The sequence below is a fragment of the Carica papaya genome, chromosome 1 (assembly GCF_054855325.1).
Source record: "Carica papaya isolate Zhongbai chromosome 1, ASM5485532v1, whole genome shotgun sequence".
Classification (NCBI taxonomy): domain Eukaryota; kingdom Viridiplantae; phylum Streptophyta; class Magnoliopsida; order Brassicales; family Caricaceae; genus Carica; species Carica papaya.
This window is the reverse complement of record NC_142309.1, coordinates 8,648,217-8,718,935: the sequence shown is the minus strand read 5'-3', so window position 1 is coordinate 8,718,935 and position 70,719 is coordinate 8,648,217. Positions and strand designations below refer to the sequence as shown.

Genomic DNA, 70,719 nt, shown 5'->3' with positions numbered 1-70,719 from the left:
GTGAAAAATGTGGTGTTTCGAACACCGACCCAGGGTAAGAATATCTCAACCTTCCCTCCCATTACAGTTGATTAAAGTTTAATAAATGATAATATTATATTTATAAATATTAAAAATCTCTAATTAATTAAATATAGGTCATTAGTGGAGCCGGTATAACTGGTCAGTGTATAATTGTCCTAGCTTATTTGTGTTGTCTATTTATTCCTATATTGCCTAAATTGCGTATTGTTACATCATATACTTTAATTTATTGATTTTAATTGCTTTCTCATTTATTAGTTTATCTACCCGTTTTGTCTCTATTTATGAGTTGGTTTGCAATAAATGTCTTGATCATGTCTCCCTTAGTTATTAATCTATTAATTTATATTATTTGTGTATCATTACTCTATTATTCTGTAAATATGAAATGAGTTGGTTGTGTGTGATTGGTGACTGATGGATGATGGAACATGTATGTTAAAAGGCTTACCGGGTATCATGGTAAAGAATGTATAGACCCGGTACATAGGGCAAACCCTACCGTGGACATCATTTATGTTGAACGGGGCTAAAAAATTCTATACCGCAAGGAGTTGGGAAGTATTATTCACCCTCATACCGGACGAGGCATTAAGGTGATGGTACGTTTAGTTTCCATTACCGGACGGGGTATGGGGACGATCGATTAATTAATAAAAGAGATATTGGGTCCACATTAGGGGGAACCCCTATGGACTCCTAGAGGTACTAGTAGGTAGGTAAAAAAGTAAAGTTGACGATTATTGTTTCTTGGACTGTATGATGAATTATTAAATTGATTATTATCTTCATAAGTTGAATTTGAGAACTTAAAATATGAGTATGAAAACTTACGTTCTTTTTCTAATTAAATGAATTTACTTAAAAAGAAAAACTGCTTCCTTGCTTGTTTTATAATTTTTATCAACATTTAGTTTTCCATATCGATTATTAAGTGTTAACATTCTTACTGGGCTAGTGTGACTCATTCCTTTTATTTAACTATTTCAGATCATGAAGACCAACATCCAGATCCTGAATAGTAAGAAAGTTAGTAACTAAAGATTATCTCCCGCATTCCATCAGAGTAGCCCTGCGAAGGTCAACCTTATAAGTTTCTAGTTATATTTCTATTTATATTATTTTTAATCCCATTTAAGGGACATTCTCGTAGCCATATTGCGTAACCAAAATTTCTGTGCAATGAATATAAACCCTAAATTTTCAATTCCTTCCATTTATATTCCATTAATTCAATATTTTCATTTCATTAAATTTTAGGCCTTTACATAAATATTATCTCTAATATCAATTATTTTGTAACATCCTCCCAAAGAACAAAAGAAATTTAAAATAAATCAATAAATTAGAATTAGAATTTAAATGAAAGAATTTTACAATTTTGTGAGTTTTTATTTAATTTCAAGGACATAAATGAAAGCATGTAAGAAAAAACGGGGTAGAAATATAAATAAGGGGAAGTGGAAGGGGGCAAAAAAAATCAGGAAAAATGAACGGCCCATATCAGACTACTTGAGGAGATCAGACAACTGAAATTTAAAAAAAAAAATGAATGACCCAGATCGAGATTGTGAGATTCAACAGTTGCGTAAACGGGTATAAAAGGAAAAGAGATTAAGGTTTTCTTCATTTGGGAGAGAAGCCAAAAAAGAGAAAGGGAGAATGAGAGGGGGGCGATCGGGGAGAGAAGGAAGAGAGGGTGTTGCGCGGGGAAGCCGAGAGAGAGAAACGAAGAGAGAGGCCAGAAAAGAAGAGGGGAAGGGATAAGAAAAGAGAGGAAGGGAAGAAAAAGAGTGTGGCCGAGTGGGAAGAGGAGGAAAGTTGAGAACGGTTGCACAAGGGGGAAGAGACGAGAGAGAATCATGGAGGTGGAAAGCGAAGAGAAGGGAAAAGAAGGAAAATTGCGGTCGAGAAGTACCATTGACAGCAAAATCCAAAACCGAGGCTATTTGGGTTTTTCGAGCATCGCACCCGAGCTAGATGCGTTCTTTTTCCTCTTTTGGTGTGTGTTTTTGTCCAAACAGGTATTCATATGTGTCTGTGTGTGCATGTTTGGGAGCTAGAGAGTCGCACGGTGAACGAGAGAAGGCGATCGGGAGCCAAGCCGAGGTTGAACCACTCGTACTGAAGCTAAAATTGTTTGTTTCTATGTTTTGGGTGATGGTTTGGACGGTGGTGGAATGGGGCCGGTCTCAGGCTGGCCGCGCGGGCTCGGACGAGCCACTCACCTACTCGAGAATTGACGGGCCTTCCTCGAGTGTAGGGAAGCCGACCCATTTAGGAAGTCGAAGGGTCTTCCCCAAACATGGGAACCCGATCCATCATTTTGGGGTTTCAATTCGCCGTTTGGGAAGCTAAAAAGTCTTTCTAAAAAAACAGGAATCTAATTTGCCAAACGGGAAGCCAAAAGATTTTTCAGGTACAAATTCCAAAATTTTGGGTATTCCGTTGGGTGGTCATTAAAATCCGTAATTCGATTAAATTATTTTTTAGTATTTTGAAGTATTTTAATTAACTTATGTTGTGGGTACAGAAAAATTTAGGCATTCAAGTGGATCTGGGAAGACGTGTATGAGCGTAACTATTTTTAAATCTCAATTGGGTTTGAATTTCGAAAGCATTCATTTCATAAAAATTATGAATTTTAAAATTTGAACGGATATTGACCCAATTTTTGATAAAAAAAACATAAATCAAACTATGATTAGTAAACTTAAGCAATTGGAACCCTATGAGGAATCAAAACAAAAAAAGCAGACCCAATGGACTGAGAGTTATTTGGACTGATGAAATACGAAATTGAAAATTAAGAAAAGTCCCAATTAAGTGAAAATTTGAAAAAAAAAATAAAAAAATAAAAATAGAAATAAAAAGAAATAATTGAGGTTGTGAAATGATCATTTAAATAAATTAAGAATTTTGGAATGAGATGGTAGGAGTGAATGGGGTAAGGGTCATGAATACCTTCTTGTTTAGTCTAAATTGAGGAGGCGAGTGTGTTTGTGTGGCTGAAGTTCAGTAGGCATGGTGAACCAGCACATAAATAGAGTCTGAAACCTAATCCAGGCGTGGATAGGTATTTATGAGTGTGGGTCACCTAGCAAACGTACCTATTGTGGCCATTGTAAGATTTTTGTGTGTGTGTTATCATGCGATTGGGGGATTCATTTCAACTTTTCTCGATGACGACATAAACTACATCGCACGGTGAAACTATAGAAATGACCTTTCGAGTGTGTTTGTGATCTTTTATGTGTGTATGATTATGTTTTGAAATGAGGATTGATATTCAAATGTATTTATGACTTTCGAGAGTATGAGAATATACATTTAAGGTTTGTATATAATATTCGAGAGAATTCAAAAAATCGATCAGAAACATGTGAAATAGTGAAAATAAGAAAATAAAATTTGCATTAAAACATTTTTATTACTTTTGTTTCTTACCGTGTGTTTTGCATGAAATTTTATCTGGGTTGAGTGAACGGGAATACTTATTGAGTTGGTGAAGCTCATTAAATTTCGCCCTGATATTTTTTAGAGGAGATGAAGAGGCATCATCGCTGCCAGACGAGTAGAACCTGTAAAAGGGTTCTTGTTTTTGTATATTTTATGCATATTCGACAAGTTTATTTTGTTCTGTTAAACTTTAAATTCTGATCTCATGTTTTGTATATATAATTACTATATATATCACATGAGATGCAAGGTTGTATAATAAATTTTAATATGTGTATATATATATTTTGTCAGCCCATTGCATAAAAATGGCATGAGCAGGAATTGCACCTCATATTGAGTGTCTGGGCGTGACAGGTGGTATCAGAGCCCACATTTTTCGAATTATCCCTTGTGCATGAGGTTTTAGAGTTTAAATATGATTTTTTTTCAACTACTGGGGTATTGAGAAGTAGGAAACGTTATTTTGAAATGTTCTAATTCATTTTTTTCTGAATGAAGGGTTGTAAGATGAGATGTGAACAAAATCCACCAAGGCAACCCCCTGATTACATGTCCTTACAAGAACATATTGACTGGTTGTACCACATCATAGAGGAGCTTGTTAACCAGCCTAGAGAAGGGATATATGGCCCTCCTCCAGTACTGGCTCCATACAATTCAGAAACAGTCGTTATGGATCCAGCCTGTCATATAAAGTTCCTGAGACTCCATCGTCCTATATTAGCTGGTACTAAGAATTTTATTGAAGCTGAAGGATGGTTGAAAGAAATTGAAAAGGCATTCTGAGTTTTAGAGGTGACTTCTGAATAGAAAGTGATCCTGGCTACATTCCTACTTGTGGGTGAAGCTGACTGTTAATGAGAATTCAGACATACTACTTTACCTATTCCCATCACCTGGGAGAGATTTTTGGGGGTGTTCAATACCGAGTACTTTCCAGCACGACTCCGACACTTGAAAGAGTTAGAATTCATGCAGCTCACTCAGGAGAACATGTCAGTGGTTGAATATGTTTGAAGATTCACTGAGTTGACCCATTTTACTCCAGCCATTCTAACTGATGAAGGGCAGAACGCGAGAAAATTTCAGTGGGAGCTACGCCCGGAGATCCAGGATGCTTTTACAGTTCTAGAATTGAAGACTTATGATGAGATTTTAGCAAAAGTATAAATTATAGAAAGTATATTGAGGGGTTCATCCTCCAGAACAGGCAGTTCTAAACCCTCGGTACCTCCGAGAAGGTAGATTCTAGGGTTTAGTTTACAAGATAAGAGGCCCAAAATGGTAAAAAAGATATCTCCTACACCACCATTAACTCTTGGTAAGGCACCGACCTGCCATACTTATGGAAAGAATCATGGTAGTCAGTCGTGCCATCGTGTCACTCGATCCAGTGTCAAGTGTGATAGCCAACAACATCTAATCCGTGACTACCCACTTATGAAGGAACAACCAGAAACTCAAAGACGAGGACTAGTGTACACCCTTACGGCCTCAGATGCTGAAATAAACCCAGACGTGGTTCAAGGTATGTATCATGTCTCAAAGAACCTAGCTAAGGTATTAGTAGATCATGGTTCCATACACTCATTCGTGTCACACACTTTTGCATCACGATTGGGTATTACACCTGTTTATTTGAGGCATATCTTGATGATATCTACACCAAACATGGAGGTATTACTTTCTAATGTTATTTATAAAAATTATATAATAGAGATAATTGATAAGGAATTAAAAATAGATTTGATAATTTTATATATGGAGGATTTTGATGTAATTATAGGAATGGACTAGCTAGTAGCTCATAATGCGACTTTAGATTGCCATAACAAGAAAGTTGTATTTAATATCTCTAATGAAGAAACTTTTACTTCGTAATTGAATAGTGTTATTTACCATATAGTATGGTTATTTAAGTCATATAATTTATTGAGTATAACATGTAAAGGTTGACGTGGTAGGTGATAAAGATAAGAAGATTAATTTTATGGTATGTTGGTAGTCCGTAAAAATCCAGATATATTTCCTGACGAACTTCCAGGATTACCTTCGGACCGTGAAATAGAGTTTTCTATTGATTTACAACCAGAGACCCAATCAATCTCTATTGCTCCTTACAGACCGGTGAGAGCTAAAATGGAAGAATTAAAGAAGCAATTAATAGAACTCTGAGAGAAATAATTCATTCCCCCTAGGGTTTCTCCTTGGGGTGCTCCTGTAACATTTGTCAATAAAAAATATGAAACCAAGCGAATGTGCATTGATTATGGACAACTAAACCAGGTCACCATCAAGAATAAATACCCTTTGCCTAGAATTGATGACCTATTTGACCAATTGCAAGGGGCCCAAATCTTTTCTAAGATCGATTTACGATCTGGTTACCATCAAGTGAAGATTAAATTTGAGGATATTTCAAAGACCGCCTTTAGAACCAAGTATGGCCATTACGAATTCTTAGTCTTACCTTTGGATTGACGAATGCTCTGGTGGTATTTATAGACATGATGAATCGGATGTTTGAGTCTTGGTTATATCAATTTATTTTTGTATTCATTGATGATATCTTGATTTACTCCAAGAGTCGAGAAAAACATGTTGAACACTTAAGACAAGTTCTAAAAACTATTAGAAAAGAAAAGTTATATGCCAAATGGAGTAAGTGTGCATTCTTGCTTGAACAAATCGCTTTTTTGGGTCATGTGGTTTCTAAAGACGGAGTATATATAGATCCAGCAAAAGTTGAACCTGTCATGGGATTGGGACGTCCCACTACAGTAAAGGGTGTCTGAAACTTTTTGGGTATGGCTGGGAACTACCGCCAATTTGTAAAGGGATTCTCTAAGATTGCAACCCATCTTACCCGTCTTACTAAGAAGGATGCTAAGTTTGAATGGATATCAGATTGTGAAAATAGATTCAGAGAACTCAAAGATCGACTTATGATGGCTCCAATACTAACACTAACTAGTGGATCAAGGGGCTAATGCAGTATATAATGATGTGTCAGGTCAGGTTTAGAATGTGTGTTAATATAAAATCATAGAGTCATTGTCTACGGGTCAAGATAATTGAAGAATCATGAACGAAATTACCTAATCCATGATTTAGAATTGGCTGCTATTGTACATGCTCTTAAGATCTGGCGTCATTATCTGTATGGAGAGACGTTTGAGATATATACTTATCACAAAAGTCTTAAATATCTCTTCACGTAGAGGAAACTGAACATGCGCTAGCATAGATGGATGGATCTTCTTAAAGACTACGATTGCTAGATATCCTACCATCCAGAGAAAGGAAATGTGGTGGCTGATACACTGAGTCGCAGTACCTTCGACATAATTATAAACTAATAGCTTCTTAATGCAAGACTCCAGAGATCTTACAAGAATTATAATGAGGTATTCATAAACGGGAAATGTATATAGCCAACTTGAGAATCGAGTTAGTATTAATTCATAAAATTAAAGATGTTCAAGAAATTGACACTACTATATGGACCTTGAAAAAGAAACTGAACATAGTTTAATGTCTGACTTTAGAGTTCACGATGATGGGTTGCTTCAATTTTGAGGAAGATTGTGTGTTCTTTATGACCCTAACTTGAAGAGACTCATATTAGAGAAAGCACACAATTCTAGATTTACCATACACTTAGGCATCACCAAAATGTATCAAAATTTATGACTTCGGTATTGGTGGAATAGGATGAAGAAAGATATCTCCGAATTTGTTAGTAAATATCTCACATGTTAGATGATTAAAGCCGAACACCAAAAGTCAGGGGGATTACTCTGACCTCTACTAATTCTAAAGTGGAAGTGGAAACACATCACAATGGATTTTGTGATAGATTTGCCTAAAACTAAACTAAACTATGAAACTATTTGGGTGATAGTGGACCGATTAACGAAGTCAACCCATTTTCTACCAATAAAAACTACAAATCCTCTAGATAAACTTGTCAGATTATATATTAAGGAAGTTATTAGAGTTCATGGAATCTCGATATCAGTAATTTCATATCGAGATGTTCGTTTCACCTTTAGGTTTTGAACAAGTCTTCAACATGCCTTAGGCACCACTTTATCATTCAGCACAGCATTTCACCCACAAATGGATGGCCAAATGGAAAAAACTATTCATACATTAAAAGATATGTTTAGGGCTTCTGCACTAGAGATGGGAGGAAATTGGGACGACCATCTACCATTGATTGAATTTGCCTATAACAATAGCTATCAGTCTAGTATTAATGCAACTCCATATGAAGAACTTTATGATAGACCTTGCAGATCTCCTTTGTGTTGAGAAGAGATTAGGGACAAAAAATTAATTAGACTCAAATTAATTAAAGAAACTATATCTAAGATTGTCTAAATTAAGAAAAATCTTCAAACTGCCCAAAGTAGACAGAAGAGTTATGCAGATAATCGTAAAAGGAGTTTGGAATTTGAAACAGGGAATCATATGTTCTTGAAAGTGTCACCAATGAATGGTCTTATGAGACTTGGGAAGAAAGGCAAATTGAGCCCTCGCTTCATTGGACCATTAGAAATACTGGAGAAAATTGGATCTACTGTTTAGCGATTGGCATTACCAATAGAGTTAGCTAACGTTCATGATGTATTTCATGTGTCCATGTTACGTAAATACCATCCTAATCCATCACATATAATTCAGTACGAGAAGATTCATATTAAGGAAGATATGTCCTATCTGGAAATGCCCATAGATATATTGGACAAATAGGAGCGGGTATTGAAGAATAAGACTATTCCGATTGTCAAGATACTTTGGCGACATCATTCGCCAGCAAAGCTACCTGGGAGCTGATGACTCGATATGAGCTCGATTTTCTCACATGCTTTAATGATATATCAAATTTAGATAACCAAATTTTTATAAGGAGGGGAGAATTGTAACATCCACCCAAAGAAAACAAAAGAAATGTAAAATAAATCAATAAAATTAGAATTAGGGTTTAAATGAAAGAATTTTACAATTTTGGGGGTTTTATTTAATTTCAATGACTTAAATGAAAGCATGTAAGAAAAAGTGGGGTAAAAACAAAAATAAGGGAAAGTGGAAGGGGGCAAAAGAAATCAGGAAAAATGAACAACACATATTAGGCCTCTTGAGAAGATCAGATAGCTGAGATTTAAAAAGAAAAAGAACAGCCCAAATTGATCTTATGAGATCTAACAGCTTAGGGAACGGGTATAAAAAGGAAAGAGATTAGGGCTTTCTTCATTTAGGAGGGAAGCCAAAATAGAAAGAGGGAGAATAAGAGGGGGCGATCGGGAAGAAATAGAAGAGAGGTTGTTGCGCGAGGAAGCTGAGAGAGAGAAAAGAGAGAGGAAAGAAGATAGAGGTCGGAAAGGAATAGGGGAAGGGAGAAGAAAAGAGAGGAAAGGAAGAAAAAAGTATGGCCAAGTGGGAAGAGTAGGAAAGCTGAGAACGGTCACGCAAGGGGGATGAGAAGAGAGAGAGTCGCGAAGGCAGAAAGCCAAAGAGAAGGGAAGGAAGGGAAATCACGGCTAAGGAGCACTGTGTGATGGTGAAATCCAAAATTGAGGTTGTTCGAGTTTTTTGAGCATCGCATCCGAGCTAGGTGCATTCTTTTTCCTCTTTCAGTGTGTGTTTTTTACTAAACGGGTATTCATGTGTGTGTGTGTGTGTAGGTTTTGGAGCTAGAGAGTCGCAAGGTGATCGGGAGCCAAGCCAAGGCTGAACTGCTCGCACCGAAGGTAAAATCGTTGTTTCTATATTTTAGGTGATGGCTTGGATAGTGGTGGAATGCGGCTGGTGTTGAGCTGGCTGTGTGGGCTCGGCCAGGCCATTCACCTGCTCAGGAACCAAGGGGCCTTCCTCGAGTGTGGGGAAGCCGACCCATTTGGGAAGCTAAAGGGTCTTCCCCGAGCATGGGAACTTGATTCATCATTTTGTGGTTCAGATTCACCATTCGGGAAGCTGAAAAGTCTTCCTTGAAAAATGAGGATCTGATTCACTGATGAAAAGCCAAAAGATTTTTTAAATATGGATCCCAAAAATTTCGGGTATTCCGTTGGGTGGTCATTGGAACCCGTAATTCTATAAATTAATTTTTTGTATTTTAAAGTATTTTAATTAATTTATGTCATTAGTACAAGAAAATTTGGGCATTCAAGCGGATCCAAAAGACGCGTAGGAGTGTAAGTGTAATACCCAGCTGGTGCCCAGCTGATGAAAGGGAGGCAACTATTTTTTTATGATTGAAATATAAAAGTATGACATGTACTATGTTACAGATTAAGTATGAACTTATGATATCTATGATGCTATTGTTTCCATGGGTCGTTTTTATAAATCCCACTGAGATAAGTGGACGGTAAATGGTTTGATTATTGATAATTAAATTTACTTGAAACTTGTGCTCCATTGGTTGTTTTTTGGTTTTCTACCAACTTTTAATTATGTGACAGTGATATAGTGTAATGTCCTTACTGGGGTAGTGTAACTAATTCCTTACTTAACCATTTCATATCAGGAGGACTTGGTTCCCGAGCCCGATCTACAAGAAGACGGCGAGTAGTTACCTAGATGCTTATTAGTTTCTTTTATAGTCTTTCATTTCTAGTATTTTCCTTTAGATGACTTATTTTCGGTATTGTTAGTACGTTTTTAAGTTATTGTGTAAGGGATATTAATCAGAACTTTTTATTTCGCTTCTGCACTTATATTCTTTATATACATTTCTTTTTTAAATTTCCGGGGTCGTTACAGTTGGTATCAGAGCTGCGTTCCTCGGACTCGCCCCTTACACAATGATACTTAAAGAAACACTAAACCAATGAATCATTGTTAAACCCTTCCTTGTGAAATACAGGTGCAAAGAGATGAGAAGAGGAAGACCCCCACTAAACCGAGCAGCTCGGGATGGTTCGCTTCGAGAGGACGTTGACCGAATATTTGAGATGCTAGAGAGGCTCATTGCTGCCCAGCAGGGTCGAGAGGAGAGAAGGGAACTACCCGACCCTCCCCCACTGCCACAAGTTGAGCCACCACTGCAGCAAAAAAATCCCGAGCCACCCCGGTACGAGCCTGCTCCTCCACAGTACCACCCAGTGCCACCACCGCAGTATAATTCGATGCCCCAGCCGTAGTACTGGCTAGCACCGCCACAGTATAATCTGGTGCCCCACCATACCAGCAAGTACCACCACAGGTCCCCCCAATTTATCCTCAACCTGGCCCAGTTCCTCTTCCGCGAGACCCAGCTCCTTCGATAATTGACCTAGGCTACGTAGAAAGGTACAGGAGACTGAACCCATCCAATTTTGCAAGGAAATCCTCCTTTGAAGATGCTTAGCATTGGTTGGTAGAGACGGAAAAGTCCTTCAAGACTTTAGGAGTGACTCCTGAGCAAAGGGTCACTCTTGCTACCTACATGCTGGTGGGAGAAGCAGACCGCTAGTGGGAACTCAAGCAGATCACCATACCTGTTCCAGTCACTTGGGAATAGTTCTTAGCAGCCTTCCATGCAGAGTACCTTTCAGAGCACATCCGACACCTAAAGGAGATGGAGTTTGTCCAGTTGGTCCAAGGGAACATGACGGTGTTAGAATATGTCCGTAAGTTCCTGGAGTTGGGCCGATACTCTCCTGAGACGTTGATGGACGAGGGCAGGAAGGCTAGGAGGTTCCAGTGGGGCCTCCGCCCAGAGATCAAGCAACATCTATTTGTACTAGAGCTCAAGACATACTCAGCCGTTCTAGCCAAGTAACAGTTAGTGGAGAGGAGCCTCCACACCCTCCCTCAGTCAGCAGGGAACCACAGACCCTCAGCTCCACTCTGCAGACCAGCACCTACTACACCCATCCAACAGAACAAGAGGCCCAGACCGGTGATCCAAGCTCCCCCTCAGGCTCCAGTGGCAGGGCGTGGTAAGATCTGTTAGCATTGCGACATGGATCACAGGGACCGACCATGTTACCGCCTCAACAACACTTGTTGCATATGTGGTAGTGTCCAGCACTATGCGAGGGAGTGTCCAAGGAACCAAAATCAAGGAAGACCTCCTATTCAAGGCAGGGCTTACAACCTTACCCAGCAGGATGTCGATGCCGACCCGGACGTAGTACAGGGTATGTACACTATCTGTAACCATTTTACTCATGTTTTGTTTGACATTGGTGCATCACATTAATTTATTTCTCTGTTTTTGCATCCAAATTTAATGTATTACCTGATAAACTTGATTCGATGTTAATTGTATCTACTGTTGGGAGTGCAATATTACTAGGAGAAGTTGTCTACAAGGCTTGTACCGTGGACATAACAAATAGAAAACTAAGTGTAGACCTAATAGAATTAGACACAGGAGATTTTGATGTAATTTTAGGGATTAATTGGCTAGCGGCGTATCACGCCACCATAGATTATTTTAGCATAAAGGTTGTATTCAATCCTCCAAATGGGGAGCCATTTACAAATGAATAAAATCATTTAGTACTTATTACTTGATGGCAATTTTCTTACTTGTCGAGTGTCTTAACCTTGCTATTTTCTCTAACTCGGCAAATCCAAGAAAGAGAATTATATTCAAGAGATCCCGGTAGTCTGAGACTTTCCAAATGTATTTCCGGATGAGCTGCCCAGACTACTAGTAGACAGGGAAGTCGAGTTCACCATAGACCTACAGCCTGGCACCCAACCTATTTCAGTTGCTCCTTACCGCATGAGTTGCGTTGAGATGGAGGAGCTAAGGAAGTAGATCACTGAATTGTAAGACGTAGTTTTATCAGACACAATGTGGCCCCTTGGGGCGCCGGAGTCGCCTTTGCCAGGAAGAGTGATTGAATGTTGAGGCTATATATTGATTACAGAGGATTGAACAGGGTCACAATCAAGAACAAGTATCCCCTTCCCAGAATTGATGACCTCTTTGATCAGTTACACGGTGCGTAGATCTTCTCCAAGATAGACTTGCGATCAGGTTACCATCAGGTAAAAATAAGAACAGAAGACATCCCAAAGACGGCCTTTCGAACTAGGTATGGACACTATGAGTTCCTGGTCATTCCATTTAGGCTAACCAACGTCCCAGCAATCTTCATGGATCTGATGAACAAGGTCTTCAGAGAATTTCTAGATCAATTTGTTATCATGTTCATCAATGACATCCTGATCTACTCAAAAAGCAGAGAAGAACATGCTCACCATCTAGCCCAGGTTTTGCAGATTCTCAGAAGAAAGAAGCTATATGCAAAGTTGAGTAAGTGTGAATTCTAGCTTGAGCAGACTGCCTTCCTAGGACACATCATATCAAAGGATGGAGTATCAGTGAATCCTGAAAAGATTGAAGCGGTGTTCGGCTAAGAGAAATTGACATTAGTTAAAGAAATCCGTAGCTTTTTGGGAATGGTGGGCTATTACCGCAGATTCGTCGAAAGATTTTCTAACCTAGCGGCTCCCCTAACCCGACTCACAAAGAAGAATACCAAGTTTAAGTGGAATGAGGACTGTGAAAGAAGTTTTTCAAAACTGAAGAAGCGGCTGACTACTGCACCTGTGCTAGCCTTACCGAGTGGATCGGGGGGATATACGATTTACAGTGATGCCTCCTATCTAGGCCTGAGTTGTGTCCTAATACAGCATGGAAAGGTCATAGCTTATGGGTCCAGACTGTTAAAGAGCCATAAAAAAAATTATCCCACCCATGACTTAGAGCTTGCCGCAATCATACACGCCTTGAAGACTTGGTGCCATTATTTATACGGAGAGACCTTTCAGATCTATATCGATCACAAGAGTTTGAAATATATATTCACTCAGAAGGATCTCAACATGCATCAGAGAAGGTGGATAGAACTTCTTAAAGACTATGATTGTGATATCTTGTACCACCCGGGTAAGGGCAACGTGGTAGCTAATGCACTTAGTAGGAAAAGTGCAGGTCTCTTAGCCCATTTGATGGTCTCAGAATGCAGGCCAATTGGGGCTACACAACAGGTTCGACTTCAGGACTTGAGGAGAACCACATGTTTGAGTCATTTGACCGTCCAGCCTGAGCTGATCCAGAGAATAAGGAAAACTCAGTCGGCTGATCCCGCCCTAGTAACCCTCAAGAACAATGCAGGATAGAGAGTTAGTTCAGAATTTTGAGTCTCTGCCGATGGGTTACTCTGATTTCAGGACGGGGTGTGCGTTCCGAATGACAGTGAGTTAAAGAGAGATATTATGACTGAGGCCTATAGCTCAAAGTTTTTCATGCATCCCGAAAGCACCAAAATGTACCAAACCATGCGACCCCCATTTTGGTGGAATAGGATGAAAAAGGACATAGCTGATTTTGTGTCTAAGTGCTTGATATGTCAGCAGGTCAAGGCAGAGCATCAGCGCCCAGGCGGGCTACTTCAGCCTTTATCGATTCCAGAATGGAAGTGGGAACATATCGCTATGGACTTCGTGACAAGGTTACCTAAGGCACGCGCAGGACATGACACCATCTGGGTAATTGTTGACTGGCTCACCAAGTCTTCCCACTTCTTAGCCATCAGAATGACCGATCCTTTGGACAAGTTGGCAAGAATGTATATCCAGAAAATAGTCAGATTACATGGAGTTCCAGTGACAGTGGTGTCCGACAAGGACCCTAGGTTCACCTCTCGATTTTGGAATAGCTTTCAGCAAGCCATGGGAATGAAGCTGTTCCTCAGTACTGCCTTCCACCCTCAGACAGATGGACAATCAGAAAGGACAATCCGAACACTTGAAGATATGCTTCGAGCTTGTGTCCTTGACTCTGGGAATCATTGGGATGACCATCTGCCCCTGGTAGAATTTGCGTACAATAACAACTACTAAGCGAGCATTGGCATGGCTCTGTATGAGGCGTTATATAGGCGTCCATGCAGATGGCCGATTTGTTGGGAAGAAGTGGGTGATAGAAAATTGTTCGGCCCAGATTTGGTAGAGGATACCACATCCAAGATAGTTAAGATCAGAAGGAACATTCAGACGGCTCAGAGTAGGCAGAAAAGTTATGCGGACACCTGGAGGAGAGATTTAGCATTTGAGAAAGGCGACCGGGTGTTCCTCAAGGTCACTCCTTTCAAGGGAATTAGCAGGTTTGGTAGGAGGGAAAAACTAAACCCCCGATTCATTGGACCATTCGAAGTCTCAGAGATGATTGGTACTGCTGCCTACAGACTAGCACTACCTCCAGAGCTTTCCAAGGTTCACAATGTATTTTATGTGTCCATGCTACGGAAGTACAATCCAGACCCCTCTCATGTCTTGGCCCACGAACCCCTCCCACTCCAGGAAGACTTATCCTACGAGGAAGTACCAATCGGCATTATGGATCGAAAGAGTAGGTTGCTCCGCAACTGGGAAATATCCTTTGTAAATGTTGTATGGCAGAACCACACACCAATGAAGACTACATGGGAACTAGAATCAGACTTTAGAGCCCAGTACCCCCATCTGTTCGATCAAGAGTAAAAAGAAAATTTGATGAACTAAATTTCTTTAAGGTGATGAGAGTTGTAACACCCAATTATTATTATTATTATTAGTATTATTTTATTTTAATTTTTTGTAATTTTTATATATGAATATAATGATTTATTATGTAATAATATATTGTTTTAATTTAGTTTAATTTAATTAAATAGAAATAAAAATAATAATAATAATAAGGGGTAAAATTATTTTAGGAATTTAATTGAAAATAATTTTGGAAAAAAAGGGTGAAAATTTGGGTTCTAGGGGTGTTTTTGAAAAGAAAATTTAAAATCGGAGGTAAAAAACGTAATTTAAAAAAATTGCACCACGTCAGCAGCCCTGGCCAACCAGGACACGCTGTGTGGCAGAGACGCTGACGCGGGAGGCCAAGCAGAAGGGAGTCACGTAGGTGATCTACGTGCGTGTGATCGAACGGCTGAGATCCGTTCCCGCGCGCACGGACGGTCCAGATTAAAAGCGCATATGGACAGCCCAAATCGCACGCGCACGGATGGCTCAGATTGAATCATGCACAGACGGTCCAGATTCATTTCCTTTTTAATTGCGATGGACGGTTCAGATTAAAAGCGGAATGCTATAAATAATCTCATCCACACCCAAACCCTAACCCTAGCCGCCAGAGCCCTTGCCGGAGAAGACAGCCCAACCGCCGGGGAGCCAACCGCCGCCACCTGCCGCCACACCGGAGCACTTTTCGGCCGCCAAACGAGGTAAAAATTCTCCTCTTGGCTCAGAATTCAATTCTTAGCCCACATGTGGCCAATTCGAAGGCAAAACACCAGCCAATTGGCCAGAAATACCGCCAAAGCCCAGCAACGCCGCCGCAGGTTTTCTTAGTTTTTGCCTCCGATGAGGCCCTTTCCGATTTTCGTTCGATGTAATTTTTACACGATTGTGACCATCGTTCCTTCCTCTACAGGTTGACCGGAGCAAAATACCAAATTACGACTCGAGCTGGAGGAGCCACCGGTAAGTTTCGATTTTCAGTATTTTTTCAGCCCACCGAGGACCCTAGGGGTGTTTTCTCACAGAAACCAATGCAAGTTTGGCCGAATTGGGCCAGAAACAGCCAACTCGAGGCAGATCGCCTCCGCGAACGGCAGCGCTGTCGCTGGAGCATGGCGGAGTCGCCGTGCCGAAATTCTGAAATTTGTCGAATAGGCCTCGGGTCTGATTTTTGAGTTATTTGGGATATGTGTAGGTACCGTAAGCGCGTTTTAGTTCCCGAAAAAAAAAATTCATGGAACCCAAGGACTGCCCGTAAGCGCAGTGAAAAATCCAGTTTTCGACTTCGAATCAGGTAGGAACCCCTCACCTTATTTTCTATCACGGGATTAAAATTTAATAAATGATAAAACTATATTTTATGAATCAAATAGATATACATAATTATTACGATTGCTAATGGAACCCGAACCGGACATATTTCTCTATCAGTTCCTGTTTGATTTATTTTACAGACTAAATGCAGTATAGTATCTGATTTATTTATTCTATGATTTTGAATGCATGAATCACTGTTTACTTCATTATGGCTTAATTTTGTGAATCCGATGATATGTTTGCCTTGTTGGATGCTCGTTACTTGTTTAAGTATTCATGATTATATGAGAAACATAAAACTAAGAAAAAAAATAGAAAAGGTGTGTGAATTGATAAATGGATAAGTTGACAGCCTCACTAGATATTTTGGGAGATGGTGGACGGACCAGATCCATAGGAAACTCTACCGGAAACGTTGTCTCATACCGGACGGGGTATGGAGACTTTAAATATTTTGGCGCTCATACTGGACGGGGTATGAGAACGGCCCACTTTACCCTCATACCGGATGGGGTATTGAGGTTTATTATTTGGCGCATATACCGGACGGGGTATGGGGACGGTCCTGGAAATTAAATTTATCAACGGAATGGTTCATGTGTAGCGGGGACCCCTATGGATCCCCATGGATACTAGTAGGCTGATGAAAAAGGGGCAACTGTTGTTTGATTATTGAAATATAAAAGTATGACATGTACTATATTACAGATTATGTATGAACTTATGATATCTATGATGCTATTGTTTCCATGGGTCGTTTTTATAAATCCCACTGCGATAAGTGGACGATAAATGGTTTGATTATTGATAAATAAATTTACTTGAAACTTGTGCTCCATTGGTTATTTTTTAGTTTTCTACCAACCTTTACTTCTGTGACAGTGATATAGTGTGATGTCCTTACTGGACTAGTGTAACTCATTCCTTACTTAACCATTTCAGATCAGGAGGACTTGGTTCCCGAGCTCGATCTACAAGAAGACGGCGAGTAGTTACCTAGATGCTTATTAGTTTCTTTTATAGTCTTTCATTTCCAGTATTTTCCTTTAGATGACTTATTTTCGGTATTGTTGATACGTTTTAAATTATTGTGTAATGGATATTAATCAGAACTTTTTATTTTGCTTCCGCACATAAATTCTTTAGATACATTTCCTTTTTAAATTTTCGGAATCGTTACAACTAGAGCATCAAATATATTCAATTAGTAAACAAACAAGTAAGGTCAAACTAACCACGCAAAAAAAAAAAAATCATAACTTGTAAATTAAATTCAACATGTACATCTAAGAGATAAGGGAAGAGAAATTACAAACATGATTTCGAAAAATTTCATAACAATATCCACCCGCTTATTCCTATATTCTCTCATCAAGTTAACCACTTGAGAATTTCGATTATTTTCTTAAATTCTTGTAAGTGCTTGTTTTGAGTGCCTAACTTCACCTCTTACAAATGTTAGTTTAAGATTTACCTTAACCAATAGGTTATTACAATTCTTCTTACAAACTCCAAGTTATAAAATGAAAAATTTTAAATTTCTCCCCATAAGGATAAAAAAAAAGTCCAAAATAGATATCAAGAATTTATAAAAGAAGCTTTCAAGATCTGGCTCAAAGAAAATTTGATTTTCAAGAGCCTCACTCATAAGATTTCTTATAAAATAAATATCTTTTCGAATTTTAAATATATAGAAAAATGTATCTAAAACAAACTCTTACAAAATAAAAAGATTTTCAGTTGAAGCTCAACTAAAGGGAAGTATATTTTATAAATGATTAAATCAAGTTTTACCCCTAAAATCTAAGATGAATATATAAACAATATCTAAAATTTTAAAGAATTTTTTAAATATTACCTCAAGAATCTCTCACTGAGAGTAGATAATAAGATGAAGCAGAAAGATTCAAAGTTTTGAGCTTGAGAGAAAGTGTGTTGCTTTTCTTTTTTAATATTCAAATTTTTGGCTCATTAAAATCATCAAAAATAATGTAGATGAAATTCTTCTATAATTTCAATATTAAACTAGTCATTAGGCACATAAAAGAATAATTTTGGGCATTAAATGCGTATAGTACTCGAGAAAACATGTGTCTACATACCTCAGGTCGCATAGATTGGACCCTCACATCATCACATGTGAACCTTAAATCAATAAGTACTTTCTCACATAATTTGCTACCTTGGTTATTTTGAATATAATTTTGATCCAAATTTTTTTTCTAACCCTTCTACCACAAGAAAACATATTTCAAAAAATATTTTTTCATATAAAAACTAATAAGAAATTTGACTTAAAATATATATTTCTCATTTTATAACTTAAATCAATTTTCTCAAAATTTTATTTAAAAATTTATCCAACTCTCAAAAAGCTTGGAAATTATGTTCAAAATATATATATATATATATATATATATATATATTTTTAATCTAGAGAACCTCAAGAATAAAATTTAAAGATTCCAAATTAGATTTTTCAATATCTTTTAAAAAGAATCTTGAGCAAAAAAATGAAAATATCTACATATATTAAAGGACATATACTTGGATACTTACAGCTTCAATTTTCTTCTCTACCTTCATTAATTTAAATTTGCTACAAATATTATTTCAAAAGTTTATTTAAAGTAATATTAGTATAAATTAAATATTTATCAATTTATCAAAATCAATACATGTATCCCAACATATCCCTAATATATTTTTACTATAATATCGTTTATTTATTTCAAACAGATAGTTTTCTTCCATTTCTAGACCCCAAAAAAAAAAAAAAATTGAAATGGTTATACTATTTGGATACTTTAAAAAAAATAACTCAAAAAAAAATAATTTTGATTAATTAATTAAATTAATAAATTAGTAACAATAAAAAATAAGTCTAATATTAGTATTAAGTTATTTATCTAATAATATAATTAATTAGTTAAAATTATTTTTTTAATCTAATTTTTTTTATTTAAAAAAAAAACATCCAAGAATGATCTAAGCATTATAACCTTTTTCCCTTAAAAAATATAAGAATACTAGGTACTTGGAAAAAAAAATGTAATAAAAAAAATATCAAGTATCAAATTATAACGGTTTTTAAATTTTAAGAAATAATCTTAATAGAAAAGAAATGTAACATTCTTTTCATTTTATTTTCATCATCAAATTTTAGACTTAAATATTTAATAACATAATGTAGTAATATTTTATATATCTAATTCATAATTAAATAAACTTTTGTCATATAACTATACTATTGCTTATTAATAGAGTAATCAAAAGAATACATAATTTGAATTGAATAAAATTATATTATTACTTTCACTGAATTTTTTAATTTCATTTCGTGTATATACATTATCTTTCCCAAGGATTCAACTTACATGAAGTATTATTTCATCTTGCTTTTGTCTTTGAAAAGAAGATATAGCCTCTAATTATTAGAAAAAATTATAGTGTGTAACGAATATATATATTGATGAGATAGTATTTTAATTTAAATAACTTTTAGTTATTTAAATTTTGAATTCATCAAATATTTTTAATTCATATCATCATCAAAAAAAAAAAAAAAAAAAAAGATAGAGTTAAAAAAAACCATAATCTTAAAATGTATATTTTATTGCATTATAGACAAAGATAAACAATAAACATGTTTATCTAATTAATTATCAATGCAAGCACAAAGACCATTCATACATTTTATTTTATCAAGAAACCAAATGCTTATACAATTCGAATTTTTCGAACATTGTCCTTTAATGGTATTAGTAAATTTAATATATCTCATAGTATCTATACATCTACAATTATCATTCGTACATTGCATTTCACCATGTGAACATAAACCTTTGCAATCAGAGGTTGTTGAACATTTTCCTTCACTTATTTTAGTACCTAAAAATTATAAGAAATTGTTAGTAAAAATAATCAAAGTAAATATATTTTTAATACAGTTATGGATATGTATGTATATATATATATATATATATATTAAAACGAACTAAATTATGAAATGTAAGTTACTAGAACTTATATTTTAGTTTATAGAGAAAAACTAACATGATAAAAAGAAGAAGAGAAGTACTGAAAGAGCTGTCCTGAATGAAATTTTCTTCATATCTAAATGTATATTATAATGAGATTTTGTATTGGTTCCATATTGCACTTGGAATATTTATACAATATAAGTTTCTTATTTTGAATAGCATTAGCATTAATTAGTTATCAAATTGAGGAATCAACTCTAAGAAATTGAAGATACCACAAATCTCATTTAGATTTTCAAAGAATTTTCTCATATTAAAAATAAAAATAAAAATAAAAACTTAACATGAAATTAATTTGAGATTCATGCACAATTTTTACCTTATCTAAGATGTGTAAGTGATTGATTTAAATATTAAAAACAGATAAAACGATATAATTGTAAATATTATAAGACTCGAATTTTTATAATTTTAAGTTATTATATTATTCAACCGCTGCTCTTTATGAATTTAATTATATTAAAAAATTTAATTAGTCAATTACCATAAGTTTTAATTTAAACTAATTTGTCCTTCGTTAAGTAATATTAACTCAGCAAAATCTTCGGATATTTAATTTCAGTGTAATAATTACTTTAATAAAATTTGGACAAATGTGTTTTTTACTCTGTTTTGATTAAGATAAAGTTTTTAATTAGACATTTGATATATTTTTCAATTAAATAGTTTTCATGAGCAACCCAATTCAATGACTGATACGTAAAAGTTAAAATTTAAATTATTGTATAGTTTTTAATTATATGAATTTTAATTTTATTATACTTAGATAATCAGTAGTGTAGTTTTAATTAGACAATTAATTTTGATTTTTATATTTTTTAATTAAACAATTAGAAAAAAAATTTATAATTTTTAAATTAAAATAGTATAAAATTATTTCATAAATTAGGATGAAATTATATAATTAATTAAGATTTTTTAGTTAAAATATTATTTTAAAAATTATAAATTACTACATATTTATTTTAAAATATTTTTTAAGAATAAGAAAATGTCATATGAGAGTTTTTTGTATCTTCTTTACATATATATATATATATATGTATATGTATAATAGATAATAGATGTATCCTTACGGGTTCACCAATTTATAACATTTGGAACTAATAAAATCGATTTTTTTGTGATTACCTTTAATTTTTTTTAGTAACATTTTCCCAGACGCCATTACTTCCATCTTTCTCTTGTATTATTCTTCTCTTTTTTTTTTCCCAGGAGAAGATGTCTCATAAAATATATCAGCCACACACAAGTACTAACACCTCGTGGCATCAAACAACGGAACAGAAACACAAAGATAAAAGCAAAATATATATATATATATATATATATATATATATGGATTAACACGTTTTGGAACACAACAGGATCGAAAATCTAATGTACCCACTTTTCTATTTCCAAGTGTATGGTTTCCCATAAAACAACAAAATGCATGGGTTTGAATTCGTCAATACTGAAAGGAAGTTTTCATTCAACCTGCAAATTAACTCCAAAAGCAATTTTTAATTTTAGAAACATTATGGTAAACTCTTCAACATTTGATGGAGGATGGAGAGGATTAAAAATTTTCTCCTGTTAATTTCATTATTAAAAAAAGGCCAAAAAAGGCGACTCCTTGTGTACTCACTAGATGCTTCATGAATCCCAGAAAATCCATTCAAGAAAATCAAAATTGAAAGTGCTAGAAGCATCCCGATTACGTGCCTTACCTATATATATATATATATATGTATATATTCGACGCCTCTGTGAATCCTCTCCAAAACACAACTAATCCAACCAAGAACTGCTCAATCAATCAACAAACAGACGGTTACCACACTGTCTAGGCCTACAATTTGATCTCTGGATTAACAGAGAAAATGTCAGCTGCTGCATCTCTTTCTCTCCCCAACATTCCATTCTGCAAATCTCAGGAAATTTTAAAGGAAACCCACCTTCTTAAACCTGTTCCTAGACAAAACCCATCTCTCAAATCACCCCAAGATCTCATCAAGCTAAGTAAAAGAAAGCTTGTAACTTCAACTGCTTTAGGCCTTATTGGAATGGGATTCTCTCTTGCTCAGCCTGCAAGAGCTGAGCCAGAGAGGCCAATTGAGAGCACTTCAAGTAGAATGTCATATTCCGGGTTTTTGCAGTACTTGGATGAAGGTGCTGTGAGAAAGGTAGACTTGCTGGAGAACGGGACTGTCGCCATTGCTGAAATTTACAACCCTACTCTTGCCAAGATCCAGAGAGTCAAGATTCAGTTACCAGGATTACCAAGAGAACTGATCAGGAAAATGAAAGACAAGAATGTTGATTTTGCAGCTTATCCCATGGAAGTCAACTGGGGAGGTGCTTTTCTTGACTTGCTTGGAAACTTAGCTTTTCCATTGATTTTGCTTGGTACTCTTTTACTAAGAACGCCTTCCACTAACACTCCTGGAGGTCCCAACTTGCCTTTTGGACTCGGCAGGTAGTAGATAATATATATACAGATGGTAACCAGCCTAAATGGATATTTTCCTTTTTTAGTTTTTTAATGTATTTTTTGTTTTTATGCAGAAGCAAAGCAAAATTTGAGATGGAACCTAATACAGGAGTAACATTTAATGATGTAGCTGGAGTAGAGGAGGCAAAAGAGGACTTTCAGGAGATTGTTGAGTTCTTGAGAACACCGGAAAAGTTTGCAGCAGTTGGCGCTAGAATTCCAAAAGGAGTTCTTCTAGTTGGGCCACCAGGAACTGGAAAGACACTTCTTGCAAAGGCAATTGCAGGAGAGGCTGGTGTCCCTTTCTTTTCTTTGTCAGGATCAGAGTTCATAGAGATGTTTGTAGGTGTTGGGGCATCAAGAGTTAGGGATCTATTCAACAAGGCGAAAGCTAATTCGCCATGTTTAGTGTTTATCGATGAAATCGATGCTGTAGGAAGGCAGAGAGGGACAGGAATTGGCGGAGGAAATGATGAGAGGGAGCAAACACTAAACCAGTTGCTAACTGAGATGGATGGATTTAGTGGCAACAGTGGAGTGATTGTGATTGCTGCCACTAATCGGCCTGAAATTCTTGATTCCGCTTTACTCAGGCCTGGAAGATTTGACAGACAGGTAAGCCATGTGATTAAAAATAGTGAAAAGGAACTTGAAATCTCTGCTTCTTCTGAATTATGATTTGAAGTTGATGGAAATTTATGTTATTGTTTGAGAAGGTAACTGTTGGTCTACCAGATATTAGAGGAAGAGAAGAGATACTAAAGGTGCATTGTAACAACAAGAAGCTTGACAAGGATGTTTCACTCAGTGTCATCGCTATGAGAACGCCTGGATTTAGTGGAGCAGACCTGGCAAACCTTACGAATGAGGCTGCCATTCTTGCTGGTAGGAGAGGCAAACAGAAGATCACCATGAAGGAGATTGATGATTCAATTGATCGAATCGTAGCAGGAATGGAGGGAACCAAGATGACAGATGGGAAGAGCAAAATCCTTGTGGCCTATCATGAAGTTGGCCACGCTGTATGCGCGTAAGATTTGCAAAGTGATCTCTCTAATTAGTCATGTAGGAACAATAAGAGAAGGCAATATGGCTTACTTGTTTGCCACGTTTGCTGCTTGCAGAACTCTTACTCCAGGCCATGACCCAGTGCAGAAAGTCACTCTGATTCCCAGGGGCCAAGCCAGAGGACTAACATGGTTTATATCCAGCGAAGATCCTACTCTTGTCTCCAAGCAACAACTATTTGCCAGGATTGTTGGAGGCCTAGGAGGTAGAGCAACGGAGGAAATCATTTTTGGAGAATCAGAAATCACAACAGGTGCAGCAGGTGATCTGCAACAAATTACTCAAATAGCAAAACAGGTAAAGTCGAAGAAACCCAGCTCTTCGTATTCTAAATTTCCTATTACATCAAACTAGTTAATAAAATGAATAAAGAGCTTATCATAATCTGGCTTCCTTCTTACAGATGGTGACGATGTTTGGCATGTCTGAGATTGGACCTTGGGCATTGACTGATCCAGCAGTGCAGAGTAGCGATGTGGTGCTAAGGATGCTGGCGAGGAATTCAATGTCTGAGAAACTGGCCAAAGACATTGATTCATCCATAAGAAATATAATTGAAAGTGCATATGAAGTTGCAAAGAATCACATAAGGAACAACCGAGAAGCCATTGATAAGCTTGTTGAGGTTCTTCTTGAGAAGGAAACTCTAAATGGAGATGAGTTCCGGGCTATCTTGTCTGAATTTACTGATATATCTTCAAATGGTTTAGACAAAAAACCCATCCTTGAGATGATTAATGCTTGAGAATGATCCATCAATGTAGTTGATGAAATAGTATAAATTATACTGTAATTACAAGTAATAACAATTTAACACCATATCCTCCAATGCAAAGCGTTTATTGAACACCATGTCCTACAAAGCGAACCCCTTTTCATTTAGGTACCTTCAAGAGATCTACACATAATGTGGAGACTAAATAGCAACAAGGCAAGGGTTATTTTTTACTTTATCTGGGTGATTAATACTTTCGTTTTTCTTTATAATAAAGTACATTCTAGGTTTGTATTATAAATTTTTTGTAATAGAATAATTGATAAAAAATTATATATGTTTTAAAAAATTAAAATTAAAAAAAAAAAAAAGAATTAACATGAGAAATCCGTTACCTATAAATGTTAAATTGAAAATGCTTGGACATATAAAGATTTGTATGTACAAACAAGATGTGGATCACGAAGGATTGAGGAAACCCTCACCAACCCAAATGAATGGTTAGGTTTACAATTCCAACCGTTAACGAAGTCTTCCCTCTAAAACACCCCAACTGCATTTCAAAATTTCTATCCAAAAAACACCAGTGTCTTGCTTTCCTAAAGCTATGCTCCTCAATCAAACACCTTTATCAAATCCATGCACAAGTCCAAGTCTTTGGTCTGCAAAGCGACACTTTTCTACTGAGCGAACTCGTACGATTCTGCTCCTTATCTTCCTGGAAAGACGTGAGTTATGCTCGTACCCTTCTTGATACCTCAGTTGACTCTATGCCCTCTTCATGGAACATGCTGATCAGAGGCTATGCCTCCAGCGATTCCGCCATGGAAGCGATTTGGGTCTTTCACGAGATGCGAAGGAGACGGATTAGACCCAACAACCTTACATTTCCGTTTCTGCTCAAGGCCTGCGCTATGTGTTCGCTGCTTAAGGAAGGAAGACAGGTTCATGTAGAAGTTTTTAAATATGGTTTGGATTGCGATGTGTATGTCCAAAACAATCTGGTTCACTTTTATGGATCTTGTAAGAAGATACGGGATGCACAGCGCCTGTTCGATGCAATGTCTGAGAGAACTGTGGTTTCATGGAATGCAATTATTACTGCTTGTGTGGATAATTTTCAACTACGTGAAAGTATTAGATATTTTGTTAAGATGATAGAATGCGGGTTCGAGCCAGATGAAACCACAATGGTGGTCTTGCTCTCTGCTTGCGCAGAGCTTGGGAACCTTAGTTTAGGCATGTGGGTTCATTCTCAAGTAATTGCAAGAGGATTAGTTCTGAATCTTCTGTTGGGGACTGCACTTGTTGACATGTATGCCAAGTGCGGAGGTGTAGATTATGGGAAGGTAGTTTTCAATAGAATGGATGAGAGAAATGTCTGGACATGGAGTGCGATGATTATGGGGTTGGCGCAACATGGCTATGCCAATGAAGCACTTCATTTTTTCTCAATGATGAGGAACAAATCTTCAATACGTCCAAATTATGTCACTTTTCTCGGAGTCCTATGTGCTTGTAGCCATGCTGGATTGGTGGAAGATGGATACAGGTACTTTCATGAAATGGAGCACAAGCACAAAATTAAACCAACAATGATACATTATGGTGCCATGGTCGATATCTTGGGTCGAGCTGGCCGGCTGGAGGAGGCTTATGACTTCATCAGGAATATGCCTGTTGAACCTGATCCAATTGTCCTAAGAACACTACTTAGTGCCTGCAGTATCCACTCTAATGATGGTGATGGGATAGGTGATGAGATACAAAAGAAGTTGCTGAAAATGGAGCCAAAGAGGAGCGGGAATTTTGTTATCGTTGCAAACATATATGCTGAAGCTGGAATGTGGGATAAGGCTGCAAAGGTGAGAAGAGTTATGGAAGATAAAAGGCTTAAGAAGAGGGCAGGGGAGAGTTGTCTGGAACTAGGAGGGTCCATGCATAGATTCTTTTCTGGATATCAGTCTGAGTTTGAAGGTATCTATCAGTTACTAGATAGCTTGAATCTTCACATGAGACTGCTTAATTTTTCGTAAAGAACTTGCTGGTTATAAATCCTAGTTTATACCATAATCTATTTGGAGAAGGCAATGGCACTGGATAGCTGAAATTTGCCATACTTTTATTCTCTCACATCTTTTGTCAAATATTTACATTCATTTTATCGCACTTATGTTGCAATCAAAATGTTGGTTATTGCAAAAATATTCCTAATATCAGTGACAATGATGTTCTGAATAACTATTAAATTCGTATATGTAATAAATAATTATAGTTCGTGGGAGACATGTTTTTAGAAAACATCGTAGATTCTATAAACATTTTTAAAATTACATTTATATAACATACAATTGAACTATTGCAATCCACAATCAATCAATATGAATCTTATATCAAAATAAAGTCATAAACAACATTCGCCATAAATCATAAAATATGTTCTTTATGTCTTTTTTTTTTCTATTTAAATAGACAAAAATATAGTTTTGTAAAGATGAACAACATTATTTTTCTTTTACCAATATGAGGGTTAACAAGCAACTTAAACTCAATAGCCAACCAAAATAAATCATATTTTGGAAAACAAATACAGACACAAATGAAAGATAAAGAAACAAATTTGAATCCCATAAGAGAATAATTATGCGTGTATATGCATATGTGAACTAGTTTAATTCACATTATGTCCAAGTGCCTAACTTCTGAACTACATTAATTCAATCTGTCAAACCCAAAATTTTTCATTCTTCTCCCTGTCTTAATTTCATAACCAACATAAGGGCAAAAGAATATAACACAAGTAATCAAGGCTAATTTTTAGGATGGCATAAGATGTCAACTACTTCACTAATTATTTGAACTTTATTATTGGATCAGTTTAATATATTAACTTCATTGATTATTAAGGAGATGATTGTTATGTTCTCTCTTCCCCATTTGTAAAAGTATTTTTATCTAAATCGATTTTTGAGAACTGTGCATTTGATAAGAATGATATTTTAATTTTCAAGAATGATATTTTAATTTTTTTCGAATTAATTTGTTCGTAATTTTACATAATTTTGATATTATTATCATTATTATATGAGTTAAAAAAAATAGGAGAGAGACAGAGAATAAAAAGACAAAGAAAGAAAAAAAATTAAAATGATAAAGAGAGGAAAACAGAGAATAAAAACAAATTAAGAGTTTTACATTGATAAAAAAATTTCGAATTATTTTCTCAGACTTTTATATTAAAGTGTACTTAGATTCTAATACTTATAACACACTCAAATTAAGACTTTTCTATATAAGTACATACTATATTTGTAACAGACCGAATCTTAATATTGGTAGATACGGATGTTAGCACAATATTTTTAACTAATGAAACAAATAAATATTAAATATGTAATGGAACTATACTTTAATATACATCTTTTATTTGTTTACAAATAATTAATGTATCTAAAATAATTTACAAATCTAAAATAAAAACTAATAAAGTTATTTTTATCATCTTCTACTGATCTTGAACTTATTTTTTATCTTCTCTTATCTGAATGGAGGTGAATTGAGGTGAAATTCACGAGTTCAATAAGAAAAAATATTTTATAACATAGACTTACGCAATATAAAAATATAATAATATTTACAATCAAAAAAATATTAAATAAAACATCTCAATCAAAATACACAACAAAATAAATTATTACATGAAATATATTTTAATCATCACTCTAATAACCTAATTCTTGTTCTTATTTAATATCACAATATATTCGAAATATCACATCTAAAGTTTCATCACGCGATATCGTTTATATCGTCATCGATGAGAGGCGAAATGGATTCCCCCATCGCATGGATAGCATATATAAAATCTCACATTGACCACAGCAATTATATTTGTTAGGTGACCCACGCTCACAAATACCTATTCACGTCTGAATTATGTTTCAAATACTATCCATGTGCAAGTTCACTATATCTGCTGAACTTCAGCCACAGACGCCCCCTCCCCTCTTAGATTCAGACTGAACGAGTAGGTATCAATGGTCTTTACACTCTACACTCTTTCTAAATCTCTCTTATTTTCAATTTACTCATTTCATACTCAAGATTTCAATTTCTATCTATAATTAAACACAAACACACACACACACATAAAATATACGATATCATCACGCACTTCAGAGACATACATTTCAAACCATTTTTTAAATCATCTTGTATCATATCACACAGCAAGCACAGGATACTCAGATTCATCGTACAACTGTACTAGATCACACAGCGAGTACAGTACACCGTACATCTGTATCAGATCACACAATAAATGTAGTGTATTTAAATTCTACATGTGTACACACTGGCTATTCATTTTACATGCATAACATATGTACACACATATTAATACATATACATATATTAAAAATACAGAAATATATAGTCACTACATGTCTCAAACATAATATATATTTATATTCACACACACATAATTTCTACCGATACATACACACTCGTTCATAATTAAACGCGCAGACACAATCACACACACAATCTCTATCGATATATACACACATTTATACTCAAACATATATATACAATCACAGCATATCATATGTAACTACTCACATATTTATTCTTATCACTTATGTTCTTATCAATTTAATTTTTATCAATTCATATCTCATTCATCGTATATTTTTGTATATATATACACACACATGCGTAACAAGGTAAATATATATACTACATAAACACAAATAAATATAAATTAGACATACTAACTATATTCATGTTACATTACACATACATTTCAACATTCACACACAATGCACTATACATATACACATTTATATAAATATATAATTTATATTTCCGTACAGAATACATATAATTCTTACTTATGGTGTGAACTGAAAAGTTTTAAGAATTCTTTCTGACTCGGTCTGAGATTCTCTCGAAAATAAAAATATCGTTTTGATAATTTTACTCATTTATAATAGAAAATAATATATTAAATTATTAATAATTTTAGACAACTAAGATCAAGACTCGGTTTTATGTCCCAGCCAATATAAATTTATAGCAAAAAATATAGCTACAATTTCATATTTGAACATAATATACAATGTCTCTCCATTGACTAAGATCAAGGTATCTCTCAAAAGTTGGTTCTAATATGTAGACTATTCTCACCCTTATGAAATAATAATCAGATAAGAAGCTAGAAAGATCCTTGGAAACCTGTTGCCCATTTTTGCTGCAAAAACTTTGGTCACTCCTTTGTGTATGGAGTTTGAAAGCAAATTATATTTTCGACTCCAGATTTTGATTTCAGAGTAAGGCATACGTGTAGAATGTTTCATACCAGTCACTTATTTAAGATAAAGAACTATATTTTCAAAGTGCTATGAGGAACTTGAGATTAACCTCATCCTACCCTTCACATCCTTGAAGTTAAAGAGAAACAAATTTATACTCTATAGCCTAGCCTTCGTCTCATGTCTAAGTTTTGACATATTCGCATCACGTCCATTGTCATCTAGTTATTAAATTCTTTCTATATAAAATTGGCACTGCCAGAGGAATATACATCCTTTCCATCTGTTCAAACCAACTCATATATGAACACAATCTCAAGGCCACCACTGATTTTAACTTACATGGTGAATCCATGCGGACAATCTTAAGAATCTTTGTAAACCATGACGATTGATGTGTATCTCACCACCAACCCTTCAAATAGAAAGTGTTTACACCTGCCAAATAAAAACAGATATTAAAGCATAAAATACAGCAGAAAGAAAAACAAATGAATGAGATAGGAAAAAGAATAGACATCCAAGGAAACTCAACGAAATTGGGAATTGAAAGAAGAAAAATAGAATAAAAACTTCCAACCAAACCAACAAATCTTTGGCAACTAAGCAACACTTTACCATAAACAATTAACTCACTTCCCCAAATGGGACCAAAAATTCTCAAAATTAGAGATAAAAGACCCGCTACTGAGAGAGATTACCAAGCTTTTTTCTAAAGTAGACAAGATCAAACGGATAGATACAACAGAATTTGTCCAACTATTTACTTACAAGGTTTTATAAGATGATAAGTTTGTGGAAGAGTAACAGGAAAAGACATGTTAGGTTTGCTATTTCCATTTGGAATTGGATACTTATAGACTAACAAAATATTTTAAAATAGTAACAACGAAATATTATTAGTACTGCTTGTTCATAAATGATCTAAAATTTCTACAAGCGACGTGTAAGTTCCAGTGATTACAATCACAACCCCCAGCAGTATAACGCCTATCAACCCCATCATCTCAAATCCAAATCTCCTGTAAATCCCCGAAATCTTCAAGTAACACAAGCATGGCAATATGATGGAAGCCGTGACACTCAAGAACGCGCCCACAAGTGACATAAGGTAGCCGAAGAAAGGAATAGCCAAAGCCACAATTACAGTGCTAGCTACCAGAGCGGTGCTGATGAACAAGCCAAAACTTCTTTTGTTACTAAGGTAGTGAAATGGAAACGAGCTTCTCATGGCATTGACAATTGGCGTCACCATTAATGCATATTTGGATATGGGATTCACCAAAGTTGTGTATATTGCTATCATTGATCCCAGGTTTCCAGTTGAGAGATTTAAAGTGATCTGTGATTCAACTTTGGAACCGAACATTAAGTAGCCGACAATCGCCATTGATGCATAGCTTACAGTGCATAAGATGAAGCATATAAGCATTACCTGCAATGAAACATAAAATAATCAAAACAAATACTTCAATGGTGTTTTTGAAATTTATCAAAAGAAAAACTTACGTTAGGGAATTGACGTTTGTTTCTCATGGAAGTGTAGAGAGTAGGGAAAACTGGATGAGCACAGTAACAAAAAGCATATAAGCTGACAGCGGTAGGGATTCCATTCCAGTTGATCATGCTACCCTTTTGGTGAAATCCAATTCCTTCGAAAGCACCAGCCCATAAGATTGAAGAAAGAATTATGACGGAAGCAATTACCCCACTGGCAGATACATAAGAAAGTATGCTCAAATTGTCGAGCCAAACAGAAGGCAAGATTATAAGAGCGACGAGGACGACAATAGTTTGTTTCCCAGTGAGTCCGGCTAGTTGAAAACCTAGATTAGGAAACAAAATTAGGAGGTTATCTCCTTCAAGAATTAAGAAGCCTGTAGCGACTAAGTAAAGTTCGATGTACATGAAAATGGAGACTACAAGTCTTCCTTTGGTTCCAAAAGCAAGCTCTCCGATATCAGGGTATGTTCTGATATTGGAATCTACATCCATACATCTCTGAATTAGCAGAGCTGAGTAGAACCCTGCTGTGGCGAGCATGAAAAGAAGTATCAAACTCAACCATCCTCCTGATGCCAATGCATATGGAATCGACAGAATCCCAACTCCTGAAAATTATATATACATATATTCAGTTTCATTATACAAGTCAAAGTTTAAGTTAGATGAATTACAATAAAATGAAAAAAGAAATAGATAAATAAAAAATTGTCATTTATTTAACCTGATAAAGCATTGAGACCATGGAAACAGGTCTTGTAGAAGGAAGTGGTGTTGTGGGTAGAGTTTGCCTCTACATCCTCTAGCTTGCGTTCTAAACTGTTTTGGTGGGCTATCAGTGGCCGGCTTAACGATGACTCGTCATGTGATATGGTGGATGCCTCCATTTTTCGGGTTCAAAGTCGAAGTGAAGCAAGAGGGAGGGTAGGGTTGTAAATAGCAAGGCTAAGCTTTATTGTTTTAGATCTGTTGGAGGAGGCAAGGTTTGTTATTATGTATTACATACTGTGAATTTATATTTAAAATAAATTTTGAAAGCGTTTTTCACGATTTGAAATTTAATAGTATAAGAAAAATGTGATAAATAAATATCAAGAGAGAAGACTAGATTATCATGAGTATAACATTTCTGATTGTGATATTTATATATCTTTTTTAAATAAATATTTTAACACATGACAAATTTGACTTTGGATTTTTCTTTATTCTTTATTTCTATAAATAAAAGAATTAAATGAAATTTTTAACATGTTGTATCAATCCCACCTAACTAACAATGAAATTTTTAATATGTTGCTTAATTTATTTGTAACAAATATATTATTACGTGCTAACAAATTAATCTACTTGTGGTTATACGTATACACACGTAGTATATAATTCGTGTACATGTTGAGCTAGCAAACGACAGCTCAAAGCAAGAGCGGGAGAAATTTCCAGAGAAAAAACTCGGTATATATAAATATAAAATACTCGGCCTAATTCAAACATATATTCCCAGAAATAAAAGAGAACAGAAATTCAGGCATAATTATTTTTTAACAAAGGAAAGTCAGGTATTATCATTAACCTAATGATTTGACTTTAGCATCTTACATTATCATTATATATATGTATCTATGTATTGAACTGTAATGATCGTGAATCGAGCTAATGTAAACCTGCAGATGGTGGCATTCCCCTATTAGTGCGACATTTAATGGGTATTTTCATACATGTATGTCTACATATATACATACATACATGTACGGTGCGCGTGTTATATATATATATATACACATATACACACCTTACTTGAAGAAAAGAGACAGATCAAGGATGTTTGTTTAATCCAGGAACTCAAACAATCAAGTCTGTGTTTGACCAATTAACTAGTATCAAAATCATATATAATATATAAAAGTATTTGTAGCCTACATTAATTATCTTCCTATTTCACTGCTCAGAAGCCATTAATGTCTGGCAAGCAGTGTAGAAAAAAGATAACAACAGTGCCATGATTGCTATCAGCAGAAGCAAGGGAGACAATAATTTCTCCCATACTGCTTGACCTAGTCATTTCCTATCCTCGTTGGTCGGCAAGTTCTGGAGGATACTACCCATATATATATATTGAAAACATATGTGAGTTACTATTTAATTAAAATATGTTATTTATTAAAACAAATTGAATTGTAATCTTGGATGCAATTATATCAAATTAATTATATAACTTAATTTTATTATGGTCAGTTAAATATATAGGCCGACAAATTGATATAATTTATTATATAGTAACCCAATAAAAGGACCTTGTATGAAATTTAACTCAAGATTAATTTCTCCCAACCACTCCTATGAACCATTGACCATAGATTTGATGTAGACTTTGATATTTCCTTGATGTAAGTATGTTAAATAAATATTTATTTAATTTATTTTATAGTCTAAATTTATGTAGTCGATTTTAATATACTTATACATATATATATACACACACACACACACACACCACGAGCATATATGTAATCTATTAATGGTGAAGAATGACTATTCCAATAACTTTTGAAGTTAAACTACTAAAATTAAAATTTTCAAAAGTATTAGCAATACATGAAATATGTATAATAATTCTATTTTCTTTCAGTATATATTTGTTGATTCATGCAGAAAAATGTCGTCTGCTTGAAGATAAACTGGGCAAGTAGATGATGATGAAAATGCATAGCAACTTTAGAGATGTCAAATTTTCGTTTCCTTAAATTACTCCCTAGCGAATGAATTAGACATGGATTAGGTTTCTTTTTAAACAAAAAAAAGAAAAAAAAAAATCCGAGACATATGGATTAGATTTCTTGATCAATCCAAACACGTAAAGGATAATATAATTGTGACTTGTGAATTGAAGAAGAAGAAGACAAAAAATGAGAAGCCAAAATACACCACAAATTCATTCTTTTACATCGTCATACTCACATGTGTGTTCACATACATTGTATATATATTAGTGGGACATATGTATAAGTTGTGTTTCATATGTTAAATTAATTTTTTCTCGCCTCCATAATGATCATTGTCATCTTTTATTTAATATTGCACTAATTACTAATTAATAAGTAGACTTCTTCCAATATTAGTGGGATTTATCTCGAGAGATAATTTGAGGACACGACTTCATCAGCTAAGATTCTTTCTCTCCAAAATTTTCTAGTTAATTAAAAGTTAAACTAATCTTTGAACTTAATTCATGGCAAGTAAAGAAAAAGTACTAAGATATGTGTGTGTGTGTATATATATATAGAAAGAGATAAAGATGATGACGAGAAGGACCACTAAAGAGAGATGTTGAAAAACTATACACAATTGAGTTTTTTTTTTTTTTTTTTTTTTTTTTTGGTGGTAAGAACGTATCGTGTTCTACTTGTCTCATTCAATTATTTATTCAGCATAACGCTTTCAACTTGTGTTTTACTTCTATTCGCCATTTTGTCTCTTGGTATACAAAATTGGAGTCTAAAACATATATGAATGTATAAATATAATCAAGTTACATATGTAGTTAAGGCTATTTTTGACATCTTAGTTGAGTAGAAAGTAAACAAAAGTAAATCATCTAGCAAGAATAGAGTATCTTTGTAGTATAATTTTTGTGCTAATAAAATTTGTGAATGATTAAATAAATATAAAAAATATTATATAAATTTCTCTTACATTACTATAATCATTTTAACTTAACCGAAAAAATGAATTCCTAAATTTCACAATTCTTAAATAATTCTTAAAAAGTTTTTCCTACTTTTCAAAATTGTAATATAAAGATCAATTAAGTCATTCATTAAAATAATTACTTCATACAAATGTGGATTAATTTATATATAGTAGCTGAAATTAGATCTCAAGTCTCTACACAATCGCCTAACTTGTTGAGAATTTACATGGAAGTTTATTTTTTTAAAGCAAAAGCTTACTAATATTTTTTGAAAATCTCAATTAAACAAAGCACGAAGGGTCGTTATTTAAACTGTAGCGCTACATAACTAACTATTTATTTATAATTAACCTTGAAGCAATAAAAGAGAAATTCGCAAAAAAAAGGCTATGATCTTCAATTTTCTCTTCTCACAACCAGCACTTCTATCTCATTTCAGCATAAACTTGGATGTTGATTAAAACTTTATAAATCCAGTCCAATTTATTTTATTATTAATTATATATTTAAATATTTAGATATTATAATCAGTTAGGTTATGCGACAGAAAATGTATTCTTCGTGTTTAGTTTATAAATAATAATTTTTTTTTACAGAAAAGAAAAGAAACCCAAAATAAAAAACGATAAATAGACGGAAGATTAATCACCTGAAAGAGCACAAGTGGGTTTACGAGGGAGATCATGACCAGCAGCTTCTGGGCATCGATCAATGGTGTGTTAGCAGAAAATTTATGGAGGAGGTGGTACGTGTCCATTTTCAATCTCAAAATGAAAGATTTCTCTATTCATAGAAAATTTCTTATTTGGGTATTTAATCTGTTGTTTTGTTGGGGATGATATTTAATTAATTTGTTTCTTAGTTATTGATGTGCGCTTTTAAGAGATCTATAACTAAACAAGAGTTAAATGATGTACACGTGGAATATTAGGAGATTAAAAAGGAAACATGGGTGATATCCTATTCTTTTAAACTTTCAGTTTATTAATTCTAATAACTATTTTTTGGCAAATTAAAGATACACTAATTACAAAAGTAAAGTTGTTGTAGATATATAAACATAAATATATCTTAATTTGTGACAATAATTGTAAATTACCAAAAATATAATTATATTTTAAGCTAAATTCACGATTAGAAAATTATTTTCTAGTAACGAACGTGTTTATTATAATCACATTCTTGGTGTTACAATTCTCTAGCCCATTTGTAACTTCAGCCTAAAATAACCCAACCCAAACATCTAAACCCAACTTTCTTTTCTCTCGGAACCCAGACTTTTCCTCCAATTGAAACCCAAAGCATCTTCACCTTCTTCAATTGTCCATCAACAGTCGAACTTCACCATCTCCATGTGGAAACAACTCCTTGACTTCAACTTCTTCTTTTCCTTCAGCTTCGAAATCACCTCCTCAACTTGAACAAGCTTCTCCTTCAGCTTCTTCACAATATCCACTGCCGATTGAGTTGAGTTAAGCACAATCCTTTTATACATACTACTTGGCCCGTCATATCGGTACCCTATAATCTTTCCTCTTGGATGTGTATGAAACAACCTTTTTTTTTTTTTTTTGGTATCATCATTGCTCATTCAAGATCCAAAAGGCTCCGGGAACAAATAGATATATCTTTCCAATGTGCCTATGAAGAGTATTACCTTATCGGGAACATCTTATGTTATAGCATAATCTTGATGTGATAACATTAAAGGCACATTGTTGAATCAAGATGATAAATAAGACAAAAGAGATTACAAGGCTTGGTGTGACCTTGAAGATATGAGTATAAAAAGTGTCCTCTACTCACAACTTCGCCCTGGTAGTAATACAAAGTTGTGTTATCAAAATAATTAGATTGGAGAAAGATGATTTTTCTAAAGTTCTAAAAGATCTAAGAGCTTCCCATGAATACTCATCAAACACCCCTCTTTATGTGCAGCTCAAACAACAACGTAAGATCGTTGAGCTCAAAAATTATGATTGTCATTTCCTGATTCAATAGTTTCTTCCCGTATCAATTATGTTTTTCACAACCTCACGATATAGAGCAAGAAAAAAAAAATTGAACCATTACCTAGCAGGAACTCTTCCTTTCTTTACCGAATGAGGAACACAACAAGTATAGGTTTACACTTCAGATTTTTTCTCTTGGGTTTACCCACAACATTCAGATTCTCTTCGCCCCTCGGGGTCTCTTTCTCTCTTTTTTTTTTTTTTTTACTTTTAACTCTTTCCTCTTTCCCCGAATGCCATCTCCCCAAACTTCCCCCCTTGGCCTCTACCTGCGAACCCCGAAAGGTCTAGTCATTTTCCCCCATTTACGTTTTTACCTCAGCATCTTTACTCCCTCGAACAGCCATATCACCGAAACATGAAAACCCTCTTAATGCTTCGTCCTTTGCTCTTTCTTCTTTCAGCTTCCATCTCCTTTTCACTATCCTCGTCAAACCCGATACCCATTTCTTCTTTCACCATATGAACTCTTTTCTCCTACGCCTCGAGTCTCTCTCCTGTTCTGTTTCTAGCTTTTTTCCAAATCGTTGCAGAGGGTCCCTTCGTTTTCAGCTTCTTCTTCGTCTGCTACATCAAACGCAGCATTTTCCTTTTATGCTTCAATCACGTCTTTCCCCTCTCGTGCCCGACGCATCTGCCCCTTGTCCTCTTCTTTTTCCTGTTCAGATAAATTCCCCAAGCCCTAGCCGAAAGATTGAAGGTTTACCTTGGAAATAGTGTCGTTTCACACTTGAAGCTTGGGTCAATTTCTTTCTTTGCCAAGAATGCGCCTACTTGTTGGATTGGGATGAGTCTTAAAATGGTTGGTTTTTGGAGTGGGCTTAGGCAGAATTTAAGTTGGGTTTATCTTCTCCTCTTTCTTCTTTCCTTTTTGTTTTTTCTTTCTTTTATTTATTTATTTATTTTTAACACGATAAACGAAAATAAAATCAAGATAAAAATAATAATAATGTCTAAACAATTGCAAGTCACAAGAGACTACTGGAGTTGGTAATTGACAACAAGTGTGCACAAACAGCAGCTAAGAATCCAGTCTTTGGTGAACACCAGACAAGTTAGCATTGGTGTAAAAGTTTGAACTAATTTTTTGTAATATAATAATTAGATAATACTAATAATAAAATAATTTTAAAAAAATAATAAACAAGTCATATTTCCATAAAGATAAAAGGAGAGCACCAATGATGAAGCTTAAAAAGGGTGCAAAATTAATTAATGAACCTACGCAACAAAATACATATATTGCATGCGTTACACCTTCAAATCATTAAACTAAGAGAAGAAGTAATTAGAAGTTCCATGTGACTAGATTATATATGTCGTCTTGTGTACAAAGTAATTAATTACTCCAAAAGAATGAAATCAACTTAATAAAAACAAACACCCACTTGAAATCTACCAAGTTGCTGATTAATTTTTATTAATTTTGAGATTTTTTGTTCTAAAAATGGGAATAAAAACACCCACTTGGAGATAGATAATGCTTTAATATCAATGCATTGCCAAGTACATTCCCATTACAAAGATGAAGAGGGTAGGTCAGAAGAATAATACTCTCTATCTAAAAATTTTATGACCACTTAAAAATTTTATATGCTCCTTTCGCGTTAAATATACTCAACTTTAATTACTCTAAATAAATGAATAAAAACTATTAAACTCTCTGTCAATCAATCGATAGTTAGCTTTATAATTTCTAACTTATCTCTAACCATTTGTATGTATATACATAACGCCAATTCTATACATCTGTTTCCTATATATAATATTTGTATTAGGTCACATATGTGATAATATTATCATATAATTTTATAAGGTTTAATTACAAAAGTGGTTGTTGATTTTTTATCTTTTTAATCTAAGTTTTTAATATTTCAACTAGTGCAACTCAATGTCTCTAAAATGAATCATGCAATTGACTCATGTATCAAGACAAACATATTTTTCTGTACAAGTTATAATCTTGTACATGACAATGACTTTGGTTTCATGTGTATTAATATGTTTCGTTTAAATTTTTATTGAATAGTAAAACATTTAAACTTGCCATCATCTTAAGTAATTTAGGTATCTTGCACTAAAAAACCCAAACCATTTTAAGTATATGCAAGTTTATTTTCGTTCAAATATTTTTAAAATTTTAAATAAGTATAATCATGTCATAAAATATTAATGACATTACTATTATATAATAAAATATATTTAAAAATATGTTCATTTTAATAAGTAAATTAAATGAAAGAGATTTTTTTTTTTTAGTAAAAAAATTAAATGAAAGAGATTTAGAAAAATATAAAAGGTCAAATACTTAATTAAACCAACTGAAATATCAATGTTCAAATAAAAAAAAATGAAGAAAAATTCAGATACTATTTGCAATAAAATTATTTTATTAGTACATTGGTGCATTTTGATATATATTAATACATCAAAGAATGGAAAACATTAACATGTTGCAAGACATAATACATGTGGTACTACAAATCGTAGGGGAGGACTCTTGGCACCCATATCAATATGGAGACCTAGCAACTAAGCCAATATGTTTGTTCACCTAACACTTAAGTCTTAATAACTGAGTTAGAACATTATGAAATCAAGTTAGCAATACCTATAACTAAACTAGGAAGTCTAGAATCAAAGTAAAGATAATTGACAATTAAGTCAAACACAATGACTCTTAGTTACATTAATATTATAACTATGTTGTAATAGCTACAAACGTACTATCTAAACATATGTATGGATTAGAGAACTCTCTATACTATATATTCTATATAATTTATCTCTCTAAAGCTCTCATATACATGTTAGAATATGAGGCCAAGTCACCCTCTCAACTATCAACTCCCTCATAAGCATGTTATACTTTGCCTTAAATTCAAGATGTGTGTGTATGTATATAAATATTGACTAAAATTTTAAATTAGCCTTTATATTATCTTAAAATATTTCAATTAGTACACGAAATATTTAAACTTTTACAATTTTAGTTCTTATACTTTTAAAAGTTTCTAATTTAGTTTCTGACTATTAATACATACTAATACAATTTGTGGAAGTGTCATGTGGGTCTAGTTTGTACATCTATCATATTATGATTCGATCATTGTCCACATTAGATACCACATATTTGATAACGTGACATCTAATATGAGTAGTTTTAAAATTATTGATTTAATAAAAAGAATTGTTTTAAATTCACAAAATTCACCAAGATCCACTTATCCAGGCAACTCTTGACTTCATGCTTTATTTGGTATTTGTTTTCCTAGGTTGAGCAACAATCCTTTTGGTGACTTACATATCTACTATCTTCCTCTCGAGCAAGTATAAGTTAACTAAACCATACTCAAATACAATCTCTCGTATGTGAATATGTGTGGCTAGCTATATGTATATAACAAAAGACAAGATATATTTTTAGTTCCTTTTTATTTTTGTTCAAATTTGTCTCATACCTTTATTTTTGTGTCAAATTAGTCCATATATTTTCAAAAATTATTTGAATTAGTCCTTCCTGATATTCACCTAACTCTATTAATATCTAACATCAATATATAGTCAGTCATGAAATGTAATTTTTTTTTATTGATTATTAATCAACGTCAAATGTCACGTGACATTTTATATAAAAAATCACATATATAAGAATGAATAATTATAATATATTAATTGAATTTTTTTTATGTTGGACCGACTAGTGAACTTCAGATAACACTTAATATATGACATAAACTAATGGTCAATCAAAAGCTGTTATGTTTATGACCGATTAAATATGGCCTTAGGTATTATTGGTGTTAAATGTTAATAATAAAAATAAATTAATTCAAATATTTTTTAAAATATAAGACTAATTTAACATAAAGTTGAAATAACAAATAAATTCAATAAAAATAAATACTACAAGGAAAAAAATATAATAAAATGAGGACAAGGAACTAGTGGCCAAATTATCTAAATTAGCTTGAATCTATTGATTTAGATATATAATTATTCAATTATACATTCTCTGTAACTATAGCTATAACTATATATGTATAAATGCATGAATCGTAATCGTGTGTGTGTCTGTGTATGTATAATTTTTTAATTATAACTATATTAATTGATGATACATTTGATGAAGTCTTGTAGCAGACTTTATGTTTTGACAAAAACATAATTTACTCAAATTTTCCCTCTACTAGTAAGTATAACTATGTGACAAGTTAATTACTAACTAATAATGATCTTGAATTTTTTGTTAGATATTAACATTAAAAAAATATATATTCTTGAAATAATTAAATTTAAAATAATAAAAAATGAACGCAAAAACTTTATCAAAGTTTTATGAATTTCATTTTATTTATATGTATGTGTGTGTGTATATATATATATATATAGACACATTTTATTTTGACTATGATAGAATATTTTCCTTCCTTCATTTTATCTGGACTAGAATATTTCTCTCAATATCCAAATATATAAAATTCTTTATAAAAATCAAAGATGGAAACAGCAGCAGCTACGTACGAAGCAAAGCATTATCTGTTGCAAAATTAAATGACTGATTTAGCTATGGGAATTGAGGCTATTTTTTGAGTTATGAATTGCAACCTCGGCTGACCATATATGTCTAATTCGTAGAACTAAATCCCTTGCTAAATATAAGTCTAAACAGTAACAAATATCCATTCGTTGCTGATAATTAATTAACAAAATATGTTCTTCTTAGGAGTGTGTGTGTGTGTGTGTGTGTGTATCTATGTATATGTATATGTATATGTATATGTGCTTATTAGATTAAATAAAAAAGTTTGATGTAAAGGAAAATTCCCGTTTTAGAAATATGGGCCATAAATTTACAAAATGGCTATGGACCTAGGTATCAAATTCTTACTTTCTACATTTGATTCTTTCATTAATTCGGCAACATTACATATATATACATATAGTTTGTAAGTATACTCAACCATCAAAACCACATTGAAGAGCAAACCCCACCAAACACTTAATGTTCTTTCTTAGAACTAAAACTGACCCATAAATTATTGCTTAATTACTTACCATATGCCTGCCTACCAAACACTTATAAAAAGATATGAGGTAGCTTTGGCATATTATATATGTTGATATTAACTTGGCCTTTTCTTGGGATCCTCCCTTTGCTTCAAGTTCAGCACAGACATGGCGGGAACATTAACACATCCAAACCTCAACAACCAAACTGACATAAACGATCTTGTCTCAGTTGAAAGTCCAATTTCTGATCGCTCAAGCATTTGGAAATCATTTGAACACCACTACCCACCTTGTTTTCTAAGAAAGGTCCGTTTCTTTTTATGTCTTCTATCTCTGTTAAATTTGTGTTTGTTTCTCGATAAACTGACTATTCTATCATGTAAGAAAAAACCAGGTGGCGGCGGAGGTCATAGCCACTTACCTCTTGGTGTTTGTGACATGTGGGTCGGCTGCTATCAGCGCAATCGACGAAAGTAGAGTCTCAAAACTTGCTGCTTCTGTTGCTGGAGGTCTTATCGTAACTGTAATGATATATGCAGTAGGCCACATCTCCGGTGCACACATGAACCCAGCCGTCACTCTAGCATTCGCAGCTCTTCGTCACTTTCCATGGAAACAGGTAATAGTTACTATCCGAAAAATTGTCAGTTCATAATATTTTTTCGTTAAAAAATATAACGGATTCATTAAGGTTAAACTTAAGTTAATTACTGCTGATCCAACAATATATACTGAATTATAATAAAAAATAAAAATATTAAAAACAAAGGTATGATTTGATTCTCTTGTATAATACATAAAAATAAAAAAACAAAACAGAAATTATTGGGAGAAAGAGGTTTAAGTGAGTTTTCTTTTTGTTCTTATAATTTTTCCCCCCATGTTTTTTCAACAATCATGATCGTATATATGATAAATTAATTTTTAAAATCTACCCATTTTTAGGCATGTTATCTACGTATATGTTTCACCCATGTTATATAGGGACAGTGTCATGAAATGTACACCTGGTGACAAGTACATGATAATGAAGTTAGGAGCCCAGGAGCCAGTTAAGCCACTACTCATTGGGGTTAGATGGCTTCATTAATTTTCTTGATGTTTATGGTCGAGCTTTAATTGATCACAAATAAATAAGAAAAGAATGAATTAAATGTTTGGAGAAATTATTTGAACCAAGGAAAAAAAAAAAGCCTGAATTTGACAGGAACTTTAATCTTCTGCAATAAAAACCAAGAAATTCTAAAAAATAATATAGGGGAATCTTCATGAATGAATTAAAACATGAATGTATAGAGACAGTTGAATCTGTACAGACACCCGTCTCGTTTGAGATAAGCCTGTTGGTTGTTAAGCTATTAATTATTTCTATATAAATATATATCTATGTATATTTCAATAATTCATTCGTTCTTCAGTTATGCATTATAAAACTATTCCACTTGCAAATATATATATAGAGTTGAAGAAATTAATATCTTGTGCAGAGTGCAAATAATGCTGCAGTTGTCTATACAATACAAATATTATAAAGAAATTGGGCCAACAATTAATCATCATTCCATTAACCAAAGATTTGAAGATAAAAGTTACTTTTACGCAGATCTTTGACCTGCTATCATCATTAACAAATTAGTAAATTAATATGTAATAGGCCGAGTACTCGTTCAATTATATGACCCCAGTTAGGTAGGTATGTGGGTTTATGTGAGATGGACCCAGTTGAAGTAAAAGAGAAAGAGACTGATCAAGTCTTGGGCCAATATAAAAATAATTTCTCTTTCTATGTTTAATTTTAATTTTTTTATTGTATTAGCAGTATTTAATTTCTTTAGTTCAGATTACATGTATTGTTTTTCTAAAGTTGATGAATTAAATTTAAATTTTATTCTCCACCAATTTCTTAAAATAAACATTGTGACAAGAATTTTGGCGGATGGACAGGTGCCATTTTATGCAGCAGCTCAAGTGACAGGAGCAATTTCTGCAGCGTTTACCCTGCGGGTGCTGCTGCATCCTATTAAACTCATTGGCACGACATCACCCGCTGGATCCGATATTCAAGCTCTGATCATGGAGATCGTTGTTACCTTTTCGATGATGTTCATTACCTCTGCTGTAGCAACTGATACCAAAGCCGTACGTAAAGAACAAATTTCTTCTTTGATCTATTACGAAACAAATTAGATACTAGTGTCAATTAAAATGTGAGTTTTGCAGGTAGGAGAGCTAGCAGGTATTGCAGTTGGTTCTGCAGTCTGCATAACATCCATTTTAGCAGGGTAAGACACTTCATAACAACTTATTCATGCTTGTATGCATAACTTCAATTATTTTCACTTCCAAAATGCACTTTACATTTGGTAATGCTGGGCCAAAAGTTAGATCCTATTCAGAAAATACAATCAATATTCGATCAAACTGATGCATTAAGCCTCACTTTGCGACACTCCAAAGCTGCCCAAAAAGATGGGAAGTGTGAACATGAACTAACTAGTAAGCTGTGTTAGCAATCCACAGACCAGTATCAGGTGGATCAATGAACCCAGCTAGGAGCATAGGCCCAGCACTTGCCAGTCAGTACTACAAAGGGATATGGGTGTATTTGGTAGGACCTGTGACAGGAACCCTGCTGGGGGCATATTCCTACAATCTTATTCGAGTTAAAGATGAGCCTGTTCAGGCCATTTCTCCCCGTTCATTTTCATTCAAGCTTCGCAGAATGAAAAGCCATGAGGAGCAGATTAACATGAAAGACCCGCTCAATTCTCTGTGAAAACACCGGCTGTTGTTCCCCATCAGCTGCAATAATATCTAGGTAGCTTTTTGAAAAGCACATAAGATTCTCATATGAGTAGAAACTCTAGAGCTCCAGCGACTCTGCAAGTGAATGCTGTGAAGCCGTGGGACATGTTGATATGAAAGCTATGTATTTTGCATCTTTTTAATACACCAAACATTTCTGTTTAACTAATTTGTAGCCAAAAAAAATTAGTTTACACAGTCCCATCAAAGGAAGATTGTCCAAGCATCTAACTTCTGAAATTTCAATGAAACTAGGCAGTGCACATTTGTTACCTTTAATCTATATGTTTTAGCAGCTTTTAGGAACCATCAAATCATCATTTTCCAGTCTTTGCCATGGTTCATGCAATTGTACCTGTAGTCTTGAAGGTACCTGAGTTGGCCATCATAGCAGCGCAACTGGTTCAAAAGTGGCTCGCAAGTAATGATCCCATGTTGGGTTTGTTTCCTAGGTAGGCAGAAAATTTACAGCTAATGAATTCTCTTCACTATAAAGTTTTACATTTACCAAGTCCAGCTGGAAGCTGGAGGAAGTAGAAAGTTATCTTGTTCAGTCGGATAGCAATACCCAGGAGACAACAGAATTTGTGGATACATACAATAATCAATAAATACCAATGGCAATTCCAAATAACATTGGAGTCGTTGGAGCCAACATCCAATCTGAACTTTATGGGGCTTGGAGAGCCAGATGCATTTTTAAAATAATCTTGATTATATGATGCTTAACAGAAGAAGATAGGAAAAATAAAAGTCTCATGCAAAAATCCAAAGTCATTTTAAGGTAGAAAAAAGTGCAACCACAATTAAAGAATTCAAACTTGATAAGCAAGCGACAACTAGTGCTCCTGAGGGAAAATGTACATACATAAAAGTTAATTGGACCAGTCATCCAATTTATGAAAACTTATAAGGGAAATTTGATCAGACTGAAAAATAACACCAGTAGATTTTAAGTTAAAATCTGGTGTTTAGTCCACAATTTGGCATCTTTGCTTGTATATTGAAAAGCACTCATCCAAAAATTGAGAATATCTATGCATACTTGAATCGAAGACAGCAGCAATTGCTTGACAGTACGAATGATAATTCTCAAGAGGCCCATTGATGTATTGAGTGAAAAAGTACTTCTCCTATACCAAAAGAAGATGCAGTTTAACTATAAATGATCCATATAAATGGAATTTTTACACATACTTTGTTTAGATGCCAGCTTTATTTTTTCTTTAAAAAAAGCATAAAAACTAAATAATTGGTAGTGATTTTGATTATTCAACTATTTCTTTAACAAGAAGGAAGATTTATAATAGAATCTAACAGGAATAACATATCATAAGCTGCTATATAGAAGGATTACCAGTCAGTTAATCCGAATCTTCACTTTCAGGATCAGGAAATCTGCGGAACCGAGCTGATAACCGGAAATATGAAATTTCACGCTTATTTGAAATTTTAGATCTCTTCCGCTTAGCTGTAAAACCTTTTCCTAGAAGTGAATCGAACAATTCACCCATGTACATTTCCTTTTTCAAACCACCACCTTCAACCAGGAAACTATGAAATCACCATGCACAAAAAATGGCAAATGATATCAGGGATAATATAAAAGACTGAACGAAAATAAAATAAATGCAACAAATTCCCTCTCTCCCTGTCTCTCTCGTATTGGAGTGAAAAGAAGAAACCATACCCTCATCTCCTATCTCATACAACTCCCTTCAAAAACATAAGACAATATACTGGAAAAAAAATTATGCTATTTTCACTTGGCTGAAATAGTATAATGGCACCTCTAAAAACTATCACATATAAACACGATATACCTTGCTGCTTATCTAGGAAAAATTAAGTAGCTTCAAAGATCAAGATTATTCACGAGATTTACTAGTTTCTCTTATTAGTTTCTCCTATTAGTAGTATGAGATCTTATTATATTAGGTACTTTATTTGCATGCTTTCATTGTTAAGTTGCTGCCTACTATCAAGAACACTTATAGCATGGTTTCAGTCATGGTTATTATTTTTTGAGAAGGCTTTCTATGATTTTTACTGAATAATATTGATAATTCTTTGAGATCCCCAAATTTTTTGTTCCTTGTTAATTTCTCCTCTAGATAGGAGAGAGGACGGGAGAGGGGGGAGGGGGACCTTATCGATCTAAATTGATTGGAGAAGTTACCAAGGGGATAAGCCGCTTGATCAGTTCTATGTAAGCAACATCCACAGTTTACTAACTTGAGACTGAGAAGCATCGATCATCTTTAATATGATTTCAAGAAAGATAAATAAAAAGGAAGAGAATAAATCATGGAACTAGAAATCCGAACTATAAGAAATCAGTTGAGAACATGAATTCCTGCACATGTTTAATGAAATAATGTTTCGATGAGCAAAAAAAAAAATAGAAGCCTCACCGTTCTCGAATGATTTTAAATGCCTCTTTTGTTGCATATGGTAAGCCGGTCCTTGGATCACGATACCTACAATATTACATGACAAATCAAACATAAAGGAAAAAGCTAGACCTTCGTGTACTAACTGCAAGCTCATCTACTGCAACTTTGGATTTTCTTGTGAGAACACACTCTCAAACAAAATGACCAAGAAGAACTCCTGCTGTTTCAAAAGTCAGTTTTTTTTTCTTCCCTAACATTTCAATTTATATTACAGCTGAATAATATCATGCAAAAAGTAAAAACCTTAACCGTTTTATAACTAGAATTAAATATGCCTGAAATTTTTGTTATTTAACCATCTATACATGAACTGGGGTTTCCAAAACATAGCATGTTGTTTAGGATATTTTCCAAGAGAACAATCAGATACTACATCAACCTAACTATCATTTTTCCTGGTTTCCTTCGGACATATGACCGAGCATACTTCTTCTCTTGAGAAAAAGAATAGCACAAACAATAAGCACTTTGACCAGTGATTCATCAAAAGACATCACCATTATAGGTGCCCAAAATCATCATTACAACTCTATGTCTGCGCTCACTGTTTTCTCTGTAAAGAAGACCTTAACACAAAAACCTAAATGACATACAATACAAAGGTATGCTCTTACTTGGCAGGTAGTCCAGTAATTGCACAAACAGCCTTCTCAGGATCTGAAAGAGAACAAAATATATTTTATGGAGAATTCGACAAATATAAATTAGAGGATCCCTATTAGGGCCAAATCTTTTGCCAATTTCATAAAACTCGTGTCAAGGATTCTACGACCCTTATCAGCTTCAACAGGCACCATAACTGCATATTTGAGACAAGATTGAGAGAGAAAAAACTGAGAGAAAACATAAAGACACTCCTACCCTCCTTTTAAAAACAGAAGTTATCATCGAAAAGCATTTAACTTAAATTACATGGAGCACGTGTGGTTGAGATCTCTGACTGAAATGAGGCTCCTTCTCTGAATTCCAGATATGAACAACCTAAAAAATATTTGGAAATGGAAAAGATAAAGCAGATTAATTGTCCCAAAAAGAATTATAAAATAATGATGCCATGAATTTTTTAATTTACATATTCAATTCAACGTTTCTAGCAAAATAATTTGTATGAATAAATAGTTATGTAAAAGCTTACCATCTTTGGAAACATAACGTATCTGAGGGCCATTGTAGACTGCTTTATGCACTATTGCTCTTTTCTTAACTTCCTCTTCCCGTGCCAAAACACGCTCCAAATTCCTTAAGTTTACGATTTCTGCACAGGTAAAATCCGAGCATATTACTGCAGATCAACTAATAGGCAACAACAGGGATGTCAAGAATTTTAAGCTAGGTATCCAGCGTGAACCTGTTTGTGCTGCTTCCAAAAGCATCTCTTCCTGGGTCATCTTCTTCTCCTCGCCTTCCTTTTTTCTTTTTATGGGCTGTCAAAAGTACAAAAATTTCAGGATGATAAACTGTGTTAAGAGCAACAAATTCTACCACCCCGGCCCCCTATTCCTTCAAGAAAACAAAAAGAAAAAAATATATTGGTATGAGGTTACCAAAAGCATGAAGTACAAGTAGCAATGCGAGGGAGATGCAAACACAAAACAAGGCAACAATAACTCATACAGGAATATGTATAAATATGAGTAAAATGCTGTTGAACATACATTTAAAAATTTTTGAGACAGCCAAATTCTAAGTCATATATGTTTAGTATTGTAGTAACATCATAGCTGCATAATCCAATTCCAATCTACAAAGCAGACTGGATAGAGTTTGACCATTATAAACACTTGAAATTTCAAAAGAAGTTACAAATGCACGAGAAATGAACTGTTAACAAAACCTGAAACCAAAATTTCACTTGATCACTTAATATGCTACCTTTCTCTTCAATCCAAAGGGAATAAGCATGTTAGCATCACCAAGGCCACCCAAATCTTCTCTTTCTGATTAACATCAACATACTCTTCTCACATAGAATGCATTAAGTACCCACACCCGCATACAACATAGAAATACAGACAGAAAAGTGTGCATAAAATCTAAACATGCAGACTGCAACACAAAAGAATGTAATAATTCACACAACAGCTGGCAGTGTCTAATTTAGGTCAGCTTGGAAATCTCAGCAGCAGTAACAACAGTATCCCTAGGATAATGACCGAGGCAAATGTTCTTCATCATGACCAAATTAAAGTAAGTAAACATTCACAAATATCATTACCTCAAAAGGTGTGGCCATTCATCACGACCACAACATCATTAAAAAAAGAACTACTAACTTATAATTTTGAGTATGACCAGCAACAAGATGTTAAGCTACCAAATAATAATGGTGGTCCAATATCCACGACTAACCTTTATTGTTGCTTGTAAAGCTGCCTGTATTGCATCTCTTTCCGCTTGCCTAACAATTACTGAAGTTCTTGTAGACTTCCTAATCACTCTCTCACCTTTTGCATCATCAGCGGTATCATGTTGTTCAGGATGGGTAGACTCTTCAGCTGGTGTTTCATCCTTAGAAGTGATATCTAATCTTGAAAGGACTTTCTTTTTCTTTTTCTTCTTCTTTTTCTTTGTTACAGGCTTCCCAGGAAAAATCAATCTCTTCTTTGTCTGAACCCTATAACAAAAGTCAAGATTGAGAAAGAGATACAATTTTGAAATTCAGTATCACTGGCTTTGGGCCAAAAGGGAATAACCTTTCCTCTGCTTCATTCTCTGCCTCCTCCTCTGGTTCAGGTTCCTATCACCAACAAAAGCCAGTAGAACAAGATTTTTCTTAGATGAAAAGAAAGTCTAAGTAGATAAACAATAATGGCTGATAACAAAGGGAAAAAGAGTGAATAAGCAGAAAGGAAACAATTTGACAAAGAAAATTTAGCTTTTATTTAAAACTATGCAATAGAAGTACAAAGTACCCACATCCTCGTCGAAATCACTATCAAACTCATCAACAACCTCTGGTTCTTCTTCATAATTATCATCATTCTCTTCCTGAGAAACAAAAGTTAAATACGGATAAATAATGGAGAATGCTCTAGAGAATATTCTGCCCATGTAGATTCATCAAATATTCAAACCAGAGAAAAATAAGTGGACATACACAACAGTCTTTTCTATAACCTGCATATCTTTGTCAGCCCTAAATTCTTAGGACAAGATCAAGGTAGGTCAAAAAAGATGCATGCAATTAGAACTTTTGAGATGCAAAGAGAACAAATGAATAATCAAAAGAGGCATAAGCTTTAGAAAATTATGATTGTACAAAAAAATGTATAAGAAAGTGTCAGAGAGTCTCTGTTTATTCTAAAATCATGAAAGGGGGTTTCAATTCATAAGTCAACATCACTTTATACAAAATATTGGACGATAATATAGTGCACTAAACACCTCTTTAAGAGCATCTTGATTCCAGAACGACTCATCGTCTTCAATTTCCTCATCAAGCAACTTGGTCATCCTGAGAGCAAAAGAGGTGTCAATAAAGTCCATAATATAATTCGAGCAAAAACCCTTATTCATTACTACTACTTTGGTCTACATCCAAAAGAGAATTCAATGCATGGAATTCCTCCTATGCAATAGCAGGAATAAAGAATCCATTATAAACAATCAAAACTGCATATTCTTACCGTTTCCCTCTTGTTGCTCGAGCAGCACGGTCAAGCAACAGAGGTGGCTCTTCTTTAGAGGTCTCCATGATGACTCCTTGAATTTTCTTCTCTTCTACCATTAAAAATATTTGGAATTAGGACTTTGCTACAGCAGCACATAAGTAGTAACAACTAAACTATAGTCAACACGCAAAAGAAAAAAAGAGAACAAACCTTATGAAGTTTGGTCCATTCCACATTCAATCTTCTTGTCCCATTATTTTTGTCTAATTATTAACTTATCCTTGGTATTAGAATGAGAACACAATTTATATGTCTCAATTATTTTCACTCCTACCTTAAAAATCTATTCCCACTCTCCAAAAATAGGACTTGGGATTTCATCCTAAGGAATGTTAAGTTAAGAGTGGAAGCGATGAAAATAGAAACAAAAATTTCATCGAAGAAAGTAATTCAAAATTGGACATTATAATCTCATCCGTGTCGAGGATATGTCATTACTAAACTAGAAAGAATAAGAGAAGGTTTGAACAGTAATTAAACCAAAAACCATATACTTTCATCAGTTCTTCAAACAAGTAGCTGTACTTCCAATATCTTTCAACATCTAGAAGTTTTTAACTGTTTCAGATTAAGACCCTCCCGGATGTTTCTTGATAAACCGCACCGAAAATGCATCATCACACACTTTACAGAATAATATTCTTGTTAAGTGCCAAAACAACCCTCCCCATATGCCTCTCTCATCCTTGACTTTGAAAAGAAAATTTTCATCAAGGCATTTTAACAAACAACTTGTACGCAGCAGTAACTGACGCCATTCCAGAGACATACGAATCAAATTTACATAACATTTTAATTTTATTTTTCAAAAATTGATTTCATTGCAAAATAAATAAAACCCAACTATAACTAATGATCCTTAACTATTGTAACGAAACTTTAAAGGTCAAGTAAGATAATGATTACCAAGAACAGGAGTATACTCCTAACGGAAAAACACAGCTAGAGTTAGGCAAACGTGAACCGATCCTTCAAAAATCTATAGCATTCCCTTTCACTTTGCTTTGGTTGTGGTCTGGTTGCTGATCATAAAATCGAAAGGACAACAGAGTTTGTGCTTCTTAGGAGGTATATGGTGTGAGGAGGTTGTGACATGAGAGGAGCTTCAAGGATTAAATAGTTAATTATGCGAGAGAAGCTAAGAGATCTCTGAGTGGGGTTGATCTCGGTGTTCGTGGTCTGATAGAGAATTTGTGTGGCGCTGCCAATCCTTTTACTTGCTTGCCAGACAGTAAGAACTGAACATAGCTTCCCGCCAGAGAGGAGAAAGAGAAGAGGCAGAGACGGAAGTGTTGGTTTCGTCTTTCTGCGCGCTCGTACAGGTGCGAACGCAATCAGCTTTGTAAAAAGAAATGAATAAATAAATAAATTATATGATACTACTCCAAGAGCTCGTTGTTATAGTTCAGTCCCGCTAACATTATATTTACTATAAACTATTAAAATCATATTTATTTTGAATTTGAAAAACAATCATTGAAGATTAATATTTACATTAAATAAAATTAACGGAATGAATAGATAGTTTAAACTATAATTAGAGTAATTGAGAAAAATATTGTTATTTAAATAATAGTTAATTTTTATTATTGTATAATCTTTTTATTTTAATATTTATTATTAATTCTAAAACACTAAAAATATGAGATCCTAGTTTATATTAAAAAAATATTTATATAATATTAAAATTAAAATTACTAAAAATTATTAATAAAACATTTATCAACTCAAGTAATAAGGAGAGGTTGAATCTTGAAGAATCATGAATGTACATGAGGCATTGGAGTACCATTATTTGCCTTATTATAATGATAATAAAAATCAATAAAAGATGGTTACAAAATATTTTAATTTCTTCCCCTAATCACACATTTTCTCCAAATCAGTAATAAAAATGTTATGAAAAGATTTAACAAAAAAATACATTAATGCTATTGCTGATCATTATTAGCCTTTAGCCAAAAGAAATCTTGGATCTGAGTAACTGATATCTGGAAGTTACAGAGTTCGCCATTTGATTACTAGTTCATTAAATACACGACCAACAGGACTGTCAATATATATATATATATATATATACACATTGAAAGTGCTTAAATATGTAACTTCGGAGTTATACACTAATAACCATACAACTACTACATCAAGCAGCCTTTTCACACACCACAAAACTCCCAGGATTTATAGTAATGCTTTTGGTGCAGTTATCGGTCTTGTATATTCCAACAAGTCGATCTGCCAACTCAAACATGTTGTTTCTAAGGCTGCAGGTACCAAAAATGCATTAGATTTTATTAAAAGGAAAAAAAGAAAAACAAAAGATGTTGCTTGATAGAATTCACTTGGGAGGGAGAGAAGAGGGAGATTCAAACTACCTAATAATTATAAATTGAGCATCCTTAGTCCGGTCCTTCACATAATGTCCCACAATAGAGACATTCTTGAAGTCTGAAGCACAAAACAAAATAGGCATGAAAAATACGGAAAGATCTGGATAACATAGTAGGAGGAATTAAATACATGATATGATAAGTACCCAGAGCAGCATCAATTTCATCCATTACATAAAGTGGGGTAGGTTTGTAGTGATGGAGTGCAAATACAAGAGCCAATGAGCTAAGAGTCTGAAAAATGTTGGACAGCTTGTGTTAGAGAACCAAAACGTGAAGATAGCACGTCCAGAATCCAAGGCCAAATAATTGAACGAAATATATTTGGAACTAACCTTTTCACCACCAGATAAATTTGCAATATTTTTCCAACTCTTTTTAGGAGGTCTAACACTGAAAACAACACCTTCAGAAAACGGATCCAAAGAATCAACAAGTTCAAGTTCAGCATCACCTCCAAGAGTAATCATCTGCGACAGCTCAGTATGTACAAAAGGCAAAGTTACAAAGAAGAGATAACAGAGACATGCAATTCATCAGAATATGATATAGGCAGCATTGAGATGAAATTCTCAATTGGTTGCAAATAGGCAAGGTTTCTGTTGAAACTACTAAGGATTAGTGTACTTCTATTAAAAAGGCAAAACACCACAGAGCCGACAAAGAAGTAGCTCCGCATCTTTCTGGTGCCAACAAAGAAGTAGCTCGGCACCTTCTGGCCATTTAACCAACGCAGTAAACAATAACAAATAAGAAAGAGACTCATTTGCACAAATAAAACCATTCAAATGCAAGGCATGTTTCCATAAGACATTAGATAACATTTGGTAAATGAATGAACAGAGTAGGATAAAACTAAACACGGTCGATAAAAATGGTACATACAGGACTATACTGGATAAATTGGTTATATTAAATGTTTAGTAATCAATAAAAAGTACAAAAACATGTAGCTGATTACTAAAATGTTTTTTGTATTCTTTCCTTTTTAATTTTTCAGTTTTAGTGAATAATTTAATATTTTTAGTATTTATACAAAAATATCAAATTCAAATTAGTTTTAAACAACTAACATTACTTAAAAATTTGATAATTAATTTTTAAGAAAAAAATTGAATTATTCATATTAATAAATTATCGACACCAAAATTATCATTTTATTTTTTATAATTAATTTTTAAGAAAAATACCAAACTATTCTTACTAATAAATTATTCATTTGTAAGATATACAGGGATTATATCAATGATTGATATGTGAGTATACAATTAATCTTGTAAGATATATACTATTTTGTTAAAGTGATTATTTATATTAAAGATAAATTATAATTTAGAATAATTAAAAAAGATGAGCATTTTGATCTTTTAAGAGTTTTAGATGTGTACCAAAAATTAGAACAAATTAGTTCCACCAAAAAGAAGGAAATTTTTTGTTTCACTTTGTCATTTTGAATTTTCTATTGTTTTGTTCCTTATTTTTTGCTCCCAAACATAGACCTGAAGACTTTTTAACAGTGTTCCGTCCCATCAAATTTCTCTTGCCAAACACTACCATAGAGATCAAAAGGTTAGCAGACAAACCTGATACATCTCTTTCAGCTTCAATGATATTATGTTAAATCCTGCCATGAATTCATCCAACCTAACAGTAATTCACTTTAGAAGTAAATTATTGAAAAGAAATAGAATAAAAGACATCTATATAAGTTTTTTAAGGGAAAGCCGTACCTCTTCTTTCTCCATTCATCATATTGCTTCTTTATATCATCACGTTCCTGAGTAACCATGCTAAGTTCTTCAACTCGGTCATTGTACAATGACACCTTTGTCCGATATCTATAATAATGAACACTTATAGTGAATTGCTCACCAGAATATCAATTAAAATCTTCAAATATCAAAGAAAAAACAATTAGAGATGGCAATGAGGCAAATTCAGGCTGAATTCAAGTAAATCAGTTCCAGGTTTTGGGTGATTCAGATTCTAAGGTCATTCACTTCTTTAATCATTCAGGTTTCAAATTAATTGAGTTTCATCTCACATGTATATCAAGTTTTGTGAATATTGAATTAATTGAGTTCACTTCAGCTTTCAGGGCTTTTTTTCCATCGCAAAAAGAATTCATGTTTTTCTAAGTTCCATTATTTCACATTTTGTCTTGGTAAGGACTGATCCAAATGGTGGCAAGTTTTCACTTTTAGATTTGGAGCTTAATTGTAGTTATCTTTTGGATTTTCAAGTTCTTCAAGTTTTAAATTATCTGTGCTAGTTAATTTTGGGTTTTCTAGTATTGCAGCCATGTCATTCAAGTTGTGTTATTCACAGTTATGGCTATTCAAAATTTCATATTGTTTAGATAACAATTTATTTCTGTTCAGATTATTCGGATTTCATATTGAGTCAATTTGAGTCAAGTCAGATTAGAATTTGGGCTGGTTGATTCAAGACAACAGGATGGTGTCAGGTTTTTTCATTGCTAAACATTAAGGAAACTTACTCTGCAATTGATTCAAGATTTGGAGTCATCTCCTTCAACTGCACTTCCAACAAAGCTACCATTTCAATGGCCTGTTTTAGGTCGCTATCCTGATTTAGACTATCGTCCATCAAGGTTGCTTGAAGCTTCTCAGGGTCCACTAGATCTTTCTGAATTCTGCAACCAATAAGATACAATATAAGATCTCTTAAAGCCATACAACCATCCTCATGTCAAGATATTTTCCATTAACATACTGCTTCATGTGCTTTGTGAGAGCAATCTGCAAGTCCTCAAGCCTTTTCTTGTATCCCTTCCCTTTCATTTCCAACTCCTTGTACATTTTCTTCATGTCTTGTAATTTGAACTCTCGGTCAACCTATGATGCCAATGATTACTAGACATGACATTTAAATTTCAGCAAATCAAGAGAAGATTACAAATGAAGTATATTATTGACACATACCTCTGATGTTCGCAACTCATCCACACTTTTCTTTACTTTTTCATAATTGACCTTTGCTGAGTCTAATACAACTTTGTGTTCATCAATCAACTAACAAAAACATAAAGGAAAAGAAAAGGAAAAAAGTTGCAAACCACAATGAATATTCTTTCTAATCCATCACTTTGAGGTGAAAGAGGGAGGAGAGTTACAACCTTCTGTGTCTCCTTATATTTCTCTTGAACCTTAAATGCTTTTTGCTCTATTTCTTTGAACATTTCCCGCAGTCTTTCATTCTCTGAAGAGAGCCGATCTCTCTCCTTCTTGGAATCCTCAATCCCCTTTGTTAACTTCTTTATCATTTTTTGACCTGTTTCTATTTGAACTCTGTGATGGTTGATCTCTGTGCTATTCTTGTCAATATCCTACTCAATTGATAACTTTGCTTAATATAAACACTCAGAAAAAGAAATTAGAGGAAAAGAAATGTATGCCACAGTAACGCCTCACTTACAGATTGAATCTTATCAACCTTTGCTTTTTGTATTTTTAACCTTTCACCGCCAGCGTTTTCAATTTTACTCTGTAGCTCAGAAGCCTAAAAAACAGAGATAGAGATAAACGTGATAGTCTCCTTCATTATCTTTGCTTTTACATAAATATAAAACACGCAAAAGAATTACCAAGCAGAAATCAGGATGAACACTAACAGGGATACAAGTAGATATACTGCAACATATTTGAAAAAGACATGGCTTAGTTGCAATTTAAATAGCACAATTGGCAATATCACCGCACCTTCTCCTTCAGTTGCTTAGACCCCTGTATGAGACGATCAATCTCCTTTTCTTCCGCAGAAACAATTCTGTTGAGCTCTTTGAGTCTGTCAATCTCTTCCTTCTTCGGTTGGGATGCAGCTTCCAAGGAACTCAGTTGGTTTTCAAGATAACCATGCTCTGACTTCAAACTGTCAATCTGTTGATAGAAAAGTATAATTCCATTTAATAAATCCTGGATTCTACAAATGAGATATATCTATAATCTAGAACAAACAGAACCTCTTTCTGCCCTTTTGCTAATTCCATCTCCAGGTGTGCAGCTTCTTTTTCTGTAGCTTGGTATTGTCTTACTGTATCAGCAATTCTTTGGCGGATGCTTATTAACTTATCAACCATTCCGGAGAGCTCCTTCTCAGCATTCTCAACAGCTTCTCCAGATACGCTAGTGGCTCGAATAGATGTCCCTATCTTCCCACCACGTGGCTTACTTCCTCCACCACTCATAGTACCGGATTTTTCGAAAAGAGCACCATCAATAGTAACCACGCGTCGAAATTCTCTGTTTCCACCATATGCAATGCGTGTTGCCTATACAAAATGCAATTTGTAGGCTTATCAAAATCATCCTTCATAACAAACCTCTGAAAATATTACTAAGCTCTACCATTTCAGTTATATTTTCTGGAGATGATCAAACACACGATGTAGCAAAACAACCACTCAAAAACCTAACATGCATAAACCATTTCATAATCAACATATGATAAAAGAAGTTCATCCTGTTTGTCAAAGAAAACTCTATTGTAAAACTACTTGAAAATGGTAAATGACTTGACAAAATAATTGTTCCTAATTTCTCAAAACAAATTTGCTAGCTGCATATGGTTGAGAAATGTAAATGTTTTATGTTAGATTCTGTCAATAGCAAAATAGCTAAATCCTTATTCTTATCAGTCCCGGCTTTATTTCATTGAATTTTGGTATAATGCATACAGTACAATTCAATAATGTCTAATCTCAAACTGTTTACAACAGTGACTTCTGATTTGTAATTAATATCCATCATAAAAAATTCAAACAGCAAAGAACACACAATTCAAAATAGTAAATTCTGAGAAGTGAATTCAAAAAACAACAATTGACATCAGCCTGCCTCTTGCGAGGAGGAAATGGAAAGTGTTAAAAGAAAGTAATCTATCTCACTCACGAATGCATGCAAAGATGCTTAAAGGATAGAACTCACAACAGAAACATTTAACAAAAGAATTCTTGTCATATTTCACTAGAGAATTTTGAATCTTTTATTATCAGATATAACTATATGCTTATTTGGCCAGACTTCTCACTTTTACTTCTATTTCTGCTGCCAACGAGTAAAAATCTAGTCAAACACCAAAACCAGAAGAGTTTCCAATTTAAAGCAGAATCTAATTTCAGTTATAGACAAATATGATCAAAAGCTATAGATGCCTATAAAACATAATGTCTCTGTTAGAAGTAAATAATATTTTTAACGAGTAAATTTATTAATTTTATATTTGAATGCTTACTAATTTAATATTATAATAGTAATTATTATTAATAATATTATGTTTGGTATGAATTATTTAAATTTTTATTATTTTAAAATTAAATATTAGAGTCAAATAAATATTTTTTATATTGAACAAAGAAAAAACAAATTAACAAAATAAATATTTTAAAATAATGTAAATTATCAGAAAATTTTCTAATATACATGTTGTATATTATTTATATAATTTTAATAATTATTGTTCATTGTTATGTAGTTTTTTATAATTCCTAAATTTATTATTAATTTTATAATATAATATTACAATTTATATTGAGAGCAATTTTTGTAGCAAATTCAACCAAACAGTATTTTCATCTTAAAACTAATTTTATTGAAAGTCAATTGCACAGTTATTCCAGTAGTTCACAGCAATAAGTACCATGGGACTAGACGAATACTAAGTAATATGATATCAGTGAAAAAACAAAGAGACGGAGAAAATGACCATCTCTAAACTATCGAACATTTGCCTCCATTACCAAGAAACCAACATGTGCTTCCAATCTTTAGTTCCTTTAAATTGGGATGGTGATCAGCAGTAAGAGTTGCGAATATGCATATTCATCATTCTTATAACCTTGTTTGGCTAAGTAGTTAGCATATGTCAACAAAATTGAAAACTACCTGATCAAGATCTTTAGCCACAACAGTGTTTCCCAAGGCAGCATAGAAAGCAAGTTTCATTCTTTCATCCTGAACTCTAATCAAGTCAAAAAGACGTGGAACTCCCTCTGGGGTGCTTACATGCTCTCTTGATTTCTGTATAAGATCAAGCTGTTTCTCCTGCAAGAAGAAATTAAAAGGAAAATCACAATATATTAATGAAGTATGACCTGAACTTCAAAATTGTAGATTGCCATATCATAACAACCTGATTAAAAAACTTAAGCTACTCTTTACTACCAGCTTGACCTCCAAAATGCTAGTGTACTTACCTCATGAAATTTGAAAACACTAATAATCTTGCATATCCTTTTTTTATTAGTGAACCTGCTTTTACTGAAAATTATTTTTAAAATAATTTAAACAACTCACATCACAAGCACCAACTTCAATCTGCAGTTTGTACATGCATTAGACTCTTGTATTCTAATGTTGTCTCTTCAATTTAATAGAACAAAAGATTCTAACTAAAAGAAATACTAAATCAGGTACCAAATTGTATCTTCAGAACAGGCAACTCTATTATCAAATAGAGTTTTACCTAGTCATAAAATATATGGTTCCCCAGTACCAAACTAGTAGGCTTCCGATAAGCTGTTGAATCAACCAAGATAACTGTTACACCTTCCAGCTCAATAAAAAGATTCAATACTAACCAGTATCATGAAAGTTGCAACACCAAGACTCTCTCTGCGGAGTAGCTCAACACAGGCTTGTGCTGCCGCAGTTGTTTCCACAACTATATAATCAAGGCCGGGACATGCTGTTGATATAGCAACATCATATTTTGCTGCCATAACTCAATCATTAGCATAGACACTGACAGAAGCAATATCAGAAAATTTTCGAATCTAAAAAGATAAGAAAATATCCTGCTTATGTGCTAGAACTACAGGTAGACAGAGGACCAAACAGGAGAAGAGCCTCAATGTTACAATTAGCAGAACCAAGCAAAACTCAAATGTATATAAATCTGAACCTACTTCCATTGCATTTATATCACAGAAAGAAAACCAAAATGAAGGATCTCAATGTTACAAGTAGCAAAATCAAATACAGATATCATGCTTTCCATACAGAATTTGAAAACGGGAACTTCAGGTTACAAAAGCATGCTTCTATGGAACTCAAAATCACTCATTAATCTTTCTCAAAGAAAATGCAATGGAAGTAGACGGAAGCAAGAAGTGTTTGTTAAACTTAAAAATATGGCTGGAGGTTACTGAAAATTATTAACCAACCATGTCGCAAAATGCTTACCATCAATAGCGCCTAAATCACCCATTCTACCATATATTCCCTCAATTCTGTTGGATTCCTTGGCCCGCAAAATTGCTTTCAGAACTGAACCTTGACTTTTCTCAGAATCCATCACAGACTTCAGTTCAGCAAGTTTCTCTCTTGCAGCTTGTTCAAGAGGAATCAATGATTCTTGTTCTTTAACGTATGCCTACGAAAGCATAGGTTTCTCTAAATCCCATAACTGAAAATAACAAGGGTAAAGAGAAAACTCATTAGATCATGAAGAGAAACCTGTTCCACTTTTCGAGCCTCCAGTGCTTCAAACTTTTTCTTTCCTAAATCACTTTGGATATTTTCAATTGCTGCAGTTTTTGTTTCAGTTCTTCTCAATATATCATCCATCTGTTTCTGAGCATCCACAAAAGCCTTACGAGCAGCTTCATGCTGAGACATTGAATAAGCACATTCAGCAAACTATGGGACATCCACCTCTAACAATGGATTCAAATAGAGTTACTAAAGGATGTAATATACAAGTACTTCAAGATAAATTTCAGATCTCCAGTTTTCTTACTGGGAAAATATAACAAAAATACTTGTACAAATGAAAGCAGCATGATGAATCAAGATACAATCATTAATATGCTGCCTTTTCTGTCAAGGAAAGAAACTAAAGATTTCAATGGATCTGAAAAATATCATCTACGAGAGATCCTCAACATTAAATAAAGGCTACCAGACCTTGCTAAGAATCATTCTACTGAACATATAAGTTTTCAAGGAAAAAAAATTGATCAAACTGTGAGACAGTAAATCAAAACCATTAGCATGCTGCTTCTGACATCGAAACTGTTACAAAAATATGTCATCCAAATGGAGGACTATCTGATATATTACTCTATGATGCAAATCAATAGAATAAATAAGTACAAGGAAATACAAGTTTACCAAAACCCACCTTCTCACTTAGAAGCCTGCTTTCAGAGGATGCAACCTCAAGTTTCCCCTTGTGCACAATCAACTCTTTCTCCCATGGTTCTAGTTCAGTGCGAACCGTCACAAGCTCAGACCGGTACCTCTCAGTCTCAACTAATTGCCAACCAATTAGAGAAGTAATAGCATAGCAAATTAGTTGCACAAAGCTTGTAAGTTTTGTTGAATTCAAAAATTTATTCTACGCTTAGGACTAAAATTTTGATCGCATTCATAGTTTATAAGTGAAATAGTAAGAAAATCCAACTAAAAAACTAATTACTAATTACCAATCAAAGAATATTATAAAACCTTTAGAATTCTCTTTAATTTCCTCTAGAACTTTCTCCTCATCCAACAAGATTTTCTGCATCTTTGGTATATTGTCCTCGAGTTTTGGGATTAAATTTGTTGATTTCTCATTCTCCTTTGTCATCTCATCAATCTTTGCTGAATCCTGCAATTGAGACCAAAAGTAAGGTGTCCGCAAAGTTCAAAAAGAAACCATATGGCATAGCTACCTTCTCAATTTTATCCTCTAGCTTTTTGATCTTTTGTTTCATGTGCTTCAAATCCTCCCGGTACTTAACATCCTGCCTTTCAAAATCCTTAAACTTTTCTTTACAGCCTCTGAGAGCACCATCAAGTTCCTAATTGTTCAAAGGAAAAAAGATAATTGAAAAAAACTCATTTGCCAAGCATTACGGAAACCCAAAAGAAATGTATACTGATAACACATAATGTAATCATGAGATAGTACAGAGATGAATATGCTCAAGTTTGGTTTTACAGGCAAGAAAATCAAATATCATACTCGTACTGTCTTTTCTCATGTATATTTTATTCACAAGAGCACCAGTCCATTTAGTGCAAACCTCTTGTCTTTTGATATGTTTGTCATGTATAGACTCGAGCTCCTTCAGTGTCTTATTACTCTCTTGAATCTTCTCCCTAAGAAACAAAATGATTATTTTATGCAAAACATTTGATGTTAACCATGGACAAGAAATCAGAATATATCATAATCACAATACCTATCATTCTTTAAATTTTCCTCTAAGCCAAATATATTTTCTTTTTGTTCAGCCAATTTAATACCGGTATCTTCACATGCCAACTTTGTGGCTTTCTCTTGCCATTTCAATAGCGATAACTCCTTCAGCATGTAGCCTTCTGCTTCATTCTTCACATCCTGTTACATAGAAATACAGTAATAGATTTGACACACGTACTTAAAAATGAAATTCAGATGTAGAAGCATATGCTAACCTCAAGATTATCTCTTTCTTTCTCAGCTAACTTAACCATTTGCACAACACCAGATCTTTTCTCATTGAGAGACTCTAACCTATGAGACCAGTGAAGATAGAGAAATAGCAAAGAATTAAACTTTTGAATGTTCTACAACAAAGCAGAATGCTAATGGTCTTTCATAATATGGTGGTGGAGCGAACAGCAGACATCATGTTATCCATACAGAAACTATCACCAAAAAGTAAGGCTGAAAGCTACAAATATTAACCCTGGAAAATGAAATACATCATTCCTCAAATAGATAAGTAAACAAATAAGAGTACATCACTTCAATAGCATTCAACAATCATCAGGACATACATTTTGTCTTAGAATCACACATCTTTTATGGCCAGTTACCAGATTTGCAATGTGAATCTTCTAAGCAATAAAAAAAGATATTGCCTTGTAATACCACATTCACTCAAAATGATGTCAACTTATTAATGGAATCTGCTGGAACTATGGTAGACAGGAAGAAAAGCATGTAAAATTTCTGAATGGTTTGCAGAAATTGACTCACTGTTTATACGATTCATCAATTTTCTCCACATATTTGTTAGTACCAATTATATCCTCAAGATATTCAAGAAAACCTTCATCATGTAGACCTTGAGCTTTTGGCTTCATCAGTGAAATCTGCTCGACCTCACCCTTATAAAAAAAAAACAAAACAAAACAAAACAAAACAAAAGAAAAACAAATATCATAAAACAGATAACAAACAATTACCTAAATTCCAAGCATCTCATTATGATAGTGAACCTGAAGAATCAAGAAACGATTGTTGTCTAAGTCGACCCCTTTCCCTTTTAGTTTCCTGGTAACTTCAGTAAAATTGCTAGAGCGATCATTGATGTAATACTTCGAGGAGTTATCTCGAAATGCAACTCGGCTAATCACAAAATCACTTCCAGGAACAGTTTCATAGGTTCCATCATCCTATTGACGATAAAAGTTCAGTTTAGAAAGACCTGTATACTATTTCTGAATCTGGTAAATCAGACAAATAAAAAGAAAATAAACTAATATGTTGACTTAAAATCGTATAGACATCCAATATGAACATTTTCATTACTGAAAAGAAAATGAATGACCGAGAATATAAGGATGTAAAGTTTAGATCCCATGTCCTTGGTATCTTCCAGTTATATTTAGAAGTATCTTTCAACCCTTTTGCCAGCACCCCCCGCCCCACCCAAATTTTTAAAAGAAAAAATCTAAAATTGAATAAATTACCAGGTCAACAATCTCCTGAAAGTGTACAGAAACACCTGCACTATCCAGGTTCTGATGGTTCGTTGAATTGTGAATAAGCTCCGAAACTTTGTTAAGTCGCATCTAAGCATTAAACCAGCAAAAGTACACACAGACATGAGACATAGAAGTGGAAATGTACTGCGTGTGTTAATGGAAATGGCTATATGGTTATTAGGAGTTACATAGTACCCAGAGTAGCAAATCAAGAAGCAAAAAAAAAAAAAAAAAAAAGCAATTTGCAAATATTAGTACCTGCTTAGCTCGCTTCCCAAATACAAATAGCATTGCATCTATTACGTTACTCTTCCCACTACCATTGGGTCCAACAACTGCAGAAAAACTCTACTGGGCAGAAGAGCAGCAGAAAACAAGGGAATTATAAGAGGAAGAGAGGGAAGAGATATATATAAATATAGATATGTAGCGCAGAGAGAGAGAGAGAGAGAGAGAGAGAGAGAGCTTTGCAATAAATAAATTAGAGGCTCCGCTGGGTTGCTGAGAAACGAAGAGAAGACTACTAGCAAAAGAAACAACTTTGGAATTATTTCATGTCTATTTGTTGAATCCAGCGCTAAGACAAGCATAATAATGAATCAATTCCACCTAATTATCCAGTGCAACTGAATTGTATTAAGGTTTCGTTACGGAAGTAAAAATCAAATTTCTTCCCTCATTATCCCGTCAGTAACTAAACCGGAACCCTAGCTTTTTTAAACTGCACGTAATGAATACCTACAGAAATTGATAGACTCAAACCTTGTGGAAGGGACCAACGCGTTGTTCACCTGCGTAAGATTTGAAGTTCCTCATTACCAATTCCCTGATGTACAGCCTCGGGGTTCTCGGACTTCCCTGAGCAGAATTGGACGCGCCCCTTGGCGTGACATCGTCCGCCGACTCCATTACCATCTCGTTGAGTCAACTTAGTGACTTATAATCAGACGATTGAAAAAACTTCCGCAATGATGCGAACTCGTTAGACACAATCAGATTAGTGGCATTCGTGATGGAGCTGGACTTTGGAGAGACGAGAAATGAATTTGATAAATCAAATGACATGGCGGGAAAATAAAAACTTGATTAAAAAAAAAATTTCCATTTTTCAAATGAGTGAAGAAAGACTAGCTTTAAAATCTATTTCTTTTTAAAACATTCTTTGTGTTTCAAATTACTAATTTAGTTATTAAATGAAAAGGTTTAAATTCTTAATTTTTTTATTATTAGTTATATTACTTAAATAAAATGAATTACTTTTCTTTTTATTTATTAAGATTACTTAAAATACGAATAAAACAAAAAAAAAATGTGAAAATAAAAAGAAAAGGAATAATCCTACTTTAGGAATGGTGGACACGAAACTTGTCCACAAAATTGAAGTGTAACATGTAAATACTGGGAAAATTTGTGTAGAATAGTTATAATTAATATGGAGGAGCACATGACAATAATAAAGTAAATTCAAATGCAAAATACATGAATACATCAATTTTATAAATTTTGTGTTTATGTTTCTAAATTAAAAAAAAAAAAAAACATTGACAAAAGAATGATACAGCTATAAAATAAAAATTATTACAAAAATAGTAGTTAAAAATGAACAAATGCATTCACCAATTTCCTAAAGAAAACATATATAAATTGTGATAATTGTGCTTGATCGATAATTCTATAAATAATTGTATAATTGAAGAAAATTTTCAAAATAATTATATGTGCGTAAGATAGTGTCTGTCAAACTTCCAATAAGCTGCTCAACTTCTGCTATACCCCCTTTCATTTCGTTTAATTCTTTGAATTCTTACGGAGCCAGGGCTGCACTAGTTCCACTTATGTGTGTGTGTTTATTTATATATACATATATATATATATACACACACACAGACATACATATAAACAGAACACAACTCATGGTAAATTGTGTTTGAAACTCTTTTAGATCTGAATAGATATTATTTAATGCACCACAGAGAAACAGTGGTCAAATAATTCAGTACCTGAGGAAATCCTCATATTTGATTCTATGTACTTTTCTCTTTATAAAAAAAAAAAAGGTCTCTTATCACTGATATATGGTTTGCTTCCCTTTTTTTTTTATTTTTTCTCTTTTTCTGTTGCATAGTGAGATTTTGATGTTTCACATAGTTGAATCTTTCTTTTATTTTCTGATCCACATCTGCTTTCTTTCGTTTTCTTCTTCCTTTTCTCTTTCCATGGATGCAAAGGATATAGAGAAACACTCTTGCCATTTCCATAATCAATTCAAGGCAATCGGCACGGCGCAAATAATTTTTCAATACTTTGAATTGAATCTAAAGCAGCAAAAGAAGATGTTTCATTGATAATTATATAAATAATATTAGCCACTCTCATTCTAGCCAATACAATACCGTCATGGAGTGACAACAATAGCGGTACAAAACCGTATTCAACTCATCGTCATACTTTAATATATTTATAAATAAAAGTTATAACCCCAAGGAAGACAAACCCAGTACAAAACCCAAAGAGAACGTACTAACTATATATATATATAAATATATATGTAGAGTTAGTGCCCCTTGAGTAGTTTCAGTTGAAAACAAGTATTTGATGTGGTAATTAGAAGTTTTGAAGTTCAAGGGCACTTGGGTCCTCCTTCCTTGGTCTTCCAATTGTTGTAGCAAGGGCACACAGCCTTGTTACCATAATAACCAGGTGGTACACACAGACATTTCCTGCAGCATTTCTGACAGAAGAACATGCATGGCTTATGGTACTGAGTCCTCTTACATCTCCTCGTGCATTGTGATGGGCATTCTGGTCATTTCATTCCCCATAATAAATAAATCAATAATTTCTTTCTTTTTTTTTTTTAGAAAAAAAATGAAAATTTCCATCATTTTGCCTCTGAAAATGGTCAAACTTTCAGTCTTGGATTCCTTTCTCTACTACTCTTACCTACTGTATCTAGTGACCAGCATTATTACCTGAGGAGTTCGACCTTAGTTTTGACCAGCAAGACAGTGGTCAATTTCAAATTGTTGAAGAAATTTAATTTTTTATTTAGTCTCCAATATGGGTAATTATAATTATAAATCTGTCATCTCAAAATCAAAATGGGTATTTAGAAGGTCTTAGAATATTCCTTGTTTAACCACAGGAAAGTAAACCAGAAGAGATGAAAATGAAGATGTACTTACGGTAACTCCTGAGACTCCCAGGTCCATAATGTTTCTGGCATTACAAACAAGCATAAAAATCAAACTGCATCAGCAAAAACAATTTCCTTTGATCTACAAACATGTAATCTAATGTCAAAAAAAGAGGGAGAAAAGATTTACTCTGTCATAGTGATGGCCTCCTTGCCCATGTGCTGCCATGACCTGCACAATGCCAAACAATCAAATCAGCTATCTCTGTTTTCTCTTCTCTGAGAATTGAAGAAATGAGAAAATAAGGGTTGTCACCATGGCTTGGAGCATCGAGATAGCAAAAAGAGCTAAAAGCAAGACAGCTGAAAACTTAGCCATACTGCTAAAAAAAAAAAAAAAAAAGCAAACCCCTCTCAACCAGTGAATCACAATAACCTAAATTGATGAGGAAGAAGGAGAGGGGTTTGATAGTGTAGTAATGCTGTGCGAAGGGTATATATAGAGCTGGTGGGCTTAATAATTGTCACCTGCACTAGGACAAATAGCCTTTACCATGGTCTTTCCTCTTGATATGCGACACATGGCCTGTCTCCTTTCTTTTATTTATTTATTTATTTTTGTCTTAAAGGTTAATGCTATAAAATTATTATTTTTTATTAATTATATAATACATATGCAAAAATGACTGTTGTCGATTGTCATATTCCATTAAAGAGGTTAAATTTATGTCCACTTTGCATTATTAACTGGAGGTCAATTATAAGTCTGAAGGCAACAGATTGTACAGCCTATCCTATCTCTCTCAAGGTGACAAAGAAAATTAAATGTCTAAGTTTAGAACAATATATAAACAAAGTAGATTTTGTTTTTACCCCCACCCAGACGGGTCTTATCGTTTTCACTACATTCATTGACTGGTATGTACAGTACCATAGAAAATGGTTTAGTTTGGTATAGCAACCGGTAAGTCATAATGATTATAATAATATATGTTGTATTTTATTACTTTATATAATGTCTATATCTTCTCAATATAATTTATATAATGTATATTCCCTTTTTTAATAATCGCCATGATGTATATTGATTGAACATGTGATGCGCATTTTCAAGATTCGGGCAGGGTAACTATAAATTTTCTGCGTCTTAGAATATTGTTAAAAAAAAAAAAAAAAAAAAAAAACTGAGGATATGCATCCTTAATTGAATTATTAATATCTTAAATATACTTACAAACCGTGATATTAATTAATTTATTAAAATTATTGTTCATATAATTGCATTAGTGAACGTGGAAATCTAGTTATATGTAAACAGTATTATCAAAATTAACATAATATAATTTATCAAGTACTACCTTAATTTTTTTACCAAAATTAATAAAACTAAGTAGGGTGCTAATTTTGGTACTATTTTATCTTTTAAATTTTTACTGCAATAATTTCCAGTAACATGACTTTAGTGATAGCTACAAATTAATATTCTTATAATTAGTGCAAAAATAAAACAAAATTTCCAGGCCAATATGTACCAAATCTTCTCGTGAAGTTCTATCAAATACTGGTTTTTCTTTTTATTATTATTATTTATGATTGTTATTTTAGTAAATAAGTATCGATAAGTTTTAAAATATTCTTATTCGTAAAAATGTTATCATATCTTTTAAAGTTACTAAAATAACTCTAATATCAATTTTTATATATAAATTATTATTGAATAAAACCAACTTGTGTAACGATAACATAGGTAATCGCAGGTAACAGTCAATCTCAAATCTACACCCATGCTCTTATATTTTATTTATTACTTTTTGCCTAAAATTTAATAACTTATGTGTTATAGCATCATCCAAAATAAAGTTAGATGATCAATCTGTGTTTATATTGGGTAGTCAGTCTTAATTTAAATCCATCACCCACAAGTCCTACTTCATCTCGTTAAACTATAATAGTCACGTGCCTAACCATATTCAAGATAAATATAAATATTATTGAACTATTTTAGCATTTAAATTAACTTACAGTTATAGTGATCTATATCATTTACTGAAGAAAAAATGCTACTACACATTTAAAATGTGATAAATTTGTACAATATTTTGTTAAAATTAATTTTTTAACTATACATCCCCTTAAAAAATTGAATCATTCAAATTTGCAGTAACCAAGTGATTCAAAAATATTTTTACCCGTTTTCAAGTTTTCTCTTCGGTTTAATGATTTCTTTATAATGTTATCACTGTTGAGATTTCTTTAGTTCGTACTCACCTCATTTCTACTTCGCATAAGTAAACTATAATTGCTAAGAGAGCGTCTCTCAAACTCCAAATGTTTAATTCTTAGGGTTTGTTAGTATCTTATCATAGTTTTCATGTGGTTGTTCATATGTCTATATAGCCATAGGATGTGAATCTTATATTTATCTCATCAACAATTTCTCTTTGTCTGTTTAAAGAGGAATCTTTCATATGCAATAATTTATAAACTCACACCATGTTTGCGTTGCACTACTATGATAATATTTGTTTTTAAGATTTATTTGGGTATAATACATTATTTTTGTGTTCTATTTTTGGCATAAAGGAACCATATCCTGATTTATGATTAATAACTTACAGTTAATAACATGTCCATAGGGCATACTTTTTTTTTATTGGAAACTTAATTTAGAATGAATAAGAACTTTCAAGAATTATAATATTATTTTTTTATATTCACAGATGTTTCGAATGAAGTTTCAAAATATCTCATAAGATGCATATTATATAATTTTTCGTATCCCTAAATCTCATAAGAACCATAAATTTCATGATATAATGGATTGTTCCGAGAAACGTGAATTTTGATACCAATTATAATAGTTTGAACTCTCATATATAACCCTTACTACATGGACACAATAAAATAATAAAATATTTAGAAAATATAATCTTATACAGTTGTCTAAATTAAAAAAGTTACATTATTTGCAATGTTTTATCTAATTATCTCACATTCATGAGGCATATCTAATATCAAAAAATAAACTTGTGACAAAAGAAATAAATAATTTTAAGTTCTTGATAAAGTTAATTAAATAAATATCATAATAATTATATTAATGTTCATGAGCGTGATCATGTGTATGTTGATTTAAAAAAGAGAAATAATTAATACAATAAACTAGTGCGCTAAGTAAGTAAATAAGTACTACAAATAATAAAGTAACATATTTAAATATATAAAAAAACATAAAACAAGTGATGATGAAACTTTAAAAATGTTTTTATATTTTATTTAAAAGATAGTTTTGCTTTATTGCTTGGTATTATTTATTTATTGTCACTGATATTGCTAAAATCATAAAATTGCCACCAAAGTTTAACTGAATTATAAATAAAAATATTAGAGTAATTTGTGAAA

The 70,719-nt window shown here is 33.6% G+C and overlaps 7 protein-coding genes across 14 annotated transcripts; 3 read left to right on the top strand and 4 right to left on the bottom strand.

Annotated features, from left to right (window-relative positions):
• Positions 1-21,911: 21,911 nt before the first annotated feature.
• Positions 21,912-24,760, top strand: FTSH6 (FTSH protease 6). Its single transcript, XM_088218183.1, has 5 exons — positions 21,912-22,830; positions 22,920-23,460; positions 23,562-23,875; positions 23,970-24,210; positions 24,317-24,760. The coding sequence occupies exons 1-5, from the start codon at positions 22,235-22,237 to the stop codon at positions 24,656-24,658; spliced, it is 2,034 nt and encodes a 677-aa protein (XP_088074309.1). The 5' UTR covers positions 21,912-22,234; the 3' UTR covers positions 24,659-24,760.
• Positions 24,761-24,898: 138 nt separating this feature from the next.
• On the top strand, positions 24,899-26,869 carry LOC110808510 (Pentatricopeptide repeat (PPR) superfamily protein). The gene has a single exon (XM_022034021.2). The coding sequence runs from the start codon at positions 25,126-25,128 to the stop codon at positions 26,662-26,664; it is 1,539 nt and encodes a 512-aa protein (XP_021889713.2). The 5' UTR covers positions 24,899-25,125; the 3' UTR covers positions 26,665-26,869.
• Positions 26,870-30,744: 3,875 nt separating this feature from the next.
• Positions 30,745-32,443, bottom strand: LOC110808498 (Transmembrane amino acid transporter family protein). Its single transcript, XM_022034008.2, has 3 exons — positions 32,168-32,443; positions 31,450-32,051; positions 30,745-31,375 (listed from the first exon to the last, which is right to left on the bottom strand). Exons 1-3 carry the CDS (start codon positions 32,328-32,330, stop codon positions 30,854-30,856), a joined length of 1,287 nt encoding a protein of 428 aa, XP_021889700.1. The 5' UTR covers positions 32,331-32,443; the 3' UTR covers positions 30,745-30,853.
• A 9,677-nt stretch (positions 32,444-42,120) lies between these two features.
• Positions 42,121-45,240, top strand: LOC110808488 (aquaporin NIP2-1-like). The gene is made up of 5 exons (XM_022033997.2): positions 42,121-42,462; positions 42,551-42,775; positions 44,101-44,295; positions 44,377-44,438; positions 44,677-45,240. The coding sequence occupies exons 1-5, from the start codon at positions 42,322-42,324 to the stop codon at positions 44,930-44,932; spliced, it is 879 nt and encodes a 292-aa protein (XP_021889689.1). The 5' UTR covers positions 42,121-42,321; the 3' UTR covers positions 44,933-45,240.
• SWC2 (DNA binding protein SWC2) lies at positions 45,070-52,461 on the bottom strand. Of its 6 annotated transcripts, none has more exons than XM_088218152.1 (13): positions 51,995-52,459; positions 51,044-51,137; positions 50,802-50,871; positions 50,334-50,405; positions 50,111-50,154; positions 49,767-50,031; positions 48,766-48,841; positions 48,553-48,672; positions 48,330-48,398; positions 48,032-48,074; positions 47,376-47,441; positions 46,319-46,515; positions 45,070-45,409 (listed from the first exon to the last, which is right to left on the bottom strand). In XM_088218152.1, the coding sequence occupies exons 2-12, from the start codon at positions 51,109-51,111 to the stop codon at positions 46,326-46,328; spliced, it is 1,083 nt and encodes a 360-aa protein (XP_088074278.1). In that variant the 5' UTR covers positions 51,112-51,137; positions 51,995-52,459; the 3' UTR covers positions 45,070-45,409; positions 46,319-46,325. The 6 variants fall into 6 exon arrangements, 4 of the variants coding, with proteins under 4 accessions (XP_088074278.1, XP_021889686.2, XP_021889687.2 ...); XM_022033994.2 differs by lacking the exon at positions 45,070-45,409 and adding an exon at positions 45,721-46,094 and having other exon boundaries at positions 51,995-52,458; XM_022033995.2 differs by lacking the exon at positions 45,070-45,409 and adding an exon at positions 45,721-46,094 and having other exon boundaries at positions 51,044-51,134; positions 51,995-52,458.
• Positions 52,462-53,009: 548 nt separating this feature from the next.
• Positions 53,010-65,250, bottom strand: SMC3 (structural maintenance of chromosome 3). Of its 3 annotated transcripts, none has more exons than XM_088218125.1 (28): positions 64,944-65,249; positions 64,440-64,529; positions 64,167-64,268; positions 63,693-63,869; positions 63,451-63,581; positions 62,904-62,982; positions 62,669-62,826; positions 62,510-62,585; positions 62,156-62,284; positions 61,947-62,091; positions 61,621-61,751; positions 60,954-61,106; positions 60,681-60,870; positions 60,077-60,210; positions 59,382-59,540; positions 57,461-57,769; positions 57,201-57,377; positions 56,917-57,000; positions 56,618-56,827; positions 56,424-56,513; positions 56,215-56,336; positions 55,979-56,134; positions 55,209-55,316; positions 55,062-55,122; positions 53,814-53,948; positions 53,625-53,712; positions 53,464-53,536; positions 53,010-53,352 (listed from the first exon to the last, which is right to left on the bottom strand). In XM_088218125.1, the coding sequence occupies exons 1-28, from the start codon at positions 65,094-65,096 to the stop codon at positions 53,232-53,234; spliced, it is 3,741 nt and encodes a 1,246-aa protein (XP_088074251.1). In that variant the 5' UTR covers positions 65,097-65,249; the 3' UTR covers positions 53,010-53,231. The 3 variants fall into 3 exon arrangements, with proteins under 3 accessions (XP_088074251.1, XP_088074255.1, XP_088074260.1); XM_088218129.1 differs by having other exon boundaries at positions 64,440-64,532; positions 64,944-65,083; XM_088218134.1 differs by lacking the exons at positions 53,010-53,352; positions 53,464-53,536; positions 53,625-53,712 and having other exon boundaries at positions 53,842-53,948; positions 55,062-55,102; positions 64,944-65,250.
• Positions 65,251-66,497: 1,247 nt separating this feature from the next.
• Positions 66,498-67,796, bottom strand: GASA4 (GAST1 protein homolog 4). Its single transcript, XM_022034959.2, has 4 exons — positions 67,634-67,796; positions 67,508-67,549; positions 67,367-67,400; positions 66,498-66,983 (listed from the first exon to the last, which is right to left on the bottom strand). The coding sequence occupies exons 1-4, from the start codon at positions 67,694-67,696 to the stop codon at positions 66,802-66,804; spliced, it is 321 nt and encodes a 106-aa protein (XP_021890651.2). The 5' UTR covers positions 67,697-67,796; the 3' UTR covers positions 66,498-66,801.
• Between the last annotated feature and the right edge of the window lie 2,923 nt (positions 67,797-70,719).

What these genes read in the sequence shown, in the direction of transcription:
- FTSH6 (XM_088218183.1), top strand. Translation starts at nt 22,235, where the DNA reads ATGTCAGCTGCTGCATCTCTTTCTCTCCCCAACATTCCATTCTGCAAA. An exon ending in TTGCCTTTTGGACTCGGCAG is followed by an intron (nt 22,831 to 22,919) that starts GTAGTAGATAAT and finishes GTTTTTATGCAG; the next exon opens with AAGCAAAGCAAAATTTGAGA. An exon ending in GTTGGCCACGCTGTATGCGC is followed by an intron (nt 23,876 to 23,969) that starts GTAAGATTTGCA and finishes TGCTGCTTGCAG; the next exon opens with AACTCTTACTCCAGGCCATG.
- LOC110808510 (XM_022034021.2), top strand. Translation starts at nt 25,126, where the DNA reads ATGGTTAGGTTTACAATTCCAACCGTTAACGAAGTCTTCCCTCTAAAA.
- LOC110808498 (XM_022034008.2), bottom strand. Translation starts at nt 32,330, where the DNA reads ATGGAGGCATCCACCATATCACATGACGAGTCATCGTTAAGCCGGCCA. An exon ending in TGGTCTCAATGCTTTATCAG is followed by an intron (nt 32,052 to 32,167) that starts GTTAAATAAATG and finishes TATAATTTTCAG; the next exon opens with GAGTTGGGATTCTGTCGATT. An exon ending in ACAAACGTCAATTCCCTAAC is followed by an intron (nt 31,376 to 31,449) that starts GTAAGTTTTTCT and finishes GTTTCATTGCAG; the next exon opens with GTAATGCTTATATGCTTCAT.
- LOC110808488 (XM_022033997.2), top strand. Translation starts at nt 42,322, where the DNA reads ATGGCGGGAACATTAACACATCCAAACCTCAACAACCAAACTGACATA. An exon ending in CACCTTGTTTTCTAAGAAAG is followed by an intron (nt 42,463 to 42,550) that starts GTCCGTTTCTTT and finishes AGAAAAAACCAG; the next exon opens with GTGGCGGCGGAGGTCATAGC. An exon ending in GTCACTTTCCATGGAAACAG is followed by an intron (nt 42,776 to 44,100) that starts GTAATAGTTACT and finishes GCGGATGGACAG; the next exon opens with GTGCCATTTTATGCAGCAGC.
- SWC2 (XM_088218152.1), bottom strand. Translation starts at nt 51,111, where the DNA reads ATGGAGACCTCTAAAGAAGAGCCACCTCTGTTGCTTGACCGTGCTGCT. An exon ending in ATCAAGATGCTCTTAAAGAG is followed by an intron (nt 50,406 to 50,801) that starts GTGTTTAGTGCA and finishes TTTGTTTCTCAG; the next exon opens with GAAGAGAATGATGATAATTA. An exon ending in TTTGGAAGCAGCACAAACAG is followed by an intron (nt 48,673 to 48,765) that starts GTTCACGCTGGA and finishes TTACCTGTGCAG; the next exon opens with AAATCGTAAACTTAAGGAAT.
- SMC3 (XM_088218125.1), bottom strand. Translation starts at nt 65,096, where the DNA reads ATGGTAATGGAGTCGGCGGACGATGTCACGCCAAGGGGCGCGTCCAAT. An exon ending in AATCTTGAATCAATTGCAGA is followed by an intron (nt 55,317 to 55,978) that starts GTAAGTTTCCTT and finishes TCATTATTATAG; the next exon opens with ATATCGGACAAAGGTGTCAT. An exon ending in AGCTGAAAGAGATGTATCAG is followed by an intron (nt 53,949 to 55,061) that starts GTTTGTCTGCTA and finishes GAGCTGTCGCAG; the next exon opens with ATGATTACTCTTGGAGGTGA.
- GASA4 (XM_022034959.2), bottom strand. Translation starts at nt 67,696, where the DNA reads ATGGCTAAGTTTTCAGCTGTCTTGCTTTTAGCTCTTTTTGCTATCTCG. An exon ending in GAGGCCATCACTATGACAGA is followed by an intron (nt 67,401 to 67,507) that starts GTAAATCTTTTC and finishes TTGTAATGCCAG; the next exon opens with AAACATTATGGACCTGGGAG. An exon ending in TGGGAGTCTCAGGAGTTACC is followed by an intron (nt 66,984 to 67,366) that starts GTAAGTACATCT and finishes TGAAATGACCAG; the next exon opens with AATGCCCATCACAATGCACG.